At 34.9% G+C, this 55,489-nt stretch overlaps 2 protein-coding genes and 2 long non-coding RNA genes across 9 annotated transcripts in view; all 4 read left to right on the top strand.

Moving 5' to 3' along the window:
- Positions 1 to 16,098: 16,098 nt before the first annotated feature.
- LOC116208977 (3-ketoacyl-CoA synthase 5-like) lies at positions 16,099 to 28,789 on the top strand. The gene is made up of 2 exons (XM_031542553.1): positions 16,099 to 17,116; positions 28,523 to 28,789. The coding sequence occupies exons 1-2, from the start codon at positions 16,496 to 16,498 to the stop codon at positions 28,787 to 28,789; spliced, it is 888 nt and encodes a 295-aa protein (XP_031398413.1). The 5' UTR covers positions 16,099 to 16,495.
- Positions 28,790 to 29,161: 372 nt separating this feature from the next.
- LOC116206878 (3-ketoacyl-CoA synthase 20-like) lies at positions 29,162 to 32,894 on the top strand. Its single transcript, XM_031539705.1, has 2 exons — positions 29,162 to 29,860; positions 31,745 to 32,894. The coding sequence occupies exons 1-2, from the start codon at positions 29,273 to 29,275 to the stop codon at positions 32,555 to 32,557; spliced, it is 1,401 nt and encodes a 466-aa protein (XP_031395565.1). The 5' UTR covers positions 29,162 to 29,272; the 3' UTR covers positions 32,558 to 32,894.
- Positions 32,895 to 48,808: 15,914 nt separating this feature from the next.
- LOC116206954 lies at positions 48,809 to 49,647 on the top strand. Its single transcript, XR_004156830.1, has 2 exons — positions 48,809 to 49,000; positions 49,312 to 49,647. It is a non-coding gene; the product is annotated as an uncharacterized LOC116206954 (long non-coding RNA).
- Positions 49,648 to 52,830: 3,183 nt separating this feature from the next.
- LOC116209434 overlaps positions 52,831 to 55,489 on the top strand; it is a 6,555-nt gene continuing 3,896 nt past the window's right edge. The window contains exons 1-4 of one of the 6 annotated variants that reach the window (XR_004157229.1): positions 52,831 to 53,298; positions 53,506 to 54,331; positions 54,454 to 54,499; positions 55,428 to 55,489. The exon at positions 55,428 to 55,489 is cut by the window's right edge and continues 3,126 nt beyond it. This is a non-coding gene — a long non-coding RNA (uncharacterized LOC116209434). The other 5 variants (XR_004157232.1, XR_004157228.1, XR_004157230.1 and 2 more) reach the window with 5 other exon arrangements.

Below are 55,489 nucleotides of genomic sequence, written 5' to 3'. Positions count from 1 at the left end.
AAGGAGTACAAGTAGAAATCTGAATATATATATATATATATGTATGTATGTAGCGTGTCTTTTAGAATTGTTAAGGCATCATTATTTAATTGTGATTTAGGAGGCACAATTGGTAAACGTAAGTGCGAAAACACTTTAATGAGTTAAGTAAATATTGTTGAATTTCTATAAAACATTATTTGCTCTTTCAATTGACAATAATATAAAAGGTCATGTTGTGTTTTAAATAGAAAGTAGAAAATATGTTTTCATATATTGAATGAGTGAATGGAGTCTAGGAAGATGTCCATGTATATTGAATCGACAAAATAGAAATTAAGAAAACTGTCTACATACATGGAAGGGTAAAATGAAAATTTTGAAATGTGATGAAATATTATAATGAGCTCCAGACTATTATATATGTAATAGATTTGTCAAAGTCGAAATTTGATATAGGGTTTCAACCTGACTCCCAGAAGCTTTAAGGACCTGGTAGAGTAATATTTTGGACACAGGAAATCACGTTGACTAGAACCGAGTCTAAAGTTTCTTTACTTAAAGTTGAGGGCGAGTTCATTAAACTCATGGTTGTTTCATTTTCCAAGTTAGACATTTACACAACTTACCAAAGTCGTTAGGTTCTTGTGTGTGTCTATGCCCGCATACCACATCGAAAACATATCATATGATGAAGCCGATCCAGTTTTCATTATATATCCAGATAAAGATCAAGAATAAGTTACAGAATTTGTATTTAATGATCAAGGAAAACCAACGTTCGTTGCCAAAGAATTCGTATTAAAGGATATTGGAAGTGATAAACTTTTTTATTATTGTGCTCAGAATGAGGATATTCTAGATAAAGAAATTTTCAAAGCAAAGAAAGATGCTTGGATGCTTATAGTGCCGATTTCAGTGGTTATTCGGTTGTCAAAGTTGGTCGAAGTGTACGTGACTTGATCAATAAAGCAAAGATTCAGTGAAAGTATTTATTGGCTAAGAGGTGTACGGAATTTTATATATGAAGAATCAACAGAAATAGTTCGCAAAGAGAATAAGGCATTTAAGTGCCGAGCGAGAAAGCAGCAGAAACGTATTAATTTCTCTATTCGTGAAGATCATGGCGATAGCTCGAACGATGACGATTCGAGGGCGAATTCTCTCCATTCAGGGGAAAATGATGCTGCAGAAGACGTTGCAATTTTATGTTATTTGGGTGTTTTTGCAAGTTAGGCTTTTGAGCATAGATGCCTTTTTCTCTTTTCCATATCTACGTCACATAAAATATTTCATAGTGTATTATGCTTCTTCAATTTCGCAAGTCTCGGGTTTGGCTTGAGTGATGAACTCCGTGACTTGCATTCTACGAACTAAATAGTGGCTTGCATTCTACGAACTAAATAGTGACTTGCATCATGCATGATTCTTATCAAGTGTCGTCCTTTGGCCCAATAGCACTATAAATATCATAGATAAAATGGTGGCCATTAAAAAAAAAAAGTGATACATTACGGCGTTGTGTCAAAAGACTCAACAAAAATATATTTTTTTAATCAATATCATGTCACTAACATAAAACTACCTATGCTAAAGTATTTTAATCCCAAGTGGTTTGTGATACATATCACCTAGTATTTCCATTACATACAAGGCTTTCTCTTAGAGTGGGGGAGAGAGACATGGAAGTGGAGAAATGTCGGGGAGAGCGAGAGAAAAAAAGCAAGAAAATGAGCGCTATTATATTAAGTAATTTTTATATATTCAAGGGTAATTATTTTATAATTGGTTGATAAAATTTTATGTCGGCGAAATTTGTCTTTTAATTAAGTATAAGTTTACGAAGAGGAAAAAAAGTATTAGATAACTTCCAAAGTAGTAATTTTCCCGTACATTTTTAGATTGGTCATATTTATAATTGGTGTATTACGGATAAAATAATGAATTTCGGCATTTACTTCATATTCATTATGAACTAATTCATTTAATTCGTAAAAACATGAGCTTTCAATTTTGTTTGAATTTATCATATTACCAATTTTTCTAACTTCTGAATAACGTGACATTTGTGTTATCAGTCCTCAAGCATCACTGCAATAAGGTAATATACAAAAAAGAAATATTGTAATAAATTAAAGAAAGAGCTTTAGAAAACCCCCCACATGAAGTTGGGAGCCCACCCAATGATGGGGCCTTGCTATCATCACCGATGTTTGGATGGTGTCGTTACCATCTTCTAAGGTTGCGAATAACCTCAACACCGAAATTGAAGGACTCGCCGTCGACTCCCATTCCCATCTAATGGGGGTGGAGGCCTCGCCCCCCTGGGATGAGGTCACCCGGGAGTGGCCCAATGGCAAGACTACCAAAGCCATTGTCTTAGACTCCACATTTTCCAAGTGTATTTATATGTAAAAAAGCCACCTTTTCCCCAAGGGAAAAAAAGGTCCCCCATTTTCTTGTCCTTAAACTTTCTTAAGGAATTTCTCAAAGTCTGATTCTCCATTATTTTATTAATTATTCAGTTATACACTACTCACTTATGCACAGTTTTTATTTTTCTCTACAAAGGGGGCCAATTTATTTATTTTTATATTCGCAACTTAATTTCCTATTTACATCTATATCTACCATCGTCTTTTTTCCTTATTCCCTCCAAAACAGTCAAATTTATTCTTTCTGGTCGACACTATCTTCGATTCCCATAAAAATCAACAATTTTTTTAAGAACTGGAAAGGAGGTATTGCTCTATCCGTTTTAACTCTTATTTTCTTGGTTGTAATCAAGAAAGAAAAATAATTCCATTTTTTGTCGACAAAAATTAAATCAATAATATTGCCTTGAAGCGCTCACATGAATTCTTTAGGAATTAAGTGTATCGAGTTCCATATTTATGTCTTGTTGTTTGATTATTCAAATGTCATAATTTATATTTTTAATTTAGAATTAATATGTGTGCGCACCCGAATTTTAATCTCGTTGGGGCACGCATGCGCGAGCCTAAATGCAACGCGGCTTGGGAGTATCCACCTTCTCGGGGACGCACGACAGACGCAAGTGAGAATGAGTCGTCACTACCTGTTTACGACCCGAAAGTTGAGGGCCGGTGAGTCGCCCAGGTCTAGGGGTATGGATACACCTAGTATGCTAAGGCAATGATCTTGTACGGAACCGAAAATTTCGAATTCGGGGGTTCTATTACGTGTGGGCCAATATCCCACACGCCCTATCGGTACTTTAGCTTGCTAGGCTTGCCATTTTATTTATTTAACGCATGATTTAGGGTTGCACTCGACTCGCACGTTTTGACACCATAAATTCGAAGAGACACTTAAACCGTCTACTCTCCGACCGGGATTATTATATGAATAAATATACATCATAAACCCTTACATTGTTTTCTCAAATAAATAAAAGACAAGTTACAATGACTAAATCCCGGTCAGTTCGCATTCGGCCATTATTTCACTCATGCTCACCGTATGGTTTTGAAAAAGACCGAAAATTAAATTAAATGCGCACTCGGTGTATGGGGGCATTTGATCCCGTGATCGACGGTTATGGGCGTTGGACCCAGTGTGAATTGAGTCCTAAAGGATCGGGCTCGATCTGCATAAAAAACAAGTGCAAAAATATAACAGACAAGCTCAAATAAACAAACAATGGGGTTTCTTGTTATCGTCGAATTTACGTGAATTAACTGATTATTAACCGGGGTATATTGGCATACAAATTCTACTTTAAAACAAACAAAAGGGATGATGGATAGGGTATGTAGCATTCGACATTATTTTGACAGACCCGACAAACATGATGTTTGTAATCAAGTCCTGAATGTGTGGGTTATTTTTAAAATTATTTTGTATCATGACAATATGATTTTTACAGATTAAGAGTATTTTCACCTAAAACCCGAAACCTAACCCTCTACTTGACTATTTGCCCAAGTTTGATTATGCCGAGTTTTTGATTAATTTGTTTTCCCATGTTTTGACCAATTCTATGCACAAACCTATGCTAGGGTTACGGCAGGACAAAAACCAGTGGTCATGCCCTGAAATCGGTAAATATGTGTGTGCATGAAAATCAAGATTACATTACACGTATCTCGGTGCTTTTGAAATTGTGAATTTGAAAAGGGCATGGCTAACAGTTCTTGAACTGTCAGCGTGATTACATATTGTTAATCGGTTCGTACAATTTATTTAAAGAAGTCAAGTGATTTAATTTAGCCAAATTTAACGTCGCGATTATCCCGTATGTAGAATTTTAGGTTAATTAAAAATTTACCGAATGCTTTAGTCTACGGATTTCGAGTCGTCAGAATAGCCATTAATTGACCGCCCGATAAACTCTAATTTCCGACCGTCTTAAAATTTAAAATTTTAATTTTAGACCGAGTTTGCATGATTAAACCGATTCATGTGAGATTTCGATTAAAACGAAAAATAAATCATTCAAACACAAATCAAGAGCACATTATCACGTCAAGCACGATAAACATACATATTTTTACACAATTGGTGCCGCCATGATCATGATAAACATACAAACATACACAAACATAATATTGACGGAATCGATAAAACGGTACCGACTCATGGAAGCAGAAAAACATAAAAAGAACACACATTGTCATGTTACATACATATGATTATTGAAACAAAATTATTTGAGCGGGGCACACACATTGGGAATCCAAGTAGGAAAGTATTGGGTGTCTTTGGAAAATGTCCAGGGACTGAATTAAATAATTTTAAAAGAACAAGGACTAATTTAAAAGAAATGTCAGGGAGAGTGAAAAAAAAAGCAAGAAAATGAGCGATATTATGTTAAGTAATTTTTATATATTCTAGGTTAGTTATTTTGTAATTAGTTGATAAAATTTTATGTCAGTAAAATTTTGCATTTAATTAAGTATAAGTTTACGGAGAGGAAAAAAAAGTATTAGTTAACTTTTAAAGTAGTAATTTTCCCGTACATTTTTAGATTGATCATATTTATAATTGGTATATTATGGATAAAGTAATGAATTTCGACATCTGCCTCATATTCATTATGAACTAATTCATTTAATTTGTAAAAACATGAGTTTCAATTTTGTTTCAATTTATCATACTACCAATTTTTCTAATTTCTAACTAACGTGGCATTTGTGTTTATCAGTCCTCAAGCATCAGTACAATACTTTAACACACAAAAAGAAATATTGTAATAAATTAAAGAAAGAGCTTTAAAAAAATCCCCACGTGAAGTTGGGAGCCGACCCAATGATGGGGCCTTGCTATCATCACCGTCGTTTGGACGGTGTCATTAGCATCTTCCGAGGTCGCGAACAACCTCAACACCGAAGGCGAAGGACTCGCCATCAACTGCCACTCTCATCTAATGGGGGTGGAGCCCTCGTCCCATGGGATGGGCTTGCTAGTGGTCCCCACCCCATGGGATGAGGTCACCCCGGGAGCGGCCCAACGGCAAGACCCCTAAAGCCATTGTCTTGGACTCCACATTTTCCTAGTGTATTTATATGTAAAAAAGCCACCTTTTCCCCAAGAAAAAAAAAAAGTTCCCACATTTTCTTGTTCTTAAACTTTCTTAAGGAATTTCTCAAAGTCTGATTCTCCATCATTTTATTAATTATTCAGTTATACCCTACTCACTTATGCACAGTTTTTATTTTTCTCTACAAAGGGGCCCATTTTATTTATTTTTATATTCGCAACTTGACTTCCTATTTACGTCTATATCTCCCATCGTCTTTTTTCCTTATTCCCTCCGAAACAGTCAATTTTATTCTTTCTGGTCGACACTATCTTCGATTCCCATAAAAATCAACAATTTTTTTAAGAACTGGAAAGGAGGTATTGCTCTATTCGTTTTAACTCTTATTTTCTTGGCTGTAATCAAGAAAGAAAAATAATTCCATTTTTTGTCGACAAAAATTAAATCAATAATATCACCTTGGAGTGCTTACATGAATTCTTTAGGAATTAAGTGTATCGAGTTCAATATTTATGTCTTGTTGTTTGATTATTCAAATGTCATAATTTATATTTTTAATTTAGAATTAATACTTATATATTATGTTCTATTTTTCTTAAGAATTTTTATATATCAATTAGAGAAGCATTCATGCATAATTTTGCATCTCAAAGAGGTCAAACAAAAAATATCAATAAAAGATTAGCTAATTTTATTAAATAAATTAAGGGCACCGATTTAGAATTCGGCTTTAGGGCCCCGAATCTCTTGGGCCGCCCATGAGGTCACTGAAACCTCATTAAGTAGTTGCAGACGAAAAGGCTGTGAGAGTAGGGGCGAAGTGACTTGGTTGATAATTATCAGAGTCAGGGCCCTTTGAGTTCAATATTGCGGCTGCTTGTCGAGATTAATGCGCGGCAGAAGAGCCAAAGTTACCCAACTGTTTTCTTCCCTCCTGTCAAAACTTATTTATAATGAACAATTGAACACTTCTTCCACTGTTTGGTTCACATTTGGCTCTCTAAAATCGAAGAGGCCCCACGAATGTCATGCTGAGGAATGAAAAGACAAAGGAGAAAGAAGAAGGAAGAAGAAGGGGAGGGGGAGGGTTAGCCAAGTCTCCCCATGATGCCACTACACTCACTGTTAGCCAAGTTGTCTCCGTCAGTTAGCCACATTAGCGTTTCGGATGGAAATGACAACGAATGATAGATAAGGAGAAAAACAAGAAGTTTGTGTATTTCTCAAAAAAAAAAAAAGTTCATGATAAAACATTAAAAATTTTAAAGTTTATGTTTTTATAGGTAATATTTCCTAATTAGTTAAAGATAAAATAAGTATAGAAAAAGTAGGGGAAAATTAGAATGAAAAGATCTTTTAAGGAGAGGAAAATAATAAATGAAAAATGAATTATTTTATAACTCAAAATTTTATTGCTAGGTATTAATTCAATATTTTTACTTATTCATTAAGTGATTTTTAATATAATAATTAAGTGATTTAGATTGTATTTGACTTTCGAATTGAATAAGTGATTCAACTCAATTTGAATTTGTGTAATTATTGCAAATATTAATAAATATATTAATATATATGCATGTATATATATATATATGAAAGTGAATGGAAAATTTATTATTAAAAATTGATTATAAAAGGTAGATGATAAATTTAGTATTAAAATGTTAATTATAAAAAATAAACATGAAAAAATATGAATTAAAAATTATTATTAAATGATAAAAAAAATAAAATAATAATAATTATATTATTAAATTTAAGGAAGGTTCGAGTTTAATTAAACTGAGTAAAATTACTATTTAAAAAGCAAACAGAACAAGCACCTGCAATCACATCAATCGGAACTTGACGTACTTTCTAATTAATTTGGACTCAGATAAATCCTTATATCCCATCTTTTTTTCTCTCTCTCGTTCAGTTTCGTTGGCATTATTTCAGCCGCACCCATCCCCAATTTCTCGGCACGCATTTAGTGTCTTGTCTCAGGAGGTCATAGCTGTCTGCTACCCTATTCCTACCTATGATAAATCACCACACCTGTGTTTGACGTCCCAGTAAACCCAACCAACGATGAAACTTCATTATTATCTATAGATAACTCTAGCCAGTCGACATACCTCTCACACGTTATCGTAGAGAGATCGAGACGAGTTACATCAGATTATACACTATGATACTGGAGAGTCTAGTGGCATCCGTTTCGGATTTCATGACCAAACACGTCAAGGAACTCGCTCTCGTACTTACCCTAGTTTTTACATTCGTAACGTTTTTCGTGAGAGGTGGCATGATGCGCAGGGTCTACTTGGTGGACTTTGCATGCTGCAAGCCCCCGGAGTCGCAGTCCTGCACGAGGGAGTTCACTGTGCGGTGAGCCCGAGTCTCAGGGAGGTTCTCAGAAGAGACCCTCGAATTTATGCCATAATTTGAGATGCGCGAGATATATACTAAACTGGGAGTGGAGGCATTTGTTAATGCTAATGGTCCGTATCAAATCACAATAAAATACATGATACTAGTAATATCTTTATGCTGACCGGGGTGTATGTACATACTGTCGAGGAACATGAAAAAGATTTCAAATACTTACATATATCAAATCTAATATTAGATAACGCAGTGTAGAGCACTCGTTCTTAATTCGCAATTACGAGGTTCAGTTCAATTCCCACCGGGATGTTACTAGCTTCCTTACCGCTTACCCCCTTTTCCCATACTAGTTCCATAAACCTACTTTTAAAAATATTTTGAAGTATCAATATGGATTGGTTTAAACTGTTCAATATTTATTCTGTTTAAATAAGATTTCGAGTTAAAACATTCGTTTTTTTCTTTTATGTTTTCAAATTAAACCCAGAAAATGCATTACTTATTTCGATCAAAATGTTATGGTAAAAGATCCACTTGTCGATGCGTTACGTATTTCTTGTGATTTCATATTCAACTTTGATAAAATTTCATATAATTTGCTCAACGTGTTAATGCCAAATGATCTTATCATTATATCGAAATGTTATGCCTTTTTGGTGTTTTTAAATCTAAGCCGAATAAGCTATCATGTAATCCCGTCGACATGTTATGACAAATGATCCGATCATAACCCTTTTTTTTTTTAAAAAAAATTTACTTATCCAATTTTTTTAGCGTTTTTAAATATGATCCTAGTAAGTGTCACTTAATCTGATCATGCTATACCAAAAGATCTAATCCAAGGTCGACAAGTTAAGCTCTTCTAGCGTTTTCAAATCCAACTCCAATAAGGTTTCACGTAACTTGGTCGACGCATTCGTCAAATGATCCGATCGTTATGTCAAGAAGTTTTTTTTTTGTGGTTTCAAATCTAATCTGAGTAAGGTATCACTTAATTCGGTCAACGCGTTACATCAAATAATTCATTTCTATAGTTGAATTATTTTTTGAAAAAATAGTTTTACCCCAACTTTTATTTAGAAAAATGAGAAGAAATTTCGTACTAGAGGTACTGGATATACACATTATGATATATGTGATATTCTTTTTAAAATTTTAGTTTGTGAGTGTAAAATCTTTTCCCTCTTTTTTTTATTATCCTTCTGTTGTCCATTATTATTAATCTTGGCTTGATAAAGTAGCGGTTCAATCTATTTGATCCACCATGTCAAATGACTAAGTATTATAGTTGACAAATTATTCATTAAAAAATATAATTTTAGATTTTATGTCTATATAGTATATGAATTTTTTATTATTATTATAAGATTTGACACCGCACATTTTACCATATTCTCTCTATCAATTTTACATTTTTATGATGAGTTATACATGCATCGTATACTTTTTTATATATAAATATTCATTAAGAAATTATGCTAATTAAATGCATTTTTGAATTACAGGTAATATGTTTGCTCCTTTTATCCATATAAAAAGAGCCAATAATGAAAATTAATTTTTTTGTTAATTTATTTTCATAAATTTATAAAATGTAAACATTTTTATTTTCTTAAAGTTCATCATGTCTTCCTTTACTTAATATTATTTTTAAATTTTATTCGTACCACTCCTTAATATTATTTTTAATATAAGCTTTATATTAAAAAATAACCCATTTCACATAGTCAAGACATACTTCATGAAATAAAAAGAAAAATGATATCATAAATGATAACATGACAACATCTTTAGAAAAATTAGATTACTTACTATTAAGAGTTCATAATACAAATAAATAGTTTATTATTAGTTTCAGTTATACGTTGTATTGATTATTACACAAACTATTATGATGAATCAAAAAAAATTTTAAAAATTCAATCCGCGGTAACATGCTGGGTCACCCCTAGTTAATATAATGTTAATGCAACTTGTGCCCCCATTCTCTGCACCGAATATTGAGATGAGATTTTGTCCGAATGAAATCCTATCTTCTTACATTGATTGCAATTTGCATGATTTTTTTTTCTTGAATCTCAAGCAAGTGGGGGCGGAGCAATTGGTCTCCACTGCTAACAAACCGGCCGGGGAAGAGCTCAAGGGGCAATCGTGTAAGACGTAAATTTAATTAGCCTTAATAAGTCACAAAATTGAACGATAATTCAAATAGCTATTCGGACAAATAGAATACTATCAAATTAACTTAATTTCATTAGTATAGGAACTTGGAAATTCAAACCGAAACAAAGGCGAAACCGAAAGATACGAGAGAGAGCCGAGTCCTGTGTTAGACACAAACCCCTTGAAACAGAATTGTCCCCTCCTGGGTGCTTGAGGTTACGTGGACAATCGTTTCCCAGGATAAAACGACAACAAGCGAAGCAGCAGCACAAACAGCAACGCTTCAGCGAACTCGAAGAGAAGCGTGAACACTTTTGAGGTCGAATTTTCTTCTTGTTTTTCAATCGGCTATAGGAAGCAATGGAAGGCAGGAGACTTTTTCTCTTGTTTTCTTTCCTTTTTGCCGTGTGCCCCTTTTATAGACTATGGGTTCCATCCGTTATATGACTCTTCCTATTCTCCATTTATGGGGAATAATTCACATATATTCAATATACATGTTAATGACATTTGATTATTCATGAATGCAATCCATTCATTTCTTGTAACCGCCAAGAAAATCAAGAGTCATTAGCTCGTGAGCAATTTCCTCATTCACCCATTAGCCATAATTTCCAACAATCCCCCACATGAATGGAAATTGTTTTGTTTCGACTCGTAAATAGTGTTCACCAGTTGAACCTGTATAGGATAGGTAGGTGTCACCACCCTTGAACCTTCCCTTGTGAAAATGCATGTACTTTACTAGCAGTCCAATAGACACGATGTCCTTGAATTGTTCTGCTGTTTTGTGTAAAGATATTACACACCTCACACAAGATTCAACTGACTTCCTTCGGTTCTCATAGTTGTGTCCTTTTTTTGCCATGGAACACCGTTCTGGTTCTGCGAGAGTTTCTGAAGAATTAAGTCCATAAAAATTCTCCTCTAAAGCGGCCTCACTTTTCTCTCACATAGGTGATTTCACATATCATTAAAGCAATTTAGATTGCTAGCCTTATCCGTTTATCACTGTTTCATCAAGGAATGGTCCAGGGATTTTCTTCCCTACAGTGATTTGATTCGGTTCTATAACTTGGTTGTCCCATTGAACCTAGATCTTGGGATCTCCAGTCAGCTAGGTTGGGTGTCCGCTATAAAACCTTTCCTCTAATGGACTTTAGACCCATTCCCTTTGACAACTTCTCAAACTGCTCTTTACTTAACCCTTTGGTTAGCGGATCCGATATATTATCCTTTGACCGCACGTAGTCAATAGATATAATTCCAGTTGAGATCAGTTGTCTAATGGTGTTGTGTCTACGACGTATATGTCTAGACTTACCATTATACATATTACTTTGTGCCCTTCCAATTGCTGTTTGACTGTCACAGTGGATACAAATTGGTGGCACAGGTTTTTCCCATTGAGGAATGCCCTCTAGAAAATGGCGTAGCCATTCAGCTTCTTCTCCACATTTATCCAGAGCAATAAACTCAGATTCCATTGTGGACCTAGCGATAATAGTTTGTTTCGAGGACTTCCATGAAACTGCTGCACCTGCTAGTGTGAACACATATCCACTAGTGGATTTTGAATCCGTTATATCAGATATCCAATTCGCATCACTGTATCCCTCTAGGACAGCTGGATATCTAGTATAGTGCAGCCCGTAATCTCGAGTGTATCTAAGGTATTTGAGTACCCTGACAATTGCCTTCCAATGGTCTCCACTCGGATTACTCGTATATCTACTGAGTCTACTAACCGAGTATGCAATATCAGGCCTAGTACAACTCATCAGATACATCAGACTTCCAATGACCCGCGAGTATTCTAACTGAGAAATACTCTCTTTTCTATTCTTTGATAGATGAAGATTATTGTCTATTGGAGTCTTTGAAATTCCAGAATCATTTTTGGTAAATTTTTCCAGAATTTTATCTATGTAGTGTGACTGACTCAAAATTAGTCCATCTGATGTTCTCATGATTTTAATTCCTAAAATCACATCAGCGAGTCCCATATCTTTCATATCAAATCTTGAATTCAACATATTCTTCGTAGATTTGATCATTCTGTCATCACTACCAACAATGAGTATGTCATCCACGTAGAGACATAAAATGACGTAACCATTTTCTGTTTCTTTAATGTATACACATTTATCACACTCATTGATTTTAAATCCTTTGGAAATCATTGCATTATCGAATTTTTCGTGCCACTGTTTTGGCGCTTGTTTTAACCCATACAATGATTTGACCAATTTACAGACTTTCCTTTCTTTTCCTGGAGCCACGAACCCCTCGGGTTGTTCCATATAGATTTCTTCATCTAAATCTCCATTTAGGAAAGCTGTTTTCACATCCATTTGATGAACTTCCAAATTACGCAATGCCGCAACTGCAAGTATCATCCTAATGGAATTTATTCTTGTCACAGGAGAATAAGTATCAAAATAGTCCAAGCCTTCCTTTTGCTTGTATCCCTTAATTACAAGCCTGGCCTTGTACTTATCAATGGATCCATCTGCTTTCATTTTCCTTTTAAAGATCCATTTGGATCCTAAGGGTTTACAACTAGTGGGGAGATCCACTAATTCCCAAGTGTGATTTCGCAGAATCGAATCAATTTCACTTTTGATTGCCTCCTTCCAAAGAGGTCCCTCAGAGGAATTTACTGCTTCAGCATAGCTTTGTGGTTCATTTTTAACAAATATGTCAGAAAATCATTCCCGAATGATTTTTCAATTCTAGCTCTTTTGCTGCGTCTAGGTTCAATCTCTTCATCCGAACCCTGCCTTTCATGATCTACGTCATGAAGTCCATCATTCATAGTGCACGAGGTTCGTTTTGATGAACTCGATACCTCATTCAATTTACATGGAAATACATCTTCAAAGAACGATGCATTCCTTGATTCCATTATCGTGTTCTTGTGTATATCGGGAATCTTAGATTCATGCACAAGAAATCGATAAGCACTACTGTTATGTGCATAGCCAATAAAGATGCAGTCCACCGTCTTAGGACCGATCTTTACTTTCTTTGGTGCCGGAACGACTACTTTTGCCAAACACCCCCACACTCGCAAGTGGTCGTAGGATGATCTCCTACCTCTGAATAATTCATAAGGTGTCTTTTCCCTTTTCTTTCGAGGCACCTTATTTAATAGGTAATTGCTTGACAATATTGCTTCACCCCACATATTTTGAGGTAATCCTGAACTTAATATCATCGCATTCATCATGTCTTTCAATGTGCGATTTTTGCGTTCAGCAACACCATTCGATTGAGGTGAATAGGGTGCAGTCACTTCGTGTATAATTCCGTATTGTGCACAGAATTCCCCGAAAGGCGTTACATATTCGCCTCCTCTGTCACTCCTCAATCTCTTGATTTTCTTGTTGAGTTGATTCTCAACTTCATTTTTATAGAGAACAAATTTCTCTATGGCCTCATCTTTGCTTTTCAACAAATATACGTAACAGTATTTTGTACTATCATCGATAAAGGTAATAAAATAATTATTACCACCTCTTGTTGTTGCGAACTTTAAATCGCATACATCACTATGAATTAGATCTAGTGGCTCGGTGTTCCTTTCAATCGTTTGAAAGGGTGATCTTGTCAATTTTGCCTCAACACAAATTTCACATTTGTGCCGTGAATCAATTTGGAATGTAGGTATGTGATTCAAGTTAATTAATCTACGCAAAGTATTATAATTAACATGACCTAGTCTTCCATGCCACAAATCAGGAGACTCAATCAAATACGCAGAAGAACCAGAATTCTTATTGATTATGGTCATTACATTGAGCTTAAAAAGCCCGTCACATACATATCCCTTTCCTACGTACATTCCAGACTTGGACATAATAACTTTGTCCGACTCAAAAACCATCCTGAACCCATGTTTGTTCAGCAATGACCCGGAGACTAAATTCTTCCGAATCTCAGGTACGTACAATACATTGTTCAGAGTCAACTCCTTTCCTGAAGTCATCTTTAAGACTACCTTTCCTTGACCTTCAACAGCAGAATGGGCAGAGTTTCCCATATAGATCCTTTCCCCAGTGACCGGTTCGAGCATAGAGAACAGGTCTCTATTTGAGCACACATGTCTGGTGGCACCGGTATCAAGCCACCATTCCTTTGGGTTGGACCCAATGAGGTTCACCTCTGAAACCACAGCAGATAGGTTGATGTCTGCCACATCTCGAGCCATTTCATTGACCACGTTTGCTTCATGATCCTTTTTCCTTTTTGGGAGCCTGCGGTCAGCAGATCTGTGACCTTTCTTGTCACAGTTGAAGCATTTCCCCTGAAACTTGGGCTTGAAGACTCCTCCATTCGTACCCAGCTTCTTCTTGCCTTTTTTGTTCTTAGAGCTTTGCCCTTGCTCCATGACATTTACCTTAGCAGCAGGGAGGATGAGATCCTTTCCGGAGTTTTTATTGTCTTCTTCAATTCGAAGCTTGACAACAAGATCTTCCATTGTCATCTCCTTTCGCTTATGCTTCAGATAATTCTTGAAATCCTTCCAACCAGAAGGCAGTTTCTCAATGACAACAGCCACTTGGAAGGATTCACTTAGAGCCATTCCCTCAGCCTGAATCTCATGTAAGAGCACTTGCAATTCCTGCACTTGACTCATTACGGTCCTTGAATCCACCATTTTAAAATCGAGGAATCGTCCGACGAGAAATTTCTTCGCACCGGCATCCTCTGATTTATATTTACGGTCCAAGGATTCCCATAGTTCCTTTGCCGTCTTAAACCCCTGATAGACACTATACAGGGAATCATGAAGACTATTCATGATATAATTCCGGCAGAGATAGTCGGAGTGCTTCCAAGCGTCAACCGCACTGAGAGCCTGCACATCTGACTCCCCCACAGATAGGGTTGGAGCATTTTCAGTCAAAAATCTTGCAAGGTTCAGAGTTGTGAGGTAGAATAGCATCTTTTGCTGCCACCTCTTGAAGTTCAACCCATTGAACTTCTCGGGCTTCTCGACATGGTTCACAGGGACCATCGAGGGAGCAGCCACGTTTTGGCTAACCAAATGGTTAGGCAAGATAGGAGCAGGGCCGGAGCCAGTAGTCTGGCTTCCGTTGGTCGTATCTCCATCGTTCCCCGACGCCATTCGAATCGTTCAAATAATAAAATTATGTTTCAAGATTGTAAGACGTAAATTTAATTAGCCTTAATAAGTCACAAAATTGAACGATAATTCAAATAGCTATTCGGACAAATAGAATACTATCAAATTAACTTAATTTCATTAGTATAGGAACTTGGAAATTCAAACCGAAACAAAGGCGAAACCGAAAGATACGAGAGAGAGCCGAGTCCTGTGTTAGACACAAACCCCTTGAAACAGAATTGTCCCCTCCTGGGTGCTTGAGGTTACGTGGACAATCGTTTCCCAGGATAAAACGGCAACAAGCGAAGCAGCAGCACAAACAGCAACGCTTCAGCGAATTCGAAGAGAAGCGTGAACACTTTTGAGGTCGAATTTTCTTCTTGTTTTTCAATCGGCTATAGGAAGCAATGGAAGGCAGGAGACTTTTTCTCTTGTTTTCTTTCCTTTTTGCCGTGTGCCCCTTTTATAGACTATGGGTTCCATCCGTTATATGACTCTTCCTATTCTCCATTTATGGGGAATAATTCACATATATTCAATATACATGTTAATGACATTTGATTATTCATGAATGCAATCCATTCATTTCTTGTAACCGCCAAGAAAATCAAGAGTCATTAGCTCGTGAGCAATTTCCTCATTCACCCATTAGCCATAATTTCCAACAAATCGCTTGTTCAAAACTTTCATCTTTGATCTGTTCCGATTTATCTGAAGTGGTTTATGTCGTGGGTTGCTACTTGTCGAAGTATATAATATTATGGGTGGCCGTCAGAGTTAACATTAGGGCTTGATTTGCTGAATGAGAGTCATGAAAGTGTTAGATGAAGTTTCCTTTAAATGAGATACAAAGGGGAGTATGACGTTTCCAACAATAAGACTAAACAGAAGTACTTTTTCATTTAAAACAAAAGGGAGATGAATTTGGAATATTCTCATTATTGTTTTGATAGGCCTAATACTCTCATTATTGTTCACTAAATTACATACGGCTTTTCCACTGAAAATAAAATTTCGTACCATTTATATTTTTCAAGAAACTTTTCCATATCATAAAGATTAAATTTAATATTTGCTACTAATGCGCTCTCTTTCTTGCACAAAGCAGGTCCATTGCAACTCCTATGCCCTAGTCATGAGCACAGAGATCTTAAGCCATGATGTCTACCCCGGGAAGGACCGCTCAATGATCCTTATAAATTGCTTTTTACGTCTTGGCGGGGCAGCTATTTTGCTCTCGAACCGATCGTCAAGCCGATCAACAGCCAAGTACGAGCTCATGCACACTGTTCACACGCATACCGCCAGCTACGACCGTTCCTACAACTGCATTTTCCAGACGGTGGATGATGAGGGACTCCAGGTTCAGGGTCACCAAAGACCTGTTGGCTGTAGCCAGCAAAACCATCCAAACCAACATTGCTTCCCTGGGCCGCCTCATCCTGCCCCTGTCAGAAAAGATCCGATACTCCGCGAATTATCTGATCCGGTACTTCCACATGGCAGGGGTCAAAGCATACGTACCGGACTTCACAAGGGCCACTGACCATGTCTGCCCGCCCGTTGGCGGCAAGCCGGTACTGGATGAGCTGCAGAAGAACCTGCATCTGAGCGATGTGCTGATGGAAGCGCCGAGGATGACTCTTCACAGGTTCGGGAACACATCCAGCAGTTCCATCTGGTACGAGCTGGCATACGTTGAGGCCAAGGGGAGGATGAAGAAGGGGAACCGGGTGTGGCAGGTTGCGTTCGGTTCGGGTTTCAAGTGCCACAGTGTGATATGGAGGGCGATCAGGACGATCGGTGGACCAACCCGTAGTGGGATCAGTGCCGTTCTTTTTCGAATCTTCTTAGGGGAAGAATATCATGCGGTGAAATTTGATATGAGCAGTCAATCGGGTCGGGGTATCTCTTTAGGCAGAGCGTCTTTGCTGCTTTTCGATGAGAAGCAGCTATTCGTTTTGCGAGTCTTATGTTTATTAATTTTATCCGCTTAATTACTTAAACATTTTCTTTTTTCGCTTGAAACATAGACATGTACTGCAGCAGAATTTTCATGAACTAATTAAGTAAAAGAGATTATCGTAATTTTAAAATCTCATTTGCAATGTAAAATTACGATATATACGCCTTGAGTGCATGTCTTCTCTTCCTTGGAATATCGTTGCCGGGTTAGAGATTACCCAGTCAAAATAAGCTCAATCGCCACAGAGGATTTGGTGCCCGACTGCACGGACGGCTGCTTCCAAAGCACTTCTAGATGTGATTTCCTTTACAAAGACCAGGCATATGAAAACTTATATAACTGTCTATACTTCAGTTAACAGTAAGGCTTTCCTCATGCCCTAATTAATTTGTTTCCACCTCCCTTAATAAATATATCCTCTCCATCGGGTCAGGGACAACCATATTAACTCGGGAAAAAAAAATATTCTTTTAATTTTTTGATTTATCCTGCTCAAGCAATAACAGCAGAAAATTTGCAGATGTATCAGAACTTTTTGATCGAGAAGATGATCCATACCGCATAAGAATCATCACCTTATGCCCGTATATTGTCAAGAGTGCTTATCAAGTATAGTCATTGATATAAGAGAAGGTTTACCATACAGACGCTTAAAATAGATTGTACCATACAATTGAAGTAAATTACTTCAATTTATTGTGCTTTATTTAAATTTCTAGTAATCGACTAGCAAGCAGAAAAATTATAAAACCTTGAAAGTTAATTCCACATATTTCGAAGTAAACTATATAAATTTGAAATTTTTTTACTTAATTTTCTAGTAAAATCCTTACTTTTACTATTACAAGTTAAAATACATGTGCATTGCACGTGAGGCCTCATTTTCTACTCGAGAAGTGTATGTATATTTCCAAAACATATATACTTATTTTATTATTTATTAATATATTAATTTGATATATATTTTGTAAATAGGAATTAAACTGTATATATATTTACAATTATGCCACTACCTAATGCACTTGCATTTAACTTTACATATATATGGATTATTTACTTATTTGATCAATACTTTATTAACCTGAATTAATTGTATATATTTACAATTACATCACTATTTAATGCACTGGTATTCAACTTTATATAGATATATTTTACTTTATATATAGATTATTTATTTATTTGATAAATATATTATTAATGTGAATGAATTGTATATTTATTTACAATTACACCACTATTTAATGCACTCCACTATTTAATGCACTGGTATTCAACTTTATAGATACTAGTAACTACGACTTGCCGCGCGTTGTTGCATATCAAAAATTTGAGTTTTTTTAATATCTTATTCTAAATTGATACATATGTTGGAACTTATGAAAGAATTAGAAAACACAAAAGATAATACATTATAAAGGAATTGATGAGATGATTACATGAGATTCAGTTTGAACTGAGTGAACTAAAATCTATCGAAATTTCGGTTATATACATAAATTATTAAATAATGAAAAATACATAAGGTGTTTCAAATAGTTCTCTTAATAAAAAATAGATAGTTTTCCACATAATGATAAAAAATTTTCGCGAAACTTAAATAAGCAAGAATAATAAGAATAAAAAATAATGAAAAGAAAATGGAGTTGTTATGATAATATTTTGAGATTTTATTGGTGTGAGAAGATGGAGAATAGGGTAACTTTGTAAAATCACGACAATATTAAAATTGAATAAGAAAAGAAGAAGTTGGTGCTAGAACATTAGTTTATTTTAATAGTTTTAATATTTTAAGTATATATAAAAAATAATAAAAAAAAGAGAGAGTGAGTTGATAAATTGAACCCATTTTTGAGAGTAGATAATTTTTTAATTACTTTTCTGTGTAGACCTCTTTATAACTTTGCTTTAGCTCATAAAGCATAAAAAGAACAGATATAGACATAGATATAAATGCAAGGCTGCTATTACTTTTTTCATGAAAAGGCAAGTGCAAATATAATGAGAGTGAGCAAGATAAGTAGAAGCAGTTGAGTGGGAATTAATAAACATGGAGAAACCCTTATTTGAACTTCTTACCTTTATTATATTACTAGTTTAGAGCCACCTGCTTTATCCGCGAAATCTTTGGTTAAATGAATTTTCAAATTTGTTTTAGGTTGATTGAATTTCTGACTTTAATTTTGAACCCGGTACGTATAAAATGGTTCTTATTAGAGGAAAGGAAGAAAAACGAAGCGTGCATTCTACATAGTTTACAGAATCAACTTAAGCAATACGCATAGTTGAGTTAAAATTTTTATAAAAATATAAGCGCAATTACCGAAATCAAATATTTTAATCAATCTGTTTATATGTGCATATATGTATGTATACATATTGCAAGAAATGAGCAGTATGCATCATATGATGCTAGTCAAATAGAAATACGAGCTCCATTTACTTTTGTACAAAATATAAGGGCTTTCTCTTTTATATATATATATATATTAAAGCAAAGTACGAACCAAATTTTCATGCCGTCACAACATTAATAATAAAAAACGAATCTCTCTTACTTTATCACGTCATTACTTTTAAATTAAGGAAACTTTTATATACTTTTATCATGAATTATGCAATAAAATATATAAACTATATGCATATACCTCACTAGAATTACATGTATATATGCATTGAATATTATACATATAATCTTTATATGTGACGTTTTCGTATATATATATAGTATATAATTTATATATATGTGGTTTGCATATATATGCATATATAGATGCTATTTAAATCGTATGAAAATATATGTAGATTACATATGTTATCAATATATATATATATAAGCAAACGATTCGTCTGTTTTTTCGCGCAGTCACCTTATTAAGTTGAAACGTGAGAAACCACGTCATTATATTACCGTCCCTTGTTAAGACATGTCGGTCCATCTCGGGAGATTACATCGTTGTTTTAATTATATGATTATTATATATAGTGAAATATATGGTGGAATCTATGTATTGATAGCTTTTGATAACATAAAAAATTATATTGTAGAAATAAATATATGCTTTTGATATATTGGAATAACAAAATGTAATCCAATTATTTTATTAACATTCTTTTGATAGTATATATGGCTAGCCAAATTACCACTTTTATCATAAAGAGAAAAGAATATTTCATTATTAGGCTTATCATGAAGATAATGAAAGTATTTTTTTTTAATTATAGGAATGGAACAACAAAACGGTAATGGCAATGTATTAATAACATTCTTTTGACAGTATACATAACAAGCCAATCACCTTTCTGCAAGGCTACTTTTTATAGGAGATTCGTATCAGATGAGGAGTGCGATCAAGCTTGTTAGTTTTTTTTTCTTTTTTTCTTTTCTGTTCTTGTTTTCATGGGGCTCATTATAAACAATCGAGAGTCAAGTTCACAGACCTATGTTCCCTCCCCGTGGAAATTAATCAGACTCTCAGAAATGAAATCAACAAAACATCACATAGTGATTTCGGCGGGCCCAGGATAATGAGACAGTCACTTAGACTAGCAGAAATTGGGGATGTATCGATTGAAGGAGTTGGGAATTAGGTTTTCCCTTTTCTTTTTGTAATATGTTTGATGTTGATTTGGGGGCGATATCGTAGTGAGTTAGGGTTTTTCCTTTTAAATGTTGAGCTAGTTGGATGGATTTTCATTGTTCTTGTTTTTTATTCTAATTTTTGATAACCAAAACATTAATTTTTTTATATTGAAATTGACCAGTTCGGGCTAAGTATAATTTCAAACTGGGATCAACCCATACTCAGTTATAACCGAACGTTGTTGAAAATATATGTGGATGAAAATATAAAAAATAATAGAACAGGTGAATCTTAATTTTATAAAAACATCGTCTTGTGTATGGACAAAATTTCTCGATTGGAATCCAACGACTGAGATTTAGCCAACTACCATAGTTATTTTTTAACCAACCACAGTAGAATCCCCATATAATAAATACTAATAAATCCATGAGATAAGTAAACAAACTATAATTGTAGATGTAAATTCTATTTTTCCACAATTACAGATGCAAACGAATAACATAAAATAGATGGTTTTAATAATAACAGAAACATCTACACACAGAAATTCTGGATGAAAGATTTTGGACAATGATCTTCAATGAAATGGTGCAAGTCAGGATACCCCATTATATATTACATCAAGCTCTTTACACTCATTTTTTCTGGTATGTACCATGGTATTCAGAAGCTTAACGGATCCCGACTAATCCAGTTCGAGTGGGTCGGCTCACAAAAGGGGTAAAACTCTCTCAGTATGAATTTTTTCTGTTTACAAGACTCGAAACCAAGACTTTATTTAAGAGAAAAAAGTGTCGTACTGCTTGAATAAATTGACGTTGGTTCTTTACACCCGCTTTAACAAACAGTTGGTTGCACCAATGAATTTGGTGCTTAAACGAATGTACTAACGGTTAAATAAATAAATAAATAAATTTACGAATGGGCTAATGTAGAAGTAGACTCCTAAATCTTCATGAGATTAAATTTCTAAAGAAGTCTCAATTGCGTATATTTATTCCCGGGCAACCTATGTATAATGACCATAGCGCACAAAAAAATAAAGTGAGGCATGGTATTGCAACCTTTACAGTTGTTATGGCATTGCCTTATGACTCTCCGCATGTCAATCTTCGTCGTATCAGGATTGCACTCTAACAGTTTTAGGTGGTGTTTGGTTTCATAGTAGGATTTTAGAATTGTGATTTTGATTTTGATTTTGAGTGGTATAAATGGGGCCCACCCTTTGACTTTGTAAGAGTTATGTTGTTTTGTTGTGGGAAAAAGTAATATAAATGGGACCCACTCTTTGACTTTGTATGAGTTATTTTGTTTTGTAGTGGGTAGAATTAAGTTAGAATTGTGATTCTAAAATACAACTCTGAAACCAAACAGAAATATATAAGTCCTGATGGGAATTTTTTACAAGCATGTGTTGCTTAACGATAAAATCTTTTGAGTTTACTGTTGTACCTAACAGACATAACATGCTGATATGCATGTGTATAAACTATAAAGTTCATTTACTAACGTGGGTTGGTTAAAGATTCGGCACCTCTTCTTCTTAAACAAGTATTAAATTCAAGTTTTTTAAATGGAGAAAATCCACGATCAAGAGAGTTTTACCACTTAGTTAGCCGATTTAGTCAAACCTAAAATAATTAGCACTCATTGCCTTGGACTTGCGAATATCGGGTGATATATGCAAACCAGATAAAAGGGAAAAAAGAGAGAGATACATTTACTTCAAGGAAACTGTGGAGACAAATGTTGGTATTCTATGTGGTATTTTGTTTAACCCTTGTTCATAGGTCATACTTTTTATTCCAATAATATCATCTGCTCTTCCATTATTTCGAGATTATTTAATCGTCTCTTATCTCTCTTACTTTAATGCATACTCTTGATACTATTTTATTTTTCTTGGCCATTCAACCATTTCAATCCTTATTTAATCTCAAGTAGACGAAGAAATATCATTCTTATTTCACGTGCTTGTATGATCTTGAATTTCTAATTGCCATTGAATATAGGCGAATGAAGAGACAAGTAAAAAAGAATCTATTTATCAACATGTTAATCTTACATTTGTATCTCACCTGTACAGAACAATGGAAGATGGAGAGATAGTTATAGCCTAGCCAAGAGTCATGGGTTTGGTTGGAGTTTGTAGGAAAGAGAAGAAGAGAAAAGTTAGAGACAACAAATTTCCTTGAAGAGAAAGGCCACAAAAGAGGGAAGAGAGCCATTTTTTTTTATCAGTGCGTAGATGATATTTCTATTTTTCCTTTTTTAAAGAATACATGTAAATAAAGTTTTCAGGAATTTTTTAATGAAAGAAAAAGAACCAGTCCCTTGATTTGAATGGACAAACTTTTATTGATATTTTTTGGGGCATTTACCTAAAATGGCCAATGATTTGTCCGTTTTATCAAATCTATCATATGTTTTTTTTGTCAAATCTATCCCATGGTTTACTTTTTGCATCAAATCTATCCCGGCGTTATCTTTTCCGTCGACATCTAACGGCCGTGCTGACGTGGCGCCTACGTGGCAAGTGTAGCCCACTATCTCTCTACCTGCTACGTCAGTACAGCCGTTAGATGTTAACGGAAAAGATAACGCCGTGATAGATTTGATATAAAAGATAAACCATGGGATAGATTTGACAAAAAAAAGCATATGATAGATTTGACAAAACGGACAAATCATGAGCCATTTTAAGTAAAAACCCCATATTTTTTTACCAATGCATATTTGGGTCGATGAAGCAAGATTTTATAATTGGATTTTGTAATTGTGTCTATGTATTGAGTCATTTTTTAAAATTTCAATTACTATATTTTCACATATATATTTATGTGACGGAGATCTCAAAACAAAAATTAAGATAAAATTCAGTTGAACCCACTTTACACGTAAAGATATTAATTATTCATTAGTTTTGCTTGTTTCTATTTTTTTTCAAAATGTTAGAATTACAAGTATATGATGTTTTTTGTCATTTTAACAAAATTGACTCTTTTCAATTCCAATTATCTTGATTTTGTTCTTGCTATTAGCCAAATGCCAAGGCCTTGTATTATTTGCCTTATTTTTATTTTATGGTACTTTCCCTCTCATTTACATACAATGAAAATATAATTGGATTTTTGTCTCATCATTTGTTTTGATGCATAATTTATTCAAAAGTCCAACAATAAGTATATATCATTTTAATAATGAAATTTTTAATACTTTAAATATATATATGTGTATAAAAATTAGCATGAAAAATCATAGATTCATAATATATTTCTTTTTAAACTGGCTATTGTCATACCTCATATTGAATGTTAGGAATGGAGCTTGAGGATTGCATAAAATAATACATAATACATATTTAAAAATTAAAAAAAATATAGGAAAAATTATTTTATTTGAAAATTGGGTAATTCAAAAGTGCTACTTGTATAATAATGAAAACTATAAAAATTCAAAATATATTATGTAAATATTTCATTAGAAAATACTTATATAAAATTAACAATTAAAATTTTATTAAATGATACATTGTGAAAAAAAGTATGTAAAAGTCATAAATTTGACATTTGTTAATAATTCATAAATAATCTTCTTTAAAAAGAATTTTAAAAAATATATCAAAAATTGAAAATATTTATTTAATTTAAATATTAAAAAAATGTGCTTTATTGAATATTTTCATAACTAATAGCATCTAATGTATTCTATTTTCATAATATATATGTACATATATATTCTATTTGTTAAAACTAAATATTTATATTTCGTAATACTTCCATGATATAAGTTTAAATCTTCTTCATATGACTTTGGTAATGTAATTGATAAGATAGTGAATCTTCCACCCTTTACAGTGATAAATTATGTCAATTTCAGGTTAGATAAACTTATACCATTTTAAATATTTGTAGATATAAAATTTAGTTTCTGAACACTATCGCTTAACGAAATTTTATTTCATGTAATTGAGTGCACATGATAGGAAGCTAAAATAAATAATGATATAAGAGGTATGATTCATTGTTAATATTGTTTTTGAAATTTTTTATAAACTTATTTTTTTATATGTAAATCAACCTATTTTTTTTTTAAAGTTTGGGGACAACAATTGCTTTTAATTTAAATTAAAATTGATTTTGATGATCCATTAATAATTTATATTTATTGATTTTGTTCACTTAAACTAATCAATATGTAATGAAGCATGTTATATATACTTAAGTTTTTTAATGAAATTTAAATTATGTCTAAATTTTCCTACCTTTCAGTAGTATGCATTATAACTCGACCAAAAAATATTTCACGTGCAACCTATGTGTAGATCTACCAGAATATATAAGTGCGTGGCCGAATTTGTTGATTTGGTAACTCACAGCCAAGAGAGAAAATAGAGAAGACAGGTGCACGGCTGAATAAAAAGAGTCAGCCTGTGCCATCTCTTGTTGGTGTCCGATTGGAGAAAATTGATTTTCGATTGGCCACTCGTTGCACGTGGAGTTCACTGCCCTTTCCACCTTTGCTCGAAAGCATATTCCGATTGCGTGGGTGACTCATGAAGACTTTTTCAAGTCGAGGAGGAGCAACCCCTTGGAGATAGAAGCGTTCGTGTGGACAAGTTAGAGGCCGAACACTTGAGTGGTTTCAAGCAATTATTCAAGAAGGCATTTACTTGTTGATCTTGTGGGGATTTTACAAACGAGGTAATTATCGATAAATCCTAGATTGTCAAATTAGCATTATTTAATCGTGATAAAGTGATATCACCCATTCGAAATAAGATTATGGATGTCGATCTTGCATGTATGGACGAATGGCATTTTAATTTACCGTTTATGCCGCTTTTCTACGTTTTCGGTATAGTTTTCTAACACATATGCTGCACGTCGAATCTCCAAGTCACGCGGCCACGCCTGCTTCTTCGGTTTCCCGTGAGGTTCTGACTCACTCGGGCCTTGTTCCTGATTCGGGACTTGTGCGTACGTCCTTATAGCTTGTATTCGATATATGGGCACTCGCATTTCAATGACAGACATTCTCAGCTTCTCCTTATGAAGTTAGGAAAATGAGCATAAACACTTGCTCACGCGTTTGCACTAAGACATTGATGGTTGCATTCATTGATTCAATTAATTAAGACACCAGCAGAGCAAAGATGTCTGATGGGAAACCTATCTTACTCTGCTTTTGCTACCACATTGAGCTTTGCTTCGTAAGGCGGGCTCCATAGAAATCACTTTTTGATATTGATGGACTTAATGCGCGAAATAGTCCAACTGGAACCAGCAAGCCGTGCTTGAGCTCTTTCAGGTGTACTTCAAGCAAGAAGGAAAAGTTCAACCTTTTACTTAGGGCTTATTTGGTTTACCAATGATATTTTAAAATCACAATTTTAACTTAACTCTACCCACTATAAAATAAAATAATTCATACAAAGTCAAAGAGTGGGCCCCATTTATACCACTTTTTTCCACAACAAAACAACATAATACATACAAAGTCAAAGGTGGGCCCTATTTATACCACTCAAAATCAAAATCAAAATCTGATTTTAAAATTCTACTATGAAACCAAACGCAACCTTAGTTTTCACTTGGCATGAGAAAGGAAGGGGAGGGCAAGAGAGATAAGGATTTGGAAGGATTTTTTTCGATTATAAGGAAAATTTATAAATCTAGTATAATAAAATAAAATTTTTAAATATTTAATAAAAGGATACGGATAATTTTATATAAATATTAAACTTAGTATCTATTCATCGTTTGGCGAGGAGATATCTCTTTGATTTGGGAGAAAAAGAAAGGGGAAGCAACATTTATTTTAACCAATTGGCTAAAGTGCGTTACTGTTATATGTTTTTGTATATTTAAAGTGGGTAAAAGAGTCTTTTCAAGGTTTTAAGTGTTTTTGGTTATATCATAGTATTCATAAGCCTAACAGACTATATTAATTTAGTTTGAGTGGGTCGATCATTAAAGGAGTAAAACTTTCTTAATATTTTTTTTTAATATATAATACTCAAATTTAAAATCTCACATAAGAGCGATAAGCATCAAATCGATCTAAATATTTTAGTAAGTCCTCTTCGTTCGAAATTCTCCCAATTTGAGGAAATTAAAAGTATACGACCCAAGGGAAATGAAAACTTTTGATTCGTTCCATTTCGCTCCCCACCCTAAAATTTGCAAAGACGAGCAAGACGAAAAGGATCCCTCCCCTCCGAAAAAAGTATCGGTTTTATCATGAAGAATAAACAGAAAAAAAATAATATTGGTTTGTCGGCTTTGTTCCAATACATGCACTGATTGGATGGTTTGCTTGGTTTTTCATCTTCCATTGAGATGCAATGCATTATTTCAGACATCCTTCGACAGGCATCAGAATACTATATATTCTTTGGCGATTTGGTGGAGACGTTCATACCCCGTGCATGCCCGTGCATGTATCATTTGATTTATCTTTGTTTATGTTTGCTTAGTAGAGGCATTCATACTCCGTCTAGTTCACCCGAAAAAAAGGCTTCTGCTCCAATGTTATACACTAAGCGGATATTTCGTGAGTCTCACTCATTCATGCGGATGAATAAATAACTCTTCATCATATATTTGCTTTTTGAGTTGGAAAGTCAACATTTGCGGCGAGTGTGACTAGTGACACTAAGTCAATGTTCTTTCAAATCGACATGTGCTCCACCGGTCATCCCGGAAGATCCACTAGCATATCTTGGCGTGCATTAAATGTGATGACGAGATTCGACAATTAAAGGAATCCAAGAACGTTCTACGATTAGATTTGATTAGATTTGATTGACAAACTTTCAATCCGTTGTTTACAACATAAATAAGAATCTTGGTATAACTGATCTCAATTCGTTGTTTATTGTGAAACAAGAACTTCGGTATATAGGAAGACGCCACAAACGGTGATGGAAAGTCGTTTGATAAGTCGATGAAGACGCCACAAATGGTGGTGGAAAGCCATTTGATAAGTCGATGATGAACGCCACGGAAACTTCCAATAAGTTCAAATTAGTTCTTCAAGAACCAAAGAGAATACTCTCATAATTTTCTGAATGTTCATTTTTATTAAAAATTGACTAAGATGAATATATATAGACATAAAGTAATCCTAATTTGGCCATATCTCATAAGGAAAATAAAAACTTAAAATATTGATAGAGATATGACTTAATCTATAAAGATATGAAATCTAAATATTCCTAGAATATCTCCATGAAATTTAAAGTTCAAACAAATCTGATGATATCTTCTCTTGATCATCAACTATTCTATAAGTTTTCTCAAACACTTGCTGAATTTAGCCTTGTCTGGAATCTTCTATAACTTGAATCAAATTGATGGATTTTTGTTGATCACGTGATTCATGTCCAATGGGCCTCCACGAATTTGCTTGAGCCCGAACCTCTTGAATCAGGCCGTTGAGTTCATCTTTAAACTTCTTTGCTCGTGCTCGCGTAATCGGTCCAATTGGAACTTGAATTGGATCCCTTGAAGTCGTGCTACGATTTGCATCAAAATGTCTCTTTTGCCAAACGAAGGACACAATCATGATCTCCAAAGACACTATTCATCGAAAAAAGGACAAAAAAAAGATAAAAATTCCATTGTAATTTGAAATTGGGATAAATCATACTTTATTTTTTTGGGACAATTAAAATCTTGTAGTTTGTTTCGTCAGACATAAGAATTACGGCGTTAATTTTTTTTTATTTTCAATCCTCAATTTCTAAACTTATAATTATTTTGGTTATAATCTTTTTCTTTTATAATTTATATCCTAAAATTTTTATTTTGTTTCAGTTTAGTCCAACGATGAAAATCGGAAGGGAATCAGGATCGGGGCCCTCAATCGGCGACCCCGACCCCTCCACCGAGCTCACCGGTGCCCAAGAGGACGCCGACGACCTCGATGGAGGTGCCGGGGTTGCTGATTGGCAGCCCCCATCCCGTATCGACCGAGGACCTCCAAGTCGAAGTTCCAGGTCGATTCGGGGTCGGGGCCTCCAATTGGCGACCCCAACACCTCCATCGAGGTCGCCGGTGCCCACAGAGGTCGCCGGCGACTAAGATGGAGGGTTCGGGGTCGCCGATTGGAGGCCACAATCCCGATTTTCATCGTTGGACTAAATTGAAACAAAATTAAAAGTAGGAATGATAACAGGAAAAGATTTATAATCAAAATGATTATAAAATTGAGGGCTGAAAATAAAAAAAAAATTAACACCGTAACCCCTTATGTATGACGGAGCAAACCACATGGAGCTAATTGTCCAAAAAACAGAATAAGGTGCGATTTGTCGCAATTTCAAACCAGAAGGGAATTTTTGTCCTTTTCCTTGGAAAAATTAAGCTCCATATCTACCCATTCATTACTGCTGTAAGTCCAACGACGAATTTAAGGGGAGTCGACAGTCCTTATTGAATAAATTCACCCTTTAAATCTCTATAAATAACCCTACAGAAATTACCCTACTCAGAAAAACCCTCTCCCACACATTAGAGAGACCGGTCCTACATCGAGTGAGATCATCGTCCGATCGTATACACACGATGCTACTGGATGCCGGCATGGTACTCATATCGGAGTTCTTGACCAAACACATCAAGGAACTCGGCGCCCTCATTCTAACCCTAGTTGTTGTCTTCATAACATCTTTCATGAGGAATGGCATGATGCGGAGAGTCTACTTGGTGGACTTCGCGTGCTACAAGCCCCCGGAATCGCAGTCGTGCACGAGGGAGTTCACAATGCGCCGAGCCCGGACCTCAGGGAGGTTCTCAGAGAAGACCCTCGACTTCATGCAGGCGACGATGGATAGATCGGGGTTGGGGGACTCCACATACCTGCCTGAGGGGCTGATCGGGGAGCTCGAGGACATCTGCCTGGAGGAGGCTCTAAGGGAGGCCCGGTCGGTGATGTTCGGGGCGGTCAGGGAGGTTCTAGAGAAGACGGGTCTTAAGGGCTCGGACATCAGGATCCTAGTAGTGAACTGCTGTGTGTTTTGCGTGGCCCCATCTCTCTCCGCCATGATCGTGAACGAGTTCAAGCTGAGAGACGATGTAATGAGCTACAACCTCCAGGGGATGGGGTGCAGTGCTAGTCTTGCTGCTATAGGGCTCGCCAAACACCTCCTTCAGGTCTGTGCCCTCCTCGCTCATTCTATTTCTCATTCTATTTATACATCTACATATACTATAAATTATATCTATATACATGTATAAGTATATTTATATCGTAAACCTTCCATATATACGCGCATTGTCTGGATTTCTCTTTCCATTTCAGAAGATAAACTAAATATAAATATATGCCAGCAACCGAAAAAAGAAATGAAATATGCCCTAAACTCTTTCCATGTAAAACCGATCGATATTAGCTTTATATTACACAACAGTTTGGAATCGTTCTGACTGAAATAATGATGATTTGATCCACCGAAAAAAAAATAATGATGGTTTGATACGGATCATTAGCAATAACAAATTTTCTCCAGAGCTCATGACCAACTTACAAACTTACTTTAGAGAAGCACGAATGCATGTTAGGGCATTATGAGCGAACCATCCCTACCATACCATCCCTTCCCCCCCATACCTCTGGTTCTATCTACCATGCTTATCCCTTCCAACCCATACCTCTGGTTCTATCTACCACACTCATCCCTTGATAATTTCTCATAGGCCACACCTCTATATGTACAATCAATTCTTAATTCATATAATACAATAAGGCTCTTTTTCGTGGTGTATTTTTTTTTTCTATTTACAAGGGGGGCTCAAGAGTCTATTATGTTAAAATAAAAATTTTAAATATTTAATAAAAGGAACATGGATAGTCCCATTGAGTATCGAATATGAGGCTTCTTAATCATCAAACAAGACACGCGTCAATGTGCTATATCCTCTCTTGAGGACAATATTAATTAATGCACTAATTGTTTACACCAAATTAAAAGCCCATCATCTCTATAATGGGTACAATACAATCCCCACTCCCATCCCACGACACCCCAAAGGAAAGACAAAGAATCTCTCAAACACTCTTTTTCAACTATAAGGGAGGTCTAAGATAATAATAATACGTTTGGTTTCGGAGTTAAAGTAATTTTGATTTTAATTGTGAAAAATGACAAATCAGATGAGATTATAATTTGACTTGGGAAACGTGTGTTTTTGTTATATAGTGTGTTGAATTAAAGTTCAAATTAAAATTTTTAACTTAAAAAATGTTTAATTTTATTGTGTAGTCTATTGTTTTAAAATTAAAGTTAAAATTTTTGTAATTTTAACTCTGAAATCAAGCAGAGTGTTAGGGATGGAGAAATAAAATACTAAACTTAGAAACCTTCTGGTCCTAATTTAGTCGATTAGGGGTGAGAAGTACCACTGCATTGATCCCTCTCTTTACTTGGGTCTCTACTAATACGTGAACGCAAACTTTTATTATTTGTAGTATGAAAAAGGTACTCAAGCACCGCCTTTGATTGTCAATCAATTATTTCGATCAGTTGATTGTTGAAGACTTTGCTTTTGTTATGTGGGGCTTCGGCTGATTTCTGATTCCACCAAAGAAAGTACCTATCGAACGTTAAGTTTTTATTCATTTTAACCAGGAAGTTAGTTTGTGGTACATTGGATAGCTTTTGTCTTTGGACATTGTGAGTGGGGAAGTGTTCAACTTGAAACTTTCTCCTTTTTTGCGATTATCTTTTAGAATATGAAGTTTCAACTATGGAAATTATAACAGTTTTCAACGGCTTTCAACTATGGGAATTTGAAACTGTCATCGTCTTGGAAACTTTTTCCATCGTGAAACGTTGTATAGACAAATTATATTGGCACATACATTGACTTTGTTAAAAACGAATTCTTGGAAAAGGGGTTGATCGTTTGAGGAATGGTTGAAGTTGGGAAACAATACTTCTCATGGATGCCGGACTGTTTAATTGTCATGCCATCAGCATCAAGTTAATTAATGCTTCTTTGGTACTATGTTGTCTCACTTTTGTGCAATCAAAACAGGTTCACTGCAACTCCTATGCCCTAGTCTTGAGCACAGAGAACTTAACCGAAAATGTCTACCAAGGCGATGACCGCTCGATGATCCTTATCAATTGCTTATTTCGTGTCGGTGGGGCAGTTGCTCTGCTCTCGAACCGACCGTCCAGTCGATCAACTGCCAAGTACGAGCTCCTCCACACTGTTCACACCCAAACTGCCAGCTCTGATCGCTCCTACAGCTGCATTTTCCGGAAGGAGGACGAAGAGGGAGGCACTGGGATCAGTATCACCAAGGACCTCTTAGCTGTGGCCAATCAAACTATCAAAACAAACACCACTGCACTGGGTCACCTTGTCCTGCCCCTTTCAGAAAAGTTCCGGTATGCTGTTAATGCTATGGTCCGGTACTTTCAAGTGATGGAGGTCAAGCCGTACATTCCGGACTTTACCAAGGCCATTGATCACATCTGCTCCCATGTTGGCGGGAAGCCTGTACTGGACGAGCTGCAGAAGAGCCTGCACCTGAGCGATGCCCACATGGAGGCATCGAGGATGACTCTTTACAAGTTCGGGAACACATCCAGCAGTTCAGTCTGGTACGAGCTGGCATACATTGAGGCCAAGGGGAGGATGAAGAGGGGAGACCGGGTGTGGCAGATTGCCTTTGGCTCGGGGTTCAAGTGCCACAGTGCGATATGGAGGGTCATCAGGATGGTCGAGCCTGAGGAAAGGAATCCCTGGTCTGATGAGATCAACAGTTACCCAGTTGACCTTTCCGGTGTCGGATCATTTCCTTATTTTTTCCAATCATCCAAGGAAAATATCATGGGTTGAAACAAGACATACGGGCCAGTTGGTTCCGTCATCTCTTTGGATGCATGAATTAGGTTTTGATGAGTGTTATTGTCGTTTTTTCCACTGCATTACTGAAACATTGACAAGAAGGCAATGTAACATGCCCCCCCTTCGTCGGTCAATTAGGTAACGATATTAGCATGTTACTATAAATCAATAATAAGGATATTATCTATTTCTCATTGCACCAGACTTCTTCCGCAGTTGCTTGTTGGCTAGTATAGATGTTGCATAATGGGGTGGTTTTTCGATCAAGATTTTGCGAGACCATATAATGAAATGAATGAAGTACAGATATGCACAATATTGAGAGATACATCCGAGGTGCACTGAATGTTCTAGATAATTTGAGATTGTCTCGGGATACATTTGGTAATATAATCTTTATTGTAATATTCTAGATTAGGCACTTTTAATATTTACCACATAATTAGATTCCTTTTAGCAATAGAGTAGACTTGTGTATTTGTAATCCTCTTGACATCAATGGATTTAGAACATTCAATTCAATTACATGTCTTAAGATGGTATCAGAGCAAGGCTTTCTCCGAAACCTCTAGACTCGAGATTTGATTGAGAAGAGATGGCGAAGTGCGAAGACAAGATTGAATGTCACATAGTATTTTCATTACATACTAGGCTTTCTCCAAGGGTAGGGGAGACAGGCATGGGAGTGGAGAAATGTCGGGGAGAGTGAGAGAAAAAAAGCAAGAAAATGAGCAATATTATGTTAAGTAATTTTTATATATTCTAGGTTAGTTATTTTGTAATTGGTTGATAAAATTTTATGTCAGCAAAATTTTGCATTTAATTAAGTATAAGTTTACGGAGAGGAAAAAAAAGTATTAGTCAACCTTCAAAGTAGTAATTTTTCCGTACATTTTTAGATTGGTCATATTTATAATTGGTATATTATGGATAAAGTAATGAATTTCGACATCTGCCTCATATTCATTATGAACTAATTCATTGAATTCGTAAAAACATGAGCTTTCAATTTTGTTTCAATTTATAATACTACAATTTTTCTAACTTCTAACTAACGTGGCATTTGTGTTATCAGTCCTCAAGCATCAGTACAATGCTTTAACACACAAAAAAGAAATATTGTAATAAATTAAAGAAAGAGCTTTAAAAAATCCCCACGTGAAGTAAGGGTTTGTGTTATCAGCCGACCCAATCATGGGGCCTTGCTATCATCACCGTCGTCTGGACGGTGTCGTTAGCATCTTCCGAGGTCGCGAACAACCTCAACACCGAAGGTGAAGGACTCGCCGTCGACTCCCACTCTCATCTAATGGGGGTGGAGCCCTTGCCCCATGGGATGGGCTTGCTAGTGGTCCCCACCCCATGAAATGGGGTCACCCCGGGAGCGGCCCAACGGCAAGACTACTAAAGCCATTGTCTTAGACTCCACATTTTCCTAGTGTATTTATATGTAAAAAAGCCACCTTTTCTCCAAGAAAAAAAAAAAGGTCCCACATTTTCTTGTCCTTAAACTTTCTTAAGGAATTTCTCTACAAAGGGGCCCAATTTATTTATTTTTATATTCGCAACTTGACTTCCTATTTACGTCTATATCTACCATCGTCTTTTTTCCTTATTCCCTCCGAAACAGTTAATTTTATTCTTTCTGATCGACACTATCTTTGATTCCCATAAAATCAACATTCTTTTAAGACCTGGAAAGGAGGTATTGCTCTATTCATTTTAACTCTTATTTTCTTGGCTGTAATCAAGAAAGAAAAATAATTCCATTTTTTGTTGACAAAAATTAAATCAATAATATCACCTTGGAGTGCTTGCATGAATTCTTTAGGAATTAAGTGTATCGAGTTCGATATTTATGTCTTGTTGTTTGATTATTCAAATGTCATAATTTATATTTTTAATTTAGAATTAATATGTATATATTATGTTCTGTTTTTGTTAAGAATTTTTATATATCAATTAGAGAAGCATTCATGCATAATTTTGCATCTCAAAGAGAAAGAGGTCAAACACAAAATATCAATAAAAGATTAGCTAATTTTATTAAATAAATTAAGGGCACCGATTTAGAATTCGGCTTTAGGGCCCCGAATCTCTTGGGCCGCCCATGAGGTCACTGAAACCTCATGAAGTAGTTGCAGACGAAAAGTGAAGTGACTTGGTTGATAATTATCAGGGTCAGGGCCATTTGAGTCCAATGTTGCGGCTGCTTGTCGAGATTAATGCGCGGCAGAAGAGCAAAAGTTACCCAACTGTTTTCTTCCCTCCTGTCAGAACTTATTTACGATGAATATCAAGGTTGTCAGAATCGCGATTATATTTAGAATCAATCGATGGTCGTGAAATCGTGAATCATAAAATCGAATCGTAAATCATAAAGTTCTACCTGTAATTAAAAAAAAGTATATATATATATACACACATCAAATTTCATGTCAAAAATAATAAAAGTAAACATCAAATGATAAATATTGTCGCTTTCTGCTTCGTTCGTCAAAATCATATAGTATTTAGTCTTCACAAGAGAGCGCTCACACTATAACAACCTCCAATGAAAATTGATATAGTACCGTGATCACGGATCCTGTAGACGAAACTGTTTTTCCTTCCTAACTTTTTCTTGGTCTATCCCTTCTTGGAATCATCTGTCTCTACACCTAAAAAAGTTGAAAAGTTCCTGCCTAAATCATCTCAAACCAGATAGCAATTAGGAATCGACCGAAACCCAATTTGAAATAGTTTTTGAAACTTTTCAAGTCCCTATCATTTACGGTCAGGAGACAAGTTTCAAACTTTTCATAAAATAAGAAAACCAATAAACAATATTATCGCACAATAAAAGAGATGAGGAGGGAGAGAGGGGGCATCTGACTTTGGGTTGAAACTAGAATCGTAGAATCGGTCCGATTCTACGATTCTGCGATTCGAATCGCGATTCAGTCACGATTCTACCTTCCAATTCATGCTATGGAATTGGAATCGCTAGCCACCCATTGAATCGTAAAATCGTACGATTTTACGATTCGAATCACGACTCTAACAACAATGATGAACACTTCTTCCTCTGTTTGGTTCCCATTTGGCTCTCTAAAATCGAAGAGGCCCCACGAATGTCATGGTGAAGAATGAAAGGACAAAGGAGAAAGAAGAAGGAAGAAGAAGAAGGGGAGGGGGAGGGTGCTTGCGAGAGATCGGGCTCCACCAAGCAAACTCAAACCTCCACATGATGCCACGTTAGCGTTTCGGATGGAAATGACAACGGATGATTGATGAGGAGAAAAACAAGAAGTTTGTGTATTTCTCAAAAAAAAAAAATTCATGATAAAACGTAAAAAATTGTAAAGTTTATGTTTTTATAGGTAGTATTTCCTAATTAGTTAAAGATAAAATAAGCATAGAAAAAGTAGGGGAAAATTAGAATGAAAAGATCTTTTAAGGAGGGATTAAGGAAAATAATAAATAAAAAATGAATTATTTTATAACTCAAAATTTTATTGTTAGGAATTAACTCAATTTTTTTACTTATTCGTTAAGTGATTTTTAATATAATAATTAAGTGATTCAGACTGCATTTAACTTTCGAATTGGATAAATGATTCAATTTAATTTGATTTTGTCTAATGATTGTAAATATTAATAAATATATTAATATATATGTATCTATATATATGTGAAAATGAATGGAGAATTTATTATTAAAAATTGATTATAAAATATGGATGATAAATTTATCATTAAAAATTTAATTATAAAAAATAAATATGAAAAAATTTCAATTAAAAATTATTATTAAATGATAAAAAAGATAAAATAATAATAATTATATTATTAAATTTAAGTAAGGTTTGAGTTGAATTAAACTGAGTAAAATTATTCTTTAAAAAGCAAACAAAACAAGCACCTGCAATCACATCAATCAGAACTTAACGTACTTTCTAATTAATTTGGACTCAGATAAATCCTTATATCCCATCTTTTTTCTCTTTTTCTCGTTCAGTTTCGTTGGCATTATTGCAGCCGCACCCGCCCCCAATTTCTCGGCACGCATTTATTGTCTTGTCTCAGGAGGTCATAGCTGTCTGCTACCCTATTCCTACCTATGATAAATCACCACACCTGTGTTTGACGCCCCATTAAACCCAACCAACGATGAAACTTCATTATTATCTATAGATAACTCTAAATAGAAACTGCTTTTCTCAATAGTCAGTCGACATACCTCTCACACGTTATCGTAGAGAGATCGAGACGAGTTACATCAGATTATACACCATGATGCTGGAGAGTCTAGTGGCATCCGTTTCGGATTTCATGACCAAACACGTCAAGGAACTCGCTCTCGTACTTACCCTAGTTTTTATATTCGTAACGTGTTAATTAGTGAAATTAGAAGTTCAAAAGCTCAAATCTTTCATTATCCAGATCATGTACATATACTGCTGGTGCACAAACTAAAAGAGGAAACCTAATATCTATTGCCTAATATATGAGTAACTAATAAGGCCAGTTATAAATATATGATACAAATATCCCCGCTAATCTTGGTAATATAGATATATTCTGTAATACTCTCCCTCAAGTTGGAGTATGAGGATCACGAATGCCCAACTTATCCAAGAGAAAGCGAAATCAATCTCGCCCTAAAGCACTTCGTAAAGATATCTGCAAGTTGCAGCCTTGTCGGGGCGAAGTGACTTGGTTGATAATTATCAGAGTCAGGGCCCTTTGAGTCCAATGTTGCGGCTACTTGTCGAGATTAATGCGCGGCAGAAGAGCCCAAGTTACCCAACTCTTTTCTTCCCTCCTGTCAAAATTTATTTATAATGAACAGTTGAACACTTCTTCCACTGTTTGGTTCACATTTGGCTCTCTAAAATCGAAGAGGCCCCACGAATGTCATGCTGAAGAATGAAAGGACAAAGGAGAAAGAAGAAGGAAGAAGAAGAAGGGGAGAGGGAGGGTGCTTGCGAGAGGTCGGGCTCCCCCAAGCAAACTCAAATCTCCACATGATGCCACTACACTCACTTGTTAGCCAAGTTATCTCCGTCAGTTAGCCACGTTAGCGTTTCAGATGAAAATGACAACGGATGATAGATGAGGAGAAAAACAAGAAGTTTGTGTATTTTTCGAAAAAAAAAAGGTTCATGACAAAACGTTCAAAATTGTAAAGTTTATGTTTTTATAGGTAGTATTTCATAATTAGTTAAAGATAAAATAAGTATAGAAAAAGTAGGGAAAAATTAGAATGAAAAGATCTTTTAAGGAGGGATTAAGAAAAATAATAAATGAAAAATGAATTATTTTATAACTCAAAATTTTATTGCTAGGAATTAATTCAATTTTTTTTCTTATTCATTAAGTGATTTTTAATATAATAATTAAGTGATTTAGACTGTATTTGACTTTCGAGTTGGATAAGTGATTCAACTCAATTTGATTTTATTTAATGATTTTAAATATTAATAAATATATTAATATATATGTATGTATGTATGTATGTATATATATATATATATATGTGAAAGTGGATGGTGAATTTATTATTAAAAATTAATTATAAAAAGTGAATGATAAATTTATTATTAAAAATTTAATTATAAAAGATAAATATGAAAAAATATGAATTAAAAATTATTATTAAATAATAAAAAAGATAAAATAATAATAATTATATTATTAAATTAAAAAAAGGAACGAGTTGAATTAAACTGAGTAAAATTATTATTTAAAAAGCAAACAAAACAAGCACCTGCAATCACATCAATCAGAACTTGACGTCCTTTCTAAAGGGAGGCATGGTATTGCAACCTTTTCAGTTGTTATGGTATTGCCTTATGACTCTCCGCATGTCAATCTTCGTCGTATCAGGATTGCGCTCTAAAAGTTTTAACATATATAAGTCCTGATGGGAATTTTTTACAAGCATGTGTTGCTTATCGATAAAATCTTTTGAGTTTACTGTTGCACCTAACAGACATAACATGCTGATATGCATGTGTATAAACTATAAAGTTGATTTACTAACGTGGGTTGGTTAAAGATTCGACACCTCTTTTTCTTAAATAAGTATTAAATTCAAGTTTTTTAAATAGAAAAAATTCACGATCAAGAGAGTTTTATCACTTAGTTAGCCGACTTGGTCGAACCTGAAATAATTAGCACTCATTGCATTGGACTTGCAAATATCGGGTGATATATGCAAACCAGATAAAAGGAAAAAAAAAAAAGAGATACATTTACTTCGAGGAAACTGTGGAGACAAATGTTGGGCGCTTGACGTGCATGTGATAATGGGAAAAATAAAGGAAAATAATAACAAATTATTTAACACTTTAAATGTAAAGAAAGAATTAGCATGAATGTAATCGGAACAAATTTACGAACAACAAATATGAAGGTAAGTCAGGGAGTGTAGACTCCCATACAGAAAATGGAGGGCGTGGATGTGTCCAATTGTCAATGGAAAGAGCAAAACCGATGTAGATTTGGATTTGTAGAAGCGCTCCATCTTATCGATCGAGGGGGAGCCCTCCGTCTAAATCGACTGAGGGGGAGATTGAGAGGGAGATTGAGACTGAATACAATTAGTGGGGGGGATGGAGAGAGCGGCCAATGGGACGAATCTCTCCCAATCGCAAAGAAAGTATCTATTAGTGGTAGAATTGCAGTAGATATGCGAGAAAGAGAATTTGAACAAGAGAGAGGGAAGCAAATTTGTAGGGAAAGAAATGAAATTTTCGAGAGGGACAATGGTAGAAAAGGCAGGCCATTGAGACAATAATAGAAAACAGTTATGGAAAGGATGATATAGAGAGTGGAGAGGTACCAATTTGTGCCCGTTAACGGTAAATGAAAGGGGTGAATAAGCATAAGGCAGTTGGACTGCTGGTGATGGGGATAAGTTGGTGAAGGATGTAAGACGAAAGTTAAGAGCTTTTGGGGGGAGAATTTAGAAACTTGAAGATGAAAGGCACAATTTGTAGCGCAGCTAAGTGCGAAAACACTAAATCTTCGAGCACAAGGTGAATTATGGAAAAAAAATTAAACTCCAGAAAGACATCATTCAATTGAATGGTCATATTTAATGAAAAACACCATTAAACTGAAGGGTTATGTTTCACAATAATTGAAAGGTATTAATTGAAATGGGCTTCGCATACATTGAAAGTGGAATAGAGATTATAAGAATGTCTGAGTAAATTTAATGAGTGTAATTAGTATTTAAATGTTTCACAAACATTGAAGGGCAAAATAGAAATTGTGAAAAATGAAGAAGCACATAACGAATTTCACACTTTTATATATTTAATAAAATAATTAACTATATACGTTTGTACTTCTCGATTCTCTATGTTCGATCAGATTGCCACAACTTATGTAGTATAATAGACAACAAGATCATAACGACATGGAGCCACAGCAAAGAATGTAAGCGGAACTAACAATCGAATGGTCCTACAAGTTGGGCTATGTATATGCACATTCAAATATGTATTTATACATAAATACGTATATAATCTCTTCGTTTACTTAGACTCCCTCCTTTCAAATTCACTATTGTAAGATCCAAATGCATATAAATTGAGTACAAATGGTTAGTGAGAACCGAAAAAAAATTGATGGACTACATCCATTCCTTCAAGTGCCATGGCGATGCCGATGTCGATGATGATCATGCGTCCCACATCTTTCAATAGTACCTCAAAAGAATATGGTACCTTTCCATGAGAAGAAAGCTTGTTCTTACAACTGCATCGAGTGCATAAGATGATTGTGATCCGAAGAGAGATTACTCGATGTGGGGAGATCTTTAGGAATAGTACCATTGAGTTGGTTGTCCTTAAGCTGGAGATCAAACAAATTCTGGCGACTGTGAATCGGTTCGTTTGGAGCCAAACTTGCTACAAGTGACTCATGAAAAGAAACACATCGAGCCCTCCCCAAAGCTCATACTCTCGGTCAATGAGCTTCAGCGCTTGGATGGCTGAGTTGTCGAAAGAAGTCGGGGTGGTCTCTGAGACATTGTTACTGGAGAGAACCAAGTACTCTAAACGGAGAAAGGGTGCGGAGAAAATTAAGTGAAGTTTTAAGACTTGCCATTATTGGCATAGAAAGCCACCAATCTCTTTGAGTCAACGAGATCAATCGGCATCCACCACACGACAATATTTTTGTTGTTGCTGACGGAGAGGATTCAGAGGGAAGTAAGGTCTCGAAAAAAAGTCATAGGGGATGAAAAAGAAGTGATCAGTGTCGAGGTGGAGTTCCTCGAGGGCTGAAAAGTTAAAAAGCGAAGGTAAAGGATAGTTCATATGAAAAAGAAGTGATCAGTGCCCTCACTACAGGATATAGTTCATATGTCCCAGCGGTTTTTCCATACCTTTCCCGGCGATTTTAGAGCAGCTAACACTTTTTCTTACGGTTTTGTTTGAAGTTGCAACCGCTAGCATAGGGTTCATGGGGAATGTTTTAGGATGCGGTTTGAAACCGGAAGGAAAGGACTCTTTGTGATGGCAGTGTAGAACTGTGGGCCAAAGGATTTTCTATTGCGATGAAAATTGTTTCTTTGAGACAGCAGTTAGACTATCCATCCATATTCATATTCATATCCATATTCATAAATAAACTAAAACTATTGTTTACTTGGACAGCTGTCGTGCTATCACATTCTTGCACTTATATATATATATATATATATATATATATGTCTAAATATATTAAAGGTATAAACGGAAATAAACAATTGATTTGAGATAATGTAGTGTTTAAAGCACCATGTTCATTATTGGCAAGTTCCCAGTTCGATCCTTGGGAATGAATCTATTCTCCTTTTTATCCATTTGACGGGTCAGTTCAGTCGCTTAAATCATGCTGGGTTGTTAATAGGGACACTACAACAAAAAGGTCCTATTGTGAATTTTTTCTACCGACGCTTAACAAAACGATGCCAAAAGTTCTGCGAAATGGACTTTAGGCGACACTTCTCAAAGCATTAGCCAAAGATCTACCCTATGGTGATGCTTCGTAAACGCATCACCATAGACCATCCTATAGTGACGCTTTTGAAGCATCGCTGATGAATTCATAATTTTTTTAAAAAAGTTTTTAATTTTATAATCAGATGTACCTGGGGCGTTGCTCCGAGCGTCGACCTAGGTCACCCCATGCTAACACTATAAAGAAGAGTCGTCAAAGGTAAACATTTACCTACTATTTTTTAAGCATCAGACAAGGGGTACCTTGGATGATGCCTTTAAGCGTCGCCCAAATTAAGTAACCCTTGGCCGACCCTTTTATAAGATTTGCCTAAGGCAAAGTGAATTATGGAAAAAATTAAACTCCAGAAAGGCAGCATTCAATTGAACTGTCATATTTAATGAAAAACACCATTAAACTGAAGGGATATGTTTCACAATAATTGAAAGGTATTAATTGAAATGGGCTTTGCATACATTAGAAGTGTGGAATAGAGATCATAAGAATGCCTGAGTAAATTTAATGAGTGCAATTAGTAATTAAATGTTCCACTCCATTGAAGGGCAAAATAGGAATTATGAAAAATAAAGAAGCACATAACAAATTTCACACTTTTATATATTTAATATAAATAATTAATTAAATACTTTTGTACTTCCTGATTCTCTATGTTCGACCAGATTGTCAAACTTACGTAGTATAATAGACAACAAGATCATAACGACAGGGAGCAACACCAAAGAATGTAAGTGGAACTGGATAACAATCGAATGGTCCTACAAGTTGGGCTATGTATATGCACATTCAAATATGTATTTATACATAAATACATATAAATCTCTTCGTTTACTTAGACTCCCTCCTTTCAATTTCACTATTATAAGATCAAAATGCATGTAAATTGAGTACAAATGGTTAGTGAGAACTGAAAAAAAAAAAAGATGGACTAAATCCATTCCTTAAAGTGCCATGGCGATGCTGATGATGATCATGTGTCGCACATTTTTCAATAGTACCGCAAAAAATATGGTACCTTTCCATGAGACAAAAGCTTCTTCTTAAGTCCTTCTTAGACTACTTTCGGGCGGAGGGACCGGTTTCTCAGCTTTTTTGGTGTCTTCACGACCTCAGTGGATTCGAGGGATCGGTCGACACCGGCTATCGACTGTAGATAGTCCGTGTCATGTGATCTCAATTTTTTATACATACATATTTTTCGGTTCAAGAGCATGACCATCGGTTCCTTTAATAAAGGGTCTACCTTATGGCGCCATCAAGAAGTATGTGAATCATATGGGTGTTTTGGAGTATTTTGACATACTTTGTTAGTGAAAAAATTTCCTGTGTTCATTTTGCAATGATTAAATGCACGGTATTATTGTAGTCATTTTGAGATGATAAGACAATTGTCATTTTGAGGTTTTAATGACTGTCCTCCAGTTTTTGACTTCTTTCTTTTGTCATATTCACTTGTGGATATTTGCTAGCAATCCATGTTAAATAAAGTCTCAAGAATATGTTTCTTTCTTGAGCAAGAGCCTTGGGACTCATTTGTTGAACCTTATTGGTATGTCCTTCGACACATTCATTTATCTCGAGCTATAAATTTTGTAGGATATACAGGTTTCAGTTGAAACCATGAGGGATTTTTCTGCTTCCATTTATTGCATAAGGAGAAAAATCGAATACCGAAAATGAAAATAAGATTTATGTGAACATCATGCTATTTTCTTTCCACATTATCACATAATTAATCCATGTCGATAAGGTTGATTGGCACATGTAACTATGGAAGGTTTCGTATCGTTTAAAGGTACAACGCCACCATAATTCGGTGTTGAGAGCCTTGTTGGACAGGATTTATTTCAGAGTGGTTTTGAATCAATAAAATAATTTTAAATATTTACTACAATTAATGTTACCCAAGTAGGATAATGTTGGATTATGTTCCAGTATTTGTGGGTTTTCATTAATTTTTGGTTTTGAATTTATAAAAACATATAATTGTGGATAATCCAATATATTGTGATCTTTTAGAGAATTGACTTTACTCAGTTAGTGGTTGTGGTTAAGCAGTAGCGTGAGCTTGTTACTTTATGGAGATCCCGTTAATGCAAAAAAACTAATGCGGTCCCCTTTCTACCCTAAGCAGTTTTGACGTCCCATGGAGGTTGCCTAATCGAGAGGGTGATGGAGAGGAAGAACCTGGTGCAGTTGATTGACCGATCAAAATTCTAATAAGTCTTGATTCGCAGTTCCGATTATGACATGGCTCACTCAGGTATGCTACACTCAATTTGTATAACCCTAGTCTGTTTAAGGTATTCCTGGGATAAAATTTATTCGAATTCTATCATCTAATAATTAATTAACTTTAATCTTGATGAAATGAGCGTAATAAAAATAGCGTATATAATTGTTAACACCTAATTTCCTTAAATTCTAACAATATACACGTTCGAGAAATGAACTTGTATAATTTGGAAGTATTTGTTGGGTCTGGCTCACAGCCCAAGAAGGGTGTTAATGTTTTTAAGCCCATTTAATTTGATTGTCTTGGGTCCATTTTACTATGGATATTTGAAGCCCAGGAATTTGTCCATAAACTGGCCCATATCTGAAAGCCGATTTATTAAAAATCAGTTCAATAATTAGAAGCCCGAATCCAACCCGTTCTCCTTTATTGGGGTTGAAAGTGAGGAATTAAATGATGTGGACTCAAGTGTAAAAAAGAGAAAATATGGGTCTGAATTGAAAAATGGACGAATTGAGCCATATGATGTACGTATAGCTTTTAAACGGCAAAACTGTTGTATTTCCCTTTTACACGAGACAACTTTATTTATTTTGAACATGAATTTCATGTAATTTTATTTATTAATTTATCCTCAATTCAAATATAAAAAGCGAATATATTTTTGAAAAATGGAGAGGAGAATATAGAGCAAATGAAGTATCAATATAAATATGTTGAATATAGATGTATATGGGAACCAAACATGATTCTGAAAAGACGCATTCTTTAGAGTCATTTGATTCGACATGAAATTTACTATTGAGTCTAGTCAACGTTTTTTCTTTACGGTGATCTCGATGGATATACTGTATTTTTTATCTCTATAATTGATCATCTTGGACATTTTCTCTTTGTATTCGTTTTTGTCATCAATAGAGATTCATTGATTATTGAAAAAAAAAAAGTCTAGCAACATTTTTCCTAGAATAAAATAAAATCTTTATGAGTAATGAAATAAGCAATATCGAGTAAGTTAGTGCTCGAACTTTTGGGATTATTTTGAAACAATGATTTCTGAAACATAAGATATTATATCTACCGAATTTAAAAATGCACTAGTAAGAGATACTATTGGAAAGATGTGTCAATCAATTTTCACTTTTTAAAGGACATATCTGTACCAAATACACTTTCGTTCCGTCCTCTCTCTTTTTTTGATGGATTTTTTTTAAAAAAAACTATGCATTTAGTCCTGCACCTTTAATCGTTTTTCTATTTTTATCCTGTTTTTATATATTTTTTCTATTTTAGTCTTGTACTTTAGGTTGTTTTTCTGTTTTTGTCATTCCGTTTATTTTTCCATTTAGTTTGCGGAGGTGGACTGTTATGGTGTCCCATTAATGACACATCTGTCATCTGTTAGCTTCTTCCATTTTTTTGAAGCTTTGTTGTTGTAATGTAAAGCACAGTCTCTTTCCCATAGGCGAATTAACTCCCGCTACAATTTGACTGATTGCATTCTGAATCATCAAGCTCATTTCAGTCTTCAGAATCATCAGGCTCATTTCTGTCTTCATCGTCTCCTTCACTCGTATGTGGTCATCTCTTCTCCCTTGTTCATTTATTAATTCAGAGCTTCCTCTGATATGGTCTTGAAAGTAAATTTTCAAACATTCAGTGTTAAATTTCGGGGAATCAAACAGTAGATCTTCCCTTTCACTGAGACCTCATCAAAGGACAGGGAATTTATTGGTAGAATGGGACCTCGGTGCTGCTGTTCACCTTCTTCGTACTTTTACTCTTCCTTATTTTTTATTCAAATTTTTATTGGTTTCTTTTCATCTCTTTCTGCTCGGTTTGGTCCTATAGGATGAATAAAAAATTGGTGATCTGTCATTTACATTACATCAACGAGGATCCACCTTAGCAAACTTAACGGAAAAATAAACGGAAGGACAAAAATAGAAAAATAACATAAGGTATAGAATTAAAATAGAAAAAAATAGGAACATGATAAAAATAGAAAAATGAACAAAGGTACATGACTAAATGCATAGTTTTCCCGATTTTCTTTTGGTGGGCAGCCGCGATGGCGACCTTGCGGCTCTCTGTCGTGCAATGTTCAGGCTCTCGTGTTCAATCGCGAATATATTAAGAACTGAACAACTAGTGCAAATACTGGTCCATCAACGTATCGCCACTAAAGACCTAGTATAGTTAACAGAAGTCAGCATCCCCAAGCCCAAATCGAATGGCACACAACTAGCAATTGTTTTTTACAAATGCACTAGATGGGATTTGAATTTAAGACGTTGGGATTACCAAACTACCTGAGAATAATGGTGAACCATTAGGCCATCACCTTTGGTGGTCCCTCCTCTCTCTTTTCCTCCTATCCAAACAAGCTCTTAAAATATCAAACAAATTCGTTACACTTAGACCAATTTCATTGTCTATCCAAACACTATTCAAAGGGGCAAATAAATAACCACTCTAGGTACTAATTTATGAGACTGACAGACTAAAACCATACCTCGAGAGGGCCTATAAATATTTAAAAAACTTCAATTGATAGGAAACTTTGACACAATCACTCTCTCCCACAAGAAACCCATGGGCTCCTTCTAGATTTTTCTCCTACCATTCGCTCTCTAACAATCTCTCACCTGAGGAACGGCCGATCGCAGCTCTGCAGTCGCTCCGCCAAGGCTCCACTGTGCCTAGCCGCGCCTCACCGCCATCATCTCCACCCCTAAGAGCTGAGCTCTATCAAATTTTGTGGTGAAAAAGCACGAAGATTGACTTTGAATATTTATTATTTTGAAGGGATAAATGTTCTAAATGCGTGAAGTAAAATTTATCTAGGTATGATGAAAGAAATGGTCTAGACGCATCCCAAAATCAGGGACGGAAATCAAAATTTATGAAAATAAATCAAAAGAGTAAAATGGAATTACGAGAAATACTGAGGAACAGTGTATTGAGATTCATACATTTATAGTAGTCATAGATTGTAGATATATTGATTATTTTTGTAGATATACAGATTATTTTCGATTTATGGTAAGGTAGCTAATAACAATTCGAGGATGGCTCATAGAAGTATATATGATGTCCAGCAAAATTGTGCACGAAGCCAAAATGACCGAGAACATGGAAAATGTGTTTTATAAGTTTCAGATGTCAAATGGTCGGATAAGTTTGAAATATCAAACGGGACCATGGATGGTGATCAGTTGGCCCCTGTTTCTAGTCTTGTATCTACTTTGTTTTTTTAAATCAAATGGGACCACTCATAGTGATCACGGGCTCCTATTATTTAGTACCTTCCTTGCTTTATTATTATTTTTTACATTCAAATTAATCCCACTGCTTTTATTCTTTTTGAATTTTTTTTTGTTTGGTTTTGGACGACGTTCATGGATTTAGAATAAGATAGATAGAGGAAAAGATATTGGACCACAAAGAGTCCCATAATCTGTAAGAATAGAAATTGGGATCTCTTAGTCCGGGTCGAGGAGAATGTCGCTCTCATTGCTTTTAATTTTATTAACTTGGAAAAGAGGACAGGCGGTGGACCACTATTTAAATGGCTACGGAGCACAATAAATATGGCACGAGATACAGTATCGTGTGACAGTAGCATACTAATAGCTTAATTCACATGTTCAAAGTGTGTAGTGTAAACAATCAATGAGTCCAACTACATCTAAAGGATAAAATGAGAATTTTGATAAGCTGAAAAAGTACTTTGTTGAATTTCTTAATTTTATAATAATTAAATATAAGTTTCATAATATAACTATTTGTTTGAAATAATTTTATTTTTTTACTATATCTATATCTATATCTATGTAACAAAAGGGAATATGGTGATAAATGGGGTAACGTTTGCTTTCCGACATTGCCCATAGTAAAATAAAATTGAAAATTATGAACCACTAAATTAGATAGAAGTCGATGGTAAATTAATCCAGTCACATTATTTTTAACATTCATGTGAATGTATATGTCTTTTGTATATAAATGTAATAAGCACCATATTATTTTGATTCTCTGAAATATGGAACTTATTGTGTTTTTTTTTAAATATCAATACCATATTGTGTAGATAAAAACATCATTTTTTAATTAAAATTAATTAGTTAATAAAATTAAACTAGACAAATGCATCCGCACACTATGCGCGTGCAAAATAAATAGTACATGGTTAGAATTGAAAATTATTGGCAATGACTTGTGTTACGCACATAAAATATTGATCAGTTTATTTGCTAAGTACAAATGAGTATAACAACATATATTATTAAATAAAATAAATCTTCACTACTTTTTTTCGGTATATATCATCATATCCGGAAGTCTATTGGGACAAGACTAATTCAGTTCGCGCCAAATCGGCTCACGAGGGGTAAAACTCTCCCAATCAGCACCCTCCCCCTTTTCCTCCGATTCAGTTTGATCTTTCCTTTCTTTTTTTATTTTTATTTTTTAATTTAAAATTTTAGAATAATTTTTTATTAAATAAAATCCTGTGGAGTCCACTCATCTAATCAGGTTGCGCTAGTGACATTGTTAAGTTCATATAAGCTGTTAATATTAAAATAGACGGGAGAATTGACATCGTGCTAGGCGCACAACTAAAATGATCGGTTGTGTCTTGCTATGCAATTTCTGAAAGATTGTACTATATAAGATTTTTGGTAAATGATAGTGCTTTTTCAGGTCATTATCCCTTGATTTTATTCCTTAAAAATGGGAATAACATGCAACACTATAAATTATAAGACATGAGCCCGACTAATTTAGTTTGGGCCGGATTGTTCGAATAATGCTTCCCAGCGTGAATTTCCTCTATTCACATGACTCAAATCAAAGACTTTGCTTAATGGAACAAGTGTTAGACTGCTTGAACCAAACCATATTGATGCGTTGAATAAGTGTGTTTTAGATATTTACTAAAGCCGTAAGCGATGAAAATATCTGGTAGCAATGAGAATTGTGTTTTTTTTTTTGAACATGAAAAATGTGTTTTGGCCCCGCAATACTTTTCTTCCTTTTCAATTATTGAACCCTCTCCCCCCGAGCCCCACCCCTTCTATAAATACCAAATATTCATACCAAGAGTTACTCAACACTTTCATATTCCATTTATAAGACACATAAGAGAGAGAGAGCATCAGATCGAGTTTGAATTATGGCAAGCATCAACGTTCCTGGTGAGTTCTTTAGCTAAGTATAATTATTTGGAAATATGAGATGATCTCTCGTCTTATATTACAATTTAAAAGTTTACATCAACATAGTACGTACCAAAATGGTATCACGATGTTGCTTGGCCTTATCAAGGCCATAATTTGTGGAATGTAAGATTATACTGTGTTGAACAACTTCCGGAATTATCTGGTCACTAAAGCTGTAAATCAGTTGTACTAATTGGTTGTCGTGCTTGAGTATCACGGGAGAACCTTCTTTCTTTGCTCCTTCACATGATTACAATAACAATGATCCATTGATGAAATTTTGACAGGGAAGAGCTCTTGGCCGGAGCTGGTGGGGAAAAATGGGGGGGTTGCGGCGACAACAATAATCAGTGAGAATCCAAAAGTGTTTGTGGTGATGATCCCCCCCTCTGTCACGGCCATTACCAGCGACTACGTAAACAATCGTGTCCGTGTCTTTGTCGATGACTCATGCAATGTCACCACAGTCCCAACTATTGGGTAAACAATCATGTTACTAAATTGAATAATATGAATGAGCTCCTCAATATGATAGTTAGAGGAGCCCATCGCTCTCGAATGTTATGAAATAAATGTTGTTTAACCTGGATCTGTCTTAATCTAGTTATAATGTTTTGTTTACATTTGCTCTTCGTGTGTTGCAAGTGTACTAGTAGAAGAACCACAGACTTTGCCCGGGAAGCATATCTTATTATTTTACAAATACGAATATTTTCAAAATAGAAAATATATAAATACCAATTTGATTCCTAATAAATGAATTTTCAGCCACTACTTTGGTCCCAGGTAATTCTTTTGCCATCAATCCAAGAAACACTCCCACTGTGATACAAAATGGTCCGTTAGGAATTGTAATGGAAGGTTGATCTGGAGGCTGATGTGGCTCACAGAACCTTGAAAACCAACAAGTGAGTGACATGCATGTGTACAAGAATGTCGGGAAACATGACCCACATATAATCCTGTTATAAAATAAACCAAGAACAAATTCTAATAGTTCTTGAATCTTTGTACCGGGTTCCCCAAGAAATCGTTACCGGAGTTGATCACGTACCAAGTTTCCTCCAAGAATAAACACAAACGGCACCAACGATGGATTGTCTCTACGTAATGAGCGAGAACCAAACACGTTCCACAGCACAAGAACCTCTCACACACGATCTCTAATGGAAGCACACACTCGAATGATTCTCTCTCGTTCGTTCTCTTGTGTAGTACAGTACACCACATAGACGTCTATACATAAAAAAAACATCTATATCCATATAATATATATATATATATATATATAGAGAGAGAGAGTAAAATTGACTTCACCTTGCATTAAATAGGGTCATAGTTAGTAGGGCTAAAAAATAAAAGAGGATGTAGCGCAGTGGCATATTTCCTCGCTTGGTAACCAGGAGGTTCTAAGTTCGATACTCAATGGGACTACCCGTGCCCATTTTATTCTCTAATTAGGAATTTTATTTCTATGTACTGGACTCACGGGTCTCCATTGTGATAGAAAAAAATAGCTAGTAGGGTTAAAATAGTCAATTTATTAATGATATAACAATGAAGTATTTAATTGGATATTATTAAATAACTTATATTGAACAATAATTAATTGATCATATATAGGACTAAACAAAAAACTATTGGCACGTGAAAAAAATTATGATATATGAAATTGAGTATAAAAATGTATAAATCAAATTTGTAAGAGAAATATAAAAAAGAAAAATTGAATAAGTTAATTAGTCAAAATTCAACAAAGTTTATTATTCAAATATTATTATGTGAACTTTTAAATTATTTTTTGATATTTTTATGTTTCTTAAGAAGTAAATTATTTTTAAAAAAATATAAAATTATTATATAAATGAATAAATATATAAAAAGATGAATCCACGTATAATACAAAGATAGAACACTAAAAGCACAAAAAAAAATTCACATAAAAATTTTCAATAAAAATGATAACAAATCACTAATTTTATGAACTTATTTTATGATACTTTTATGATTATTAACAAGCAAATTATTTTTAAAAAATATATAATTATTATATAAATGAAATAAATGTATGAAAGATGAATCTGCATATAATATAATACAATGATAGAAAAATAAAAAAATAATTAGTGTTTCATATAAAATTTTCCAAAAAATGATAACAAATAAAATGCACTGTCATATCATTAAATTAAAACAAAGATATTGAGAATTCAAATTGCGCATGTATTCTCCCAATTCTCGATCAAAGTGGTGGCTGCAATTTGGCGGTCTATTTGCTCCGGGTAGAACTCCCGTCCTGCTCGCTTTTGCTGGCTCGGGATGCCACAGAACATTATATTCTATTAAGATGTCGCTATCTCATTTCTAAATATCACGTACCGTCACAATTTAAGAAAATATAAATGTATATTTCTAATAATGACATGGCAATGACTCTGCATTTTAGAAAGTATAATAATATGCAGTATAAGATAACTAATGTGGTGTTTAATAAATTAAGTGCTCAAAAATTAAGCCCTTAATTAGTTAAACAAAGAAATAGGGAGAAGTGCAGCAGAAGTTCTATAAGTTTGGACTTTTTAACTTAGGTTCTATAAGTTTTAATTTGAATTTTTAAGTCCTATATGTTTGCTCTGTAGCACGTGTTAAGTCCTATCCGTTAACAACCATTAAAAATCTACTGATGTGGACTTCACTACGTCAAATCTGTCATAGGTGGCTGTTAATGGTCTACGTGGCAATTTTCTAGTGGTTAAAAATTAAAATGTTAGAACAATAGAGAAAGAAATTCAGAAATTAGCATAAGAAGTCCACATGGCAATTTTTTATTTGTTGAAATCTTTTTAAAAAAATTAAAATATAATTCATTATTATTTTTAACAATAAAACTATTTGAGAAAATAAAAAAATAAAAAAACCAATCTAAAGGGGGAGGGCGCAGGCGACCCAAATCAGAAATGGTGATCGGAATCGAGGCCCTCGCCTCTAGCTTTCGCCCCCTTTCGATTTTTTTAATTTTTTTAAATTTCTAAAATATTTTTATTATTAAAAATAATAATTAATTAAAGTTAATTTTTAAAATGTTTTTAGCAAATAGAAAATTTCCACGTGGACTTCTTATCTTAATTCCTAAAATTCTTATTTTTATTTTTATTTTCAGCTAATAGAAAATTGCAATGTGGACAATTAACAACCACCTAGAACAGATTTGACGGTGTGAAGTCCACGTTAGTAGATCCTTAATGGTTATCAACGAATAGGACTAGAAGCACGCTACGGAGCAAATATATAAGATTGAAAAATTCAAATTGAAACTTATAAGACCGAAGTCCAAAAAAGTCTAAATTTATATGACTTCTGTTGCACTTCTCCTGAAAGAAATGTATAGGAAGAGAGTAGGAATGATAAGGGCGAGAAAAAATTTTGTGAGGGGTAAAGAGCACCAATAAGTGAAAAATAACCTATTTCATTATCTTTCATATTTCTCTTTCTCTCATATTCAAATTTTCATGTAATTAACTCATAACTAACTTTTAAGCACTTGTTTAATTAAGTTGTAAACAAACACAACCTAAGTTTCGAAGTAGTTTGTTTCGTTTTCCTTTTGTGTTATGGCTGACAGAATCAATGAAGAACACAGCATATGAGGGGAACATTGATTCGTTTCCTGTTTTAACATAAAAAAAAATGATTGAAAAAGACAATATGCGAGGGAAACAAAAAGATGGTGGTTGAAGATGAGGATCACATTGAATTATAGATAAACTAAGGTCGTTGTGAGGAATCTCCTTTTTTTTTTTTCGTTATAAGTGAAATCTACTTGAAGTCGGTAGACATTGTGCAATGAAATAGAAATTCTAATTTATTTATAATTTATAATCTATAATCCTTAAGAAAGAGTGGAGCTCATCCAATTGTTTCTTGATTTTTTTTTGTTTTCTAATATAGAACACCCCTGTTCAGGCAAAATCTTACTTTGAAGTGCCCTTACAACCAAAGGTCACATACAGTTAGCTATACGTTTGTATCCGCCAAAACACATTTTATCAAAGAAAAACAAATGGATCCCAGCCATTCCAATACCCACTTCACGTTCGTCCTCCTTGTCGGGCCTTCACTCACAGACAACTGCTACTGTATTTGATTCATAGAATTCACGCCCTTTTTCGAATTCAGAGTTCTGGCCCTCTCCGAGTTCTTCCACTAAAACAGGTTGGTGCTCTTGCGCCTATCCTCCAATGGCAGACCTCTCGGGCGTGCGATCCTGCATTCAGGTACCACCCCATGACACCCCTTCTCCTTTCCTTCCAAGAGGACGCACAACCGGTTTCTTCAAGCCTTTTCAGCACTCTCATATAGCATCCATTCCCTTCTTTCCTGTCTCGGTCAAGTCTTTTATAGTAAAGTTCTAGAAATTGGAATGTTCTCTCTTCTTTTTGCTCTGCTTCGGCTATTCCTTAATCGTTCCTCATTCTCTGCAGTCCATCCTCATTTGTGCGCCTCCGAAGTGTTTGTGGAAATGCCTGTGCACCGTTGTCCCCCTTTCCTTGGCGCCCGCACTTTGTCACACCCTTACTGTCTGGCAATTTCATAGTTATGTAGGACATTGTTTTGTTCCAATAAAGTTATTGCTTCCCACCACCCATTTTCCTCTGCTATATTATGTTGTGATTTGCAATCCAAAGGGAATAAAAAAAAAATCACAAGATTGCAAGATGTTTTAAATTTCAATATGCTTGCTTATTTCTTTTTCGAGCATCCATTCTTCCAAATGGTAATGATAAGGAGTTATCTCCTTCGTTGGCCTCTCTGGTACAGTCTCTCCAGTCTCAAGCAGCCTGATGTTTATTCTATCATTTGGGACATCTGTATTTTTAGGAACCAATGTAAAATCATATCTTTTAAAAAAAAAATTGTATGTAGAGTAGACCTGTTATTTTAATGAATTGAACTTATCAACAAACTTTTGTAGTTAAACTATATTCTAGGGATAGGAACTCAGCTGCATCTCACTTGCACTATTGATTTCGTTGTCGTTCATTCCAAATTCGTTGTTACATGATATTCCTTTCAGGTGCTTCAAGTATCATCATTGACTTGTGCTTGTTGTGTCAGAGTCCAAATAAGCAGATACTTCTTCGGGCTTTGAGAGAATGTAGCAGTGTAGCACAATGGAAGAAAAGATAGACTTTGTGGGGCCAACTTTCTATTATTTCGCCTTCAGGAGACCACTACTATTTCATAGAAGAGTTTGAGATTCTGAACTTTCTAACTGAGTAAAGAAACTTCCATTTCTTGATTATGATGGTATGCTCGCAATTTTGCTCTTTATTGAAAATCCCTAATGCACTACTCCACCGGTGTGCGTCCTGCTTGATAAGTTCATAAGAATCTGACTGCAAGGTTTTGGATTGACATTATGCAAGCAGGTTTCATACTTCCTTTTTGGACGTCCATTCTTTTCAGAAAAATGAGGTGAGCAGCTCCATCTTTTTCCTTTTACATGTTCTGCTTTTTTCCATCAATATCTATAGGTGAACAAGAAGCTTCTAATCTTATGGATCTTCCAGACTAGGTATATTTTATTCAACCTTAATCAACACAGCTTAGAGAGGGAGAGAGAGGCAAACCCTTTATCAACCTGGAATTTTGAGTAACCCCTACTGAAAAAGACTTCTAGATTGCTTTTGTTTTTGTTCCCTTGCAGACTCTTTGTTGCCCAACTCACATACATATTCGTATCTTTTCCCTTAAAATTATTGTTATAAACATTCCCTTTGATTCTATGGTGCATACTTCGCCATTCATATTCAAAACTTTGTTTCCTAAAAGATAGGAAATAATGTTATCTTTGTTATCAAATTTGAATGATTCTCATTCTATCATGTAGTACTGCTCAAAAGAGTGAGGACGGTTCCTTCTATTTCGAAAATTGCTAAAACCCCAAGGATATGAAATTGATGATACCATTCAACTTATTGGACCTCACCTGAATTTATATAGCCACTGCAATACTTTACTTAAATTTCTGTCTAGGACTCGATGTTATTATGTGGAGCAGTTTTGAGCCATGCACTGGGGTCATGGCAATCCCCCTTAATCATAGCATCTTCTTACTTACTGTTTACTTGTGCAAAGAGAATCCAAAACTTGTGGGGCCCTCTCTATTCCATCTTTCGAGTCTTGAAGGAAACCCTCCTCCCCTTCAGACTCCATTTTTTGTTGACTCTATATATGTGGGCACCTGATATCTATGAGGATTCACTCACCCCAGATATAACATTCCTTTTTATTGTGCCTAAAGTACATATGTGCTGACATTTCACGTGTTTTTATGAATGGTTTTTATTCAGCTAGCCAATTTACCCTGAAAGGAAAATGAGATTTGGTTCTCTGGTGCTAGGCGCTCTTTTGGTTCGTAAGAAGGAAAAATGGATCATCCTTTGTTTGGCACGAGATGATAAA

Source organism: Punica granatum, chromosome 5, assembly GCF_007655135.1.
Source record: "Punica granatum isolate Tunisia-2019 chromosome 5, ASM765513v2, whole genome shotgun sequence".
NCBI lineage: Eukaryota > Viridiplantae > Streptophyta > Magnoliopsida > Myrtales > Lythraceae > Punica > Punica granatum.
This window is presented reverse-complemented; position numbering and strand designations above follow the sequence as displayed.

Coding starts and splice junctions, on each gene's coding strand:
- LOC116208977 (XM_031542553.1), top strand. CDS start 16,496: ATGATGAGGGACTCCAGGTTCAGGGTCACCAAAGACCTGTTGGCTGTA. Junction 17,117..28,522: donor AGCAGCTATTCGTTTTGCGA/GTCTTATGTTTA, acceptor ATTTTGTTTCAG/TTTAGTCCAACGATGAAAAT.
- LOC116206878 (XM_031539705.1), top strand. CDS start 29,273: ATGCTACTGGATGCCGGCATGGTACTCATATCGGAGTTCTTGACCAAA. Junction 29,861..31,744: donor TCGCCAAACACCTCCTTCAG/GTCTGTGCCCTC, acceptor CAATCAAAACAG/GTTCACTGCAACTCCTATGC.